This window comes from Pristiophorus japonicus, chromosome X, assembly GCF_044704955.1.
Source record: "Pristiophorus japonicus isolate sPriJap1 chromosome X, sPriJap1.hap1, whole genome shotgun sequence".
NCBI lineage: Eukaryota > Metazoa > Chordata > Chondrichthyes > Pristiophoridae > Pristiophorus > Pristiophorus japonicus.
In genome coordinates this window covers 9336413-9400844 of record NC_092010.1, presented here as the reverse complement: position 1 = coordinate 9400844, position 64432 = coordinate 9336413, and the positions used below count along the sequence as shown (strand labels likewise).

The 64432-nt window shown below is 54.9% G+C and overlaps 1 protein-coding gene across 1 annotated transcript; it reads left to right on the top strand.

Annotated features, from left to right (window-relative positions):
- Positions 1-3687: 3687 nt before the first annotated feature.
- LOC139241025 (amphiphysin-like) lies at positions 3688-31633 on the top strand. The gene is made up of 6 exons (XM_070869740.1): positions 3688-3795; positions 4792-4874; positions 6068-7346; positions 9959-10132; positions 20267-20362; positions 31295-31633. Exons 1-6 carry the CDS (start codon positions 3754-3756, stop codon positions 31406-31408), a joined length of 1788 nt encoding a protein of 595 aa, XP_070725841.1. The 5' UTR covers positions 3688-3753; the 3' UTR covers positions 31409-31633.
- Positions 31634-64432: the final 32799 nt, after the last annotated feature.

Below are 64432 nucleotides of genomic sequence, written 5' to 3'. Positions count from 1 at the left end.
TGTTGTGGGTACGGTTTGAGCTGGGTATGACCCTGGTCTGTTGTGGGAACGGTTTGAGCTGGGTATGACTCTGGTCTGTTGTGGGAATGGTTGAGCTGGGTATGACTCTGGTCTGTTGTGGGAACGGTAGTGGTCATAGAACATGGTATTGTTGTGGGTACGGTTTGAGCTGGGTATGACCCTGGTCTGTTGTGGGAACGGTTTGAGCTGGGTATGACTCTGGTCTGTTGTGGGAACGGTTGAGCTGGGTATGACTCTGGTCTGTTGTGGGAACGGTTTCAGCTGGGTATGACCCTGGTCTGTTGTGGGAACGGTTTGAGCTGGGTATGACTCTGGTCTGTTGTGGGAACGGTTTGAGCTGGGTATGACCCTGGTCTGTTGTGGGAACGGTTTGAGCTGGGTATGACCTGGTCTGTTGTGGGAACGGTTTGAGCTGGGTATGACTCTGGTCTGTTGTGGGAACGGTTTGAGCTGGGTATGACCCTGGTCTGTTGTGGGAACGGTTTGAGCTGGGTATGACCCTGGTCTGTTGTGGGAACGGTTTGAGCTGGGTATGACTCTGGTCTGTTGTGGGAACGGTTTGAGCTGGGTATGACTCTGGTCTGTTGTGGGAACGGTTTGAGCTGGGTATGACTCTGGTCTGTTGTGGGAACGGTTTGAGCTGGGTATGACCCTGGTCTGTTGTGGGAACGGTTTGAGCTGGGTATGACCCTGGTCTGTTGTGGGAACGGTTTGAGCTGGGTATGACCCTGGTCTGTTGTGGGAACGGTTTGAGCTGGGTATGACCCTGGTCTGTTGTGGGAACGGTTTGAGCTGGGTATGACTCTGGTCTGTTGTGGGAACGGTTTGAGCTGGGTATGACCCTGGTCTGTTGTGGGAACGGTTTGAGCTGGGTATGACCCTGGTCTGTTGTGGGAACGGTTTGAGCTGGGTATGACCCTGGTCTGTTGTGGGAACGGTTTGAGCTGGGTATGACTCTGGTCTGTTGTGGGAACGGTTTGAGCTGGGTATGACCCTGGTCTGTTGTGGGAACGGTTTGAGCTGGGTATGACCCTGGTCTGTTGTGGGAACGGTTTGAGCTGGGTATGACTCTGGTCTGTTGTGGGAACGGTTTGAGCTGGGTATGACTCTGGTCTGTTGTGGGAACGGTTTGAGCTGGGTATGACTCTGGTCTGTTGTGGGAACGGTTTGAGCTGGGTATGACTCTGGTCTGTTGTGGGAACGGTTTGAGCTGGGTATGACTCTGGTCTGTTGTGGGAACGGTTTGAGCTGGGTATGACCCTGGTCTGTTGTGGGAACGGTTTGAGCTGGGTATGACTCTGGTCTGTTGTGGGAACGGTTTGAGCTGGGTATGACCCTGGTCTGTTGTGGGAACGGTTTGAGCTGGGTATGACCCTGGTCTGTTGTGGGAACGGTTTGAGCTGGGTATGACCCTGGTCTGTTGTGGGAACGGTTTGAGCTGGGTATGACTCTGGTCTGTTGTGGGAACGGTTTGAGCTGGGTATGACTCTGGTCTGTTGTGGGAACGGTTTGAGCTGGGTATGACTCTGGTCTGTTGTGGGAACGGTTTGAGCTGGGTATGACTCTGGTCTGTTGTGGGAACGGTTTGAGCTGGGTATGACCCTGGTCTGTTGTGGGAACGGTTTGAGCTGGGTATGACTCTGGTCTGTTGTGGGAACGGTTTGAGCTGGGTATGACCCTGGTCTGTTGTGGGAACGGTTTGAGCTGGGTATGACCCTGGTCTGTTGTGGGAACGGTTTGAGCTGGGTATGACCCTGGTCTGTTGTGGGAACGGTTTGAGCTGGGTATGACTCTGGTCTGTTGTGGGAACGGTTTGAGCTGGGTATGACTCTGGTCTGTTGTGGGAACGGTTTGAGCTGGGTATGACTCTGGTCTGTTGTGGGAACGGTTTGAGCTGGGTATGACCCTGGTCTGTTGTGGGAACGGTTTGAGCTGGGTATGACCCTGGTCTGTTGTGGGAACGGTTTGAGCTGGGTATGACCCTGGTCTGTTGTGGGAACGGTTTGAGCTGGGTATGACCCTGGTCTGTTGTGGGAACGGTTTGAGCTGGGTATGACCTCTGGTCTGTTGTGGGAACGGTTTGAGCTGGGTATGACTCTGGTCTGTTGTGGGAACGGTTTGAGCTGGGTATGACCCTGGTCTGTTGTGGGAACGGTTTGAGCTGGGTATGACCCTGGTCTGTTGTGGGAACGGTTTGAGCTGGGTATGACTCTGGTCTGTTGTGGGAACGGTTTGAGCTGGGTATGACTCTGGTCTGTTGTGGGAACGGTTTGAGCTGGGTATGACCCTGGTCTGTTGTGGGAACGGTTTGAGCTGGGTATGACCCTGGTCTGTTGTGGGAACGGTTTGAGCTGGGTATGACCCTGGTCTGTTGTGGGAACGGTTTGAGCTGGGTATGACCCTGGTCTGTTGTGGGAACGGTTTGAGCTGGGTATGACTCTGGTCTGTTGTGGGAACGGTTTGAGCTGGGTATGACCCTGGTCTGTTGTGGGAACGGTTTGAGCTGGGTATGACCCTGGTCTGTTGTGGGAACGGTTTGATCTGGGTATGACCCTGGTCTGTTGTGGGAACGGTTTGAGCTGGGTATGACCCTGGTCTGTTGTGGGAACGGTTTGAGCTGGGTATGACCCTGGTCTGTTGTGGGAACGGTTTGAGCTGGGTATGACCCTGGTCTGTTGTGGGAACGGTTTGAGCTGGGTATGACTCTGGTCTGTTGTGGGAACGGTTTGAGCTGGGTATGACTCTGGTCTGTTGTGGGAACGGTTTGAGCTGGGTATGACTCTGGTCTGTTGTGGGAACGGTTTGAGCTGGGTATGACCCTGGTCTGTTGTGGGAACGGTTTGAGCTGGGTATGACTCTGGTCTGTTGTGGGAACGGTTTGAGCTGGGTATGACTCTGGTCTGTTGTGGGAACGGTTTGAGCTGGGTATGACTCTGCTCTGTTGTGGGAACGGTTTGAGCTGGGTATGACCCTGACTTGGATTATTGGATGGTGTGTGACCGAGGGACGCACGGGGAGGGGGCGGTAACCAGGGCTTTTGGAAGAAATTAGATTTTGAGGGTCATCGCAGCATGTGTCTCCAGGTTTGGGTGAATTTGCACTGTGTGCTGACAGTGCTCCCTCATACGTGTGCCTGGTGTACATTGCACAGGCTGCAGGTCAGATCCTGGCTCTGTGGCCGAGCTTCCCGCTGTCATACTCGATGAATACAACCCTGTCCCAGCCAGCAGCCCCACACTGTGCTGAAGGGTAGCCACAACAGAGCTGTGTGATACCTGCCAGTATAAGCAAGCCAGGACACTCCTCACACTTGGGGGATGTCGCTTTAACCTGCTCGCCTTCTGAGTGAAGTGGTTGGCACAGTCCCCCTCAGTAAAACCCGAATGCCCCCAAGGGCACAGCACTCAGCACGGACCGGTGGCAAGCACAGGGCTCCGAGCTGCCCCTGTGCTCCAGAGGAGCAAGGAGAGCTGTGCCAACTGGGTTGTGGTGAAACTGGAGAAGGGCAGGGTGCATTGGTCGGGTGTTACACACAGTACCTGGTGTGTACTTGCATTGACTGCAATCAAACTGATTATCGGGCATGGCCTCCAGGGCCGACCAATCAGATTCTGTCTTCGGTGGGCCGGCCCACTCCCACAGTGCTTCACATGGTGAACCACCCTTGTGAAAGTTAAACCTCACTCCTCTCTTTGCAGCCGTATCGGATGCTACGTGACGATATTTCAGAACATGTCCAACCTCCGGGATATCTTCTACCAGGAGATGAGCAAGGTACGTACAGCTGAGTCTAACACTCAGGAACAGGGCGGCATTAAACTTTCAACAGAGCCACAACTCTCTATCCCCTCACAGACATCAAACCACAAAGGGACTTTCAAAGTGGCTCAACATGCAGTACTCAAACGAGGCATTACTCTCTAACCTGACCTGGGAATGTTTGATGGGACAGTGTAGATGGAGCTTTACTCTGTATCTAACCCCGTGCTGTATCTGCCCTGGGAGTGTTTGATGGGACAGTGTAGAGGGAGTTTTACTCTGTATCTAACCCCCTGTACCTGCCCTGGGAGTGTTTGATGGGACAGTGTAGAGGAAGTTTTACTCTGTATCGAACCCCATAGTTTACCTGCCCTGGGAGTGTTTGATAGGACAGTGTAGAGGGAGCTTTACTCTGTATCTAACCACATGCTGTCCCAGCCCTGGGAGTGTTTGATGGGACAGTGTAGAGGGAGCTTTACTGTGTATCTAACCCGTGCTGTACCTGCCCTGGGAGTGTTTGATGGGACAGTGTAGAGGGAGCTTTACTGTGTATCTAACCCGTGCTGTACCTGCCCTGGGAGTGTTTGATGGGACAGTGTAGAGGGAGCTTTACTGTGTCTCTAACCCATGCTGTACCTGCCCTGGGAGTGTTTGATGGGACAGTGTAGAGGGAGCTTTACTCTGTATTTAACTCATGCTGTACCTGCCCTGGGAGTGTTTGATGGGACAGTGTGGAGGGAGCTTTACTCTGTATCTAACCCGTGCTGTACCTGCCCTGGGAGTGTGTGATGGGACAGTGTAGAGGGAGCTTTACTCTGTAGCTAACCCCGTGCTGTACCTGCCCTAGAAGATTGATGGTGAGATTGAACACAAATTGCCGATGATAATGACACTGCAGCGTCTGACACACTTATTGCCGTGCTGATCCTGATTTCCTTTGTTGCTCTCACTGAATGTAATATTTCCCCATATTCACAAGCCCCCTCAATGCAATGTTTTGTGTGTCTGCAGCTGAACCAGGGTCTGTACTCTGTGATGACAACGCTGGAGAAGCAGCACAGCACCAAGGTGTTTATTGTGAAGGGTGTTGCGAGGTAAGTCATTATAGTTCCAGCACGGCACAAGATCATTACTGAGCAAGAGTTCATAGTTTGTACCATTGGATGGTGTGCCTGCGTACACTGCCGAAGGATCCCCGAGCCAATCATCCTGAACAGGTACAACATCAGACCACAATCCTGACATCGCCATCTGACCGTTCTTCCTTATCTCAATGCTGGCAAAATATTAGGCCAAAAATATTCACTAAATTGTGCAACCTCCAAAATCCTCCCCCTCAATGTGCAACCTCCAAAATCCTCCCCCTCAATGTGCAACCTGTAATACCCTCCCCCTCAATGTGCAACCTCCAATACCCTCCCCCTCAATGTGCAACCTGTAATACCCTCCCCCTCAATGTGCAACCTCCAATACCCTCCCCCTCAATGTGCAACCTGTAATACCCTCCCCCTCAATGTGCAACCTCCAAAATCCTCCCCCTCAATGTGCAACCTCCAAAATCCTCCCCCTCAATGTGCAACCTATAATACCCTCCCCCTCAATGTGCAACCTCCAATACCCTCCCCCTCAATGTGCAACCTGTAATACCCTCCCCCTCAATGTGCAACCTGTAATACCCTCCCCCTCAATGTGCAACCTCCAAAACCCTTCCCCTCAATGTGCTACCTGGATTGCACTCCCCCATGTAATACCCCCTTCACATTAACTGTTTCAGAGATAAATTAATAAGTAAAACTTTTGAGCAAAAGAACATGCTCTCAATTGAAAAAGATTGATCATAGGTTCCCCTTGACTTGTGATACCTCACATCAACTGTTAATGTCATGGGTCAACGATGGCAACACTCAATACTGCCGTTCCGTTAATTCTGCAACTGTTCGTTTTCTGTCCTTTTGTTCCCCCTCGCCTGAAGGTGCCAACCGTTGCTGGGTGAACCTCGATGGGCATCAACTGCCCTCTGGTGCTTTGCCCATGTGGCTGGTTTCAGGTGTGAGCCCAGACAGGGGCATTGTCCCGGCCAAGGCCCCCCATTCAGTCACACAGCCAGGGTAGCTGAGGACAATTGTAGATCAGCGCGCTCAACCTGGGGCGTGGTGGTCTTGGGTCTGTGTGGCTCAGTACCACACCAGGCCGGGCTTTCCGTTACCGAGCCATTTAATTATTGACACTGTTATACAATCTCACAAATGAACAATATGAAAGACCTCCTGTGCTTTATCGATTGCAGCAACAGGCGATCATGGATTATCTCATCACCAGTCAATCCTGCAAGTAGACTTTCAATCTCTTCGGACAGCAGCCTTGACCAATTGGTGGGTGCCACCATACCGAAGGATGAGGTCTTACCCGTTACAATATCCTCCTCCACTGATGGTGCACTGTCACCAGCTCCAGCATCGAGTGAAGCAGCCCTTGAAATGCCTGAATCACACAAAGAGACTCACCCTGCTGCCATGCCACCACCCAATGAAGCCCCAAGACCTTCTGCTCGTTTATCATTGAGTAAGATTGAGCCCCTAGCTCCGCCTTCTTCTGAAACACAATCTCCTTCAGAAGAACCACTGAATGATGTTCCAACTGCTTCACCTCAAGATACTTCATCCTCAACATGTCTCATACTTGCTGAGAAGCCAAATGCTTCAGAAAGTTCAAGGCCAGAGTCCTCTGGCAAAATGTTAGATACCCTGCCACCCAAGGCAGCTAGAAGTCAACACTCTCCTTCAGAATCAAAATCACTGGAGTTGTCCAGTAATGATCTGCTCCACACATCTACCGATGAAAATCGCTCAGAAATATTATCGCCCAACACCTCACCCTCTCTCCAAACCTCATCCACAGATACTGTTGATGCTGGTGAAGAAGCCATCTCAACCGTTGAAAACTTAACTCTTTCATCTTCATCATCAAGTCAAAATTCGTCGACAGATGCAGCTGCAAATCCTTCTCTTGCATCGTGCCTGATGTTAAGCTCTGCTACTCCCAAAGTCTCACAACCGGAGCCTGAAGTTTCGACTCAAGCCTTAGCTGCCACTGAAGATCAACAACCTAGCGAGATGGCCGTGGAAGCCAGCCCTGTAATGCTTGAAGCCTCAGAGCCTGAATCCAAAGTCCAGGTTGCTACTGAAGATTCAACTTCCTCAGAAGATCAACTATCTGGGGAGGTCGCTCCTCAGGCGAGTCCTGTATCTCCTGGAACCTCAGAGCCTGAACCCAAAGTCCAGGTTACTACTGAAGCCTCACCTTTGTCTGAGGATTATACAACCAATGAGGTGACTGTCCCAGCAAGTCCTGCAGCCCCTGAAGTGCCACGGCCCGAAGCACAAGTTTGTATCGAAGGACAAACATCTTCTGACGCTGAAAGCGAAGTGCCTGTCCCTTCAGCGTCCCCTTTGTCCGAGGGCACTGTGACCTCTGCAGGGACTGACTCCTCAGTTACTGCACAGACTTGTGAACCTGCCATAATCTCTGCTCCAACATCTGACCCTTCACCACAGCCACCACCTCAGGTAATGTGTGTAGAAAGACAGCCACAGGTATTGTGCAGAAATACATTTAATTAACTGCTTACACCCTCATCTAGGGCCCAAGTTTCAGGCCGTGCCTAGAACGGCGCAGCCCGGACCTGGACGCCCGTTTTTTGCGCCACAAAGTGCGCCTAAAAAAAACTCACCTATTCTCCGGCTCCCTGCAGGTCCTCTGGAGCTGGGCGCGGATCAGCACAAGCTGTGGGGGGCGGAGCCAGGTCCCTGCGCTGAAAACAGTGCCGGGACCTCTGCACATGCGCGCTACAGTGGGCGCGCATGTGCAGTAGCTCCAGGCACCCAAAACTGTGGGAGGGGCCTGAAGCACACAGCCCCTAGCCCTGGCCGAATGGCCTCACTGGGGCTGCGTGGATAAGGCTCCTCCCACCCGACCGGACCCGACCCGACTTGACTCCCGCTCCCCGGCGACGCGACCTCCGCGACTCTCCCCCCCACCGGCGACGCAACCTCCGCGACTCTCCCCCCTCCACCCCCGACCTCCGCGACTCTTTCCCCTCCCCCTCCGCGACTCTCCCCTCCCCCCCCCCCCCCCCCGGACCCGAGACCCGACGCCACCTACCTGTAAATCCAGCCCGAAATCTTGGGCCCTGCCGTTCAGCCTCCTTCTCTCCCTCCCTCCCCTCTCCTTCCTCCCTCCCCTCTCTTTCCCTCCCTCCCCTTCCCTCTCCTCTCCTTCCCTCCTTCCCTCCCTCCTCTCTCCCTCCCTCCTCCCTCCTTCCTTCCCTCCCTCCCTCTCTCTCCTTCCCTCCCTCCCTCCTCCCCCTCCCCCTCCCTCCTCCCCCTCCCCTCTCCACTCCTCCTCCTCCTCCCACCCCCCTCTACCTCCCTCCTCCTTCCTCCCCCTCTCCCACCCCACCCCACCCCCCTTCTCCCCCTCCCCCACCCCCTCCCCTCGCTGTCAGAGACACACAGACAGACAGAGAGATAGAGACACACTGGGGGGGCCGTCCCAGCACGCTGTTGGAGGACTCCCGGTGCTGCAATCGGTAAGTAGAAAATGTTTTATTTATTGATTTAAATTTTTTTTTTTATTAATTTTTTTTGATTGATTTATTGGTTGATTTATTGATGTATTTATCATTTATTATTGATGATGGCTCTTTATTTGTAAAACTGAAGTGTTTAATGTTTGTAAACTTCCCTTTAAACCCCCCCTCCCCCATTCCCTAGGCCTGATTTGTAACCTACGCCTGATTTTCTAAGTGTAGACAAGGTTTTTCTGAGCGTACAAAAATCTTCACTTACTCCATTCTAAGTTAGTTTGGAGTAAGTTTTCACTGCCTAAACTTTCAAAACGGGCATAAGTGGCCGGACACGCCCCCTTTTGAAAAGAAAATCTGTTCCAAACTGAAACTGTTCTAACTGACTAGAACTGGAGCAAACTAAATGCCGAGAATTGCAATTTCTAAGATACTCCATTCTAAACCAGTTGCTCTAAAAAAACAGGAGCAACTCAGGCCGAAACTTGGTCCCCTAGTAACTCCAAACTTATAATACAGAGTGAGACAGGGTCAGAGGGTACTCCAGTCCCAATCTTGTGTTAGCTGATATTAGTAACAGGTGAAACAAGTGCTTCAGTTTCCTATGACAGCAGATGTCAATGTGTGGAACAGCCCACCCCTAAAAGGACCCTGTTGGTAATAACTAGGAATGTCTCCGTTTTATGATGAAAATACATGGGATCTCGAGCAGATCAAATCGCAACACACAGCTCATATTTGAAACAACTCTGAATCTACCACATTCCAGCATAAAACGTGTGTGACCTCTTTGAGGACATTACAAATAAAGTAGATAATGAAATTCTCTCTGATGCAGTTTAGTTGGACTTTCAGAAAGCTGTTGAAAAAGTTCCACATGAAAGATTTCTTTCACTAAACGAATGAAATGAAAAGCCACATAGACTCAGGATGGAACCCGGGGCTGCACAACAAGCTTCTGAATAATACCTGTGAGAGGTGTACTGGAAAGATGTTTCATGGTGTCCCACAAGGCTTGGTGCTGGGACCCCATGTTGTTTCCAGTCTACATAAAGAAGCAGAATACTGAGATGAGATGAGAGATAAAACTGCACGCACTGGACATCTGAAATCCAAACAGAAAATATGACAAATGCACAACAGGTCAGTCAGCAGCTGGAAAAACAGCGATGGGTCCGTGTTTCAGGGGGAGCATTACTGACGGAGAGTTTATCTGGACATGATGGAGCAGCAGGTCGAGAAGGGTCAAAGCCTCATGGGCAGAAGAGTAGGTGGCAAATGAGTGTGTGGTGAATGGCCGTAGATTGTGGGAGGGCGGGAAGACCGGGGGAGGCGAGGGGGCCTCACGGGTTTCAGGCTCCGGGAACGAACGAGTTAGGGGAGGAGATGAGGATGTAGGGAGGAGAAGGGGGGTGTATGTAGGACAAGGGATTTGGACCTTCGGAGGGGAAATGACAAGAAAGGGTACATACATCAACAGCGAGACACTGCGCTTAGATGTATCTCACCCAGGAGGATCCAGCAGCAGGTTACAAATGACAAGGGGCAATTTATTTCCACTGACACGCTGTTAATGTTGTCACATTTACCCCACAGGATCTGGGTCGTCCCGCCACTGATAAACGCGAGGTGCAAGACAGCCGAGACGTAGCTGATGAAAGCAAAGATACAACCCTGTCTTCCGCAGACAGTGAAGGCCTAGCGCTGGCTGAAAGCTTAGATATCGAGAGGCCACCTGGTGAAGAGCTGCCGCCGGGATTCATGTACAAGGTACCAGACCAGCCGTTGGTGTTCACACCATGGCATCCTCTCCCGCTGAAATGCATTTGCTTCATGGGTTTTTTGCTTAAGAATTCATAGCAACACATTGCTGTTAAGAACTAGTTGGTTTATTAGCAAAGGTTTAACAATCACACTACACATTACCAGTTCATCCACCAGGCTCACAACCACCTGCCCCATCGTGGGTCTCTCGAACCCAACTGGCTGGGGTTTTATTGAGTCTTGTGAACATCACGTGACTGGCTAAGCCACGCCCAACTCAACAGCTCAACAAACCTGTAACCACTTTAAGATGACGTTTGGGACCTGGAACTTCAGGACCCTCATGGACAACCCCAACAGCAACAGGCCGTAATGCCGTTGTGATATCTTCACCGAGCACAGCACACACAGCTCCTAACACGGCAGGCAGCTCTCTCGGAAGCCTCCGGAATCTGCCTGGTTCTGTTTATTATAAACTATGCAGTTGCAGTACACAATATGTCCACATCCACAGTGTGGAGCTACAAACATTGCAAGCTTACAGACATTACAGCCGTACTGCCATCGTTGCCCGGGAACTTAGGTGCTTTGACATCGATATCACCGCCCTGAGCGAGACCCGGCGGGCAGGGGAAGGCCAGCTCAAGGAACAAGGAGGAGGCTATACCTTCTTCTGGAAAGGCAAACCAGGGGGTAGGCTTTGCCATAAAAAACGAGCTCGTGGGCCGTCTCAGAGACTCCCCCTGCGGGATAACGCCTCATGACCCTTCGGCTCACCCCAGCCCAGTGCACTACAGTTATCAGCGCATACGCCCCAACACTGGAAGCTACAGACGAGACCAAAGAGGAATTATACTCCAGCCTCGAATAATCCCTGACCTGAGTCCCAACGAGCAACAAGTTGATCCTGCTTGACGACTTCAGTGCCAGAGTTGGAAAGGACACCAACCTCTGGGGAGGCGCGATCAGCAGAGAGGGGGGTAGGGAAAGCCAAATCCAGCGGTACCCTGCTCCTGACAAAATGCCTAGAACACAGCCTCGTCATCACCGACACCCTGTTCCGTCAGAAGGACAAAGATAAAGCTTCATGGCAACACCCTCGCTCCAAACACTGGGATCTGCTCGACTACATCATCGTCCGAGCGAGGGACCGTAAGGATGTGCGCATCACCCACGCCACGACAGGAGCTGATGACTGGTGGATAGACCACCACCTAATTCGCTCTGTCATCACCATCAACATTGCCCCAAAACAGCGATGACAACAGAAACGATCCCGCAGGAAAATCAACGCTGGAGCACTCCAAGATCCTGCTCAGGCTGTTCAGCCAGCGCCTCGCTACCAACCTGACGACTCCCAGTGACCCAGAGACGCAGAGTGCCCACAGTGCCTGGTCTGCCCTCAAGGCCTCCATAATTAGCACCTGTGAAGAGACGTTCGGTCACTCGACCAGGAAACACCAAGACTGGTTCGACGAGAACGACCAGGAAATCCAGGAGCTAATAAGCCGCAAGCGCAAGGCATTTCTGAACTTAAAGCAGCAACACAATTCAAGAGCAAGAAAGCAGCTCTACAGACGTCGGAAGACCGAGGTCCAATAGAAACCCGTGACCTAAAGAACAGATGGTGGGTGGAGAAAGCGCAGGAGATCCAGCAACTGTCCGACAACCACGACGTGAGAGGATTCTTCACCGCAGTCAAGACCACCTATGGCCCAAGCACCCAAGGCCCCACCCCACTGCTGCCCAAGAACGGAGAGGTGCTCATCAAGGACAGAGAGACAGTCCGGGCCCGTTGGAAGGAGCGCTTCGAAGATCTACTTAACCGAGATTCCATCCCGCAGAATGCTACCCGCCACCATCTCAGCAAAACCCCAGCCCGGCATGAGTTAGAAAAGACCATCCGACAACTGAAGAACAACAAGTCATCAGGAGCAGATGGAATCCCGCCGAAGCACTAAAACATGGCGGAGAAGCACAACTGGTGTGGATCTACAACCCCATCGCTCTTATCTGGAAGGAGGAGATCATGCCGGGAGATCTCAGAAAAGTGTGAATCATGACCATCTTCAAGAAAGGTGACAACTTTGATTGCGGTAATTACAAAGGAGTTTCCCTGCTGTCGACCACCAGGAAAGTCATCGCAAGAATCCTCCTCAATCGCCATCTCCCAGCGGCTGAAGAGCTCCTCCCAGAGTCACAATGCAGATTCTGTCCACTGAGGGGCACAATGGACATGATGTTCACCGCGCGGCAAATACAACAGAAATGCAGGGAACAGCACCAACCTTTGTACATGGCCTTCTTGGACCTCGCAAAGGCCTTTGACACTGTTAACCGAGAGGGATTATGGCGTGTCCTTCTCAAATTCGGATGCCCTCAAAAGTTTGTCACCATCCTCCGCCTGCTCCACGGTGACATGCAAGTCATGATCCTGACCAACGGATCCACCACAGACCCAATCCACGTCTGGACCGGGGTCAAGCAGGGCTGTGTCATCGCCCCAACGCTCTTCTCGATCTTCCTTGCTGCAATGCTTCATCTCGCCCTCAGCAAGCTCCCCGCTGGAGTGGAACTAAATTACAGAACAAACAGGAAACTGTTCAACCTCCATCACCTCCAGGCCAGATCCAAGGTCATCCCATCCTCCGTCATTGAATTACAGTACACAGACGATGCCTGTGTCTGCGCACACTCTGAGGCCGAACTCCAAGCCATTGTACGAGAGCATGGGCCGTACACTAAACATCTGTAAGTCAAAGGTCCTCCACCAGCCTGTCCCCACCACACAGCACTGCTCCCCAGTTATCAAAGTCCACGACGAAGCCCTTGACAACGTGAACCATTTTCTATACCTCGGGAGCCTACTGTCAACAAGGGCAGACGTTGGTGGCGAAGTCCAACACCGTCTCCAGTGCACCAAAGCAGCCTTCGGTCGCCTGAGGAAGAGAGTGTTTGAAGACCAGGACCTCAAACCCAGCACCAAGCTCATGGTCTACAGGGCAGTCGTGATACGCGCCCTCCTATATGGTTCAGAGACATGGACTATGTACAGCAGGCACCTCAAAGCACTGGAGAAGTACCACCAACGCTGCTTCTGCAAGATCCTGCAAATTCATTGGCAGGACAGGCACACCAACATTAGTGTTCTTGACCAGACCAACATCCCCAGCATTGAAGCACTGAACACACTCGACCAGCTCCGTTGGGCAGGGCCACATTGTCCGCGTACCTGACACAAGACTCCCAAAGCAAGCGCTCTACTCTGAGCTCCGACACGGCAAACGAGCCCCAGGTGGGCAGAGGAAACGTTACAAGGACACCCTCAAAGCCTCCCTGATAAAGTGCAACATCCCCACTGACACCTGGGAATTCCTGGTCCAAGACCGCCCAAAATGGAGGAAAAACATCTGGGAAGGCGCCGAGCACCTCGAGTCTCTTCACTGGGAGCACGCGGAAGCCAAGCTTAAACAGCAGAAGGAGCGCACGACAACCCAAGCACCCCACCCACCCATCCCTTCAACCACTGTCTGCCCCACCTGTGACAGAGACTGTAATTCCCGCATTGGACTCTTCAGTCACCTGAGAACTCACTTTAATGTGGAAGCAAGTCATCCTCAGCTCTGAGGGACTGTCTAAGAAGATTGAGTCTGGTGAACATCACGTGACTGGCTAAGCCACTCACAATTGGACTGCTCGACAAACCTGTGAGCATGCTCCCGGGTACATACATTACAGTGGTCTCCATTCCCTTACCCCTCACCGCTTTTATTTGTCCTTGTGATTGGGCGACACTGGCAGGGCCAGTATTCATTGCCCATGCCTAGTTGATAGTCAACCATGTAGTGTGAGACTAGACGTGTGGGCTGGACTGGGTAAGGACAGGTTCCCCTCCCTGAAGGATGTTAGTGAACCAGTTGGGTTTACCGGGTGCCAACCCACAAATGACCAGATTTATTGAATTCAATTTCATAACTTACCCGGGTGGGATGTGAACTCACGACCTCTGGCTCGTTGATCCAGTACCAGGGCCACTTGGCTACTGTAGCTGTTAATGTGTGGTTGGGGGGAGTCAGAGGCAGTGAAGCAGCACAAACTGCTTACCACTTTGCCAGCTTTAACCCCTCGTGTGGCAAACGGATGTCAGATTCTCCACTAATCGTGTCTTGGGGCGCGGACAATATCAAACCCCACAGCTTCAGCAAACAAGTGAAAGTGTCCCAGCCAGAGACTCTGACCAGAATGGAGTGCTGGTCAGGAAGCACACCCAGGGGCTCCATGCCAACTTTCTGCATCTTGACAACTGTCTGCTACTTTCTTCAGCTGGTCCTGCCCACCGTAGGCACTGCCCTCATGCGCCAGTCTCCTGTCTGCTGAGCTGGCACAGGCTGGCTCATGAACCGGAACTTTGTGCAGCCATCGGTTTTTAGTTGCCATTTTAGAAACTCCCGTTTCCACCAGTTGAAAACAAAGATGCTGCTCCTGAGGGGTTTCTGCAAATTTCCAAGATGTGACTCAGACACCAATGTCAGTTTTTAAACTGCATTTCCTCCAGTCCCGTGCCTCACAGTCTCGGGCCGTTAACTGTTGAGGCTCTTAAACGTTCCACAGAATTTTCACCCACAGCAACGTACATCAGAATTCAAGCAATGATCCCAGGCCCTTGCTCCACCCCTGGCCCCTCCCCAGTCTCCTGCTCAGCCCCTCCCCATACCCAGGCCCCAGCCCCTCTCCAGTCTCCTGCTCAGCCCCTCCCCTCCACAGGCCCCTCCCCACACCAAACTCCTCACCCCCGACCCCTCCCCAGGCCCCTCCTCACCCCCGGCCCCTCCCCAGTCTCCTGCTCAGCCCCTCACCTCCCCAGGCCCCTCCCCACACCAAGCCCCTCCTCACCCCCGGCCCCTCCCCAGTCTCCTGCTCAGCCCCTCCCCATACCCAGGCCCCAGACCCTCCCTAGTCTCCTGCTCAGCCCCTCCCCATACCCAGGCCCCAGCCCCTCCCCAGTCTCCCACTAAGCCCCTCCTCACCCCTGGCCCCTCCCCAGTCTCCTGCTCAGCCCCTCCCCATACCCAGGCCCCAGCCCCTCCCCAGTCTCCTGCTTAGCGCCTCCCCTCCCCAGGCCCCTCCCCACACCAAGCCCCTCCTCACCCCCGACCCCTCCCCAGGCCCCTCCTCACCCCCGGCCCCTCCCCAGTCACCTGCTCAGCTACTCACCTCCCCAGGACCCTCCCCACCCCAGGCCCCTCCTCACCCCCAGCCCCTCCCCAGTCTCCTGCTCAGCCCCTCCCCAGGCCCCTCCCCACACCAAGCTCCTCCTCACCCCCGACCCCTCCCCAGGCCCCTCCCCACACCAAGCCCCTCCTCACCCCCGACCCCTCCCCAGGCCCCTCCTCACCCCCGGTCCCTCCCCAGTCTCCTGCTCAGCCCCTCCCCTCCCCAGGCCCCTCCCCACACCAAGCTCCTCCTCAGCCCCTCCCCTCCCCAGGCCCCTCCCCACACCAAGCTCCTCCTCACCCCCGACCCCTCCCCAGGCCCCTCCTCAACCCCGGCCCCTCCCCAGTCTCCTGCTCAGCCCCTCCCCTCCCCAGGCCCCTCCCCACACCAAGCTCCTCCTCACCCCCGACCCCTCCCCAGCCCCCTCCTCACCCCCGACCCCTCCCCAGTCTCCTGCTCAGCCCCTTCCATCCCCAGGCCCCTCCCCACATCAAGCCCCTCCTCACCCCCGGCCCCTCCCCAGTCTCCTGCTCAGCCCCTCCCCTCCCCAGGCACCTCCTCATCCCCGGCCCCTCCCCAGTCTCGTGTTCAGCTACTCCCCTCCCCAGGACCCTCCCCACCCCAGGATCTACCTCACCCCCAGCCCCACCCAAGGCCCCTCCTCACCCCCGGTCCCTCCTCACCCCCGGCCCCTCCCCTCCCCAGGCCCCTCCTCATCCCCGACCCCTCCCCAGGCCCCTCCTCATCCCCGGTCCCTCCCCAGTCCCGTGTTCAGCTACTCAGTTCCCCAGGACCCTCCCCACCCCAGGCCCCTCCTCACCCCCAGGCCCCTCCCCACCCCACCCCAGGCCCCTCCTCATCCCCAGCCCCTCCCCTCCCCAGGCCCCTCCTCATCCCCGGTCCCTCCCCAGTCCCGTGTTCAGCTACTCAGTTCCCCAGGACCCTCCCCACCCCAGGCCCCTCCTCACCCCCGGCCCCTCCCCACCCCACCCCAGGCCCCTCCTCATCCCCAGCCCCTCCCCTCCCCAGGCCCCTCCTCATCCCCGGTCCCTCCCCAGTCCCGTGTTCAGCTACTCACTTCCCCAGGACCCTCCCCACCCCAGGCCCCTCCTCACCCCCAGCCCCCCCAAGGCCCCTCCCCACCCCAGGCCCCTCCTCATCCCCAGCCCCTCCCCTCCCCAGGCCCCTCCCCTCCAGGCCCCTCCCCACCCCAGGCCCCTCTCCTGCCATTCACCATTCTGCCTCCTCTATCTTGCCTCCTGTCTGATTTTGAAGCCAATAAAAGATGACCACCATCCCTTACAGCAGCTGAAGGTAAACGGAGACAAAGCTGCTGCTGATTTCAGTGAGCCAGTTGTCAGGGAGCAGGATTGACCAGTTCTGACCCAAGACTCTCGTTTCCCTCTCTGCTGATAACTGCAGTGAGCTGGGGTAGAAACAGGACTGCTTATTGAATTGGAGGAGCCCCAAACACTGGTACAGACGCCCGCATGCTGGGTAATGAACACGGCATGTGAACTATTCCATTGCCGGAGAGCGTTGGGCCTGATTATAATAAAAACAGAAAATGCTGGAAATCTCAGCGGGTCAGGCAACATCTGTGGAGAGGAAGCAGAGTTAACGTTTCAGGTAATGACCCTTCGTCAGAACTGGAGAGTGTTCGAAAAGAACAGATTCTTAACCAGCACTGAAAGGGGGAGGGGAGATAAGAACAAAAGGGAAGGTCTGTGATAGGGTGGAAGGCAGGAGAGATTAGAGAGACAAAGGGATGATGGGCCGAATTGAAATGGTAATGATACAGGTTAGAAAAAGGTTAGTCTCGATAGAGTGTGAATGGCGGGGTAATGACCAACTGCCTTTGGAGACAAGGAGAAAAAAAGAAAGAAACAGGCTCTGCGGGGAGGGAGGTGGAATGGGAGCCAAAGATGGCCAGAGGTCACGCTCTGAAATTGTTGAACTCGATGTTGAGTCCAGAGGATGTAAAGTGCCGAAACGAAAGATGAGCTTCTGTTCCTCGAGCTTGCGTTGAGCTTCATTGGAGGCCAAGGACGGAGAGGTCAGAGTGGGAATGGAGTGAAGAATTAAAGTGACAGGCAACCGGAAGGATCCACAGCTCAAGTACTGGCAGGCAGCTTCAGCCTAATGTTTGTTGCACCTCATTTAAATAAAGTCCCGACCCTTAATGAGCCTTGTGCCCAGTTTTTGCTCAGGCCCTGAGTGTCTGCAGTGTTTCCCTCCTGATTGTGTATGGCTCATCGGGCACAGACTAGGCCTCAGGCTTCTGTTGCCCAACTATATGGCGAGCTGGTGCCCAACACAGATCACTGGCCAAGAGTGGAATGTACAGCAGTCATTTTTTTGTCAGCTAGACTTTAGCTCACTGTGTCAATTCGCAGCTCATTATCCGGTCAGGGGAGACCAACAGTTTAAAAATTCAACAGCTCTGGGTCTCGCATCTTAAAGGAGAAAGAAATATAAGGGTCATCAGGCATTTCTGGGGATTATTGTATAGAGTGCTGCCACCTTGTGGACAGGAATAGTAACAGTGAATGTCGCTGGCTGACCAATAAGCTCTTATGGGTTGTGCGCTGGGGTTTCGGCAGAGTGTCTGTGCAGAATATTCCAGGGCCCCGCATCATGCAGTGAGTTCTCGATTTCAGCCGTGACATCAGGGACAGACACAGAGTGGAGGCTGAACCCGAGCATGCAGTGAGATGGGAAAAATAGCAGGGCACGTCCCCGCTAATTTAATGGGGATGGGGGCTTTCACGACTGTTATGAATTATGGAATAGCCCCACCTTCGCCGCCTCCAGGCCAGGTCCAAGACCACCCCAACCTCTGTCGTCGAGCTACAGTACGTGGACGACGCCTGTGTCTGCGCACATACACATGCTGAACTCCAGGACATAGTCGACGTATTTACCGAGGCGTACGAAAGCATGGGCCTTACGCTAAACATCCGTAAGACAAAGGTCCTCCACCAGCCTGTCCTCACTGCACAGCACTGCCCCCCAGTCATCAAGATCCACGGCGCGGCCCTGGACAACGTGGACCATTTCCCATATCTCGGGAGTCTCTTATCAACAAGAGCAGACATTGACGACGAGATCCAACACCGCCTCCAGTGCGCCAGTGCAGCCTTCGGCCGCCTGAGGAAAAGAGTGTTTGAAGACCAGGCCCTCCAAACTGCCACCAAGCTTATGATCTACACGGCCATAGTAATACCCGCCCTCCTGTATGGCTCAGAGACATGGACCATGTACAGTAAACACCACAAGTTGCTGGAGTAATACCATCAACAATGTCTCCGCAAGATCCTACGAATCCCCTTGGAGGACAGACGCACCAACATTAGTGTCCTCACTCAGCCAATATCCCCAGCATCGAAGCACTGACCACACTCGACCAGCTCCGCTGGGCAGGCCACATTGTTCACATGCCAGACACGAGACTCCCAAAGCAAGTGTTCTACTCGGAACTCCTTCACGGCAAACGAGCCAAAGGTGGGCAGAGGAAACGCTACAAGGACACCCTCAAAGCCTCCCTGATAAAGTGCAACATCCCCCCTGACACCTGGGAGTCCCTGGCCAAAGACCGCCCTAAGTGGAGGAAGTGCATCCGGGAGGGCGCTGAGCACCTCGCGTCTCCTTGCCGAGAGCATGCAGAAATCAAACGCAGGCAGCGGAAGGAGCGTGCGGCAAACCAGTCCCACCCTCCCTTACCCTCAACCACTGTCTGTCCCACCTGTGACAGAGACTGTAATTCCCGTATTGGACTGTTCAGCCACCAAAGAACTCACTTCAGGAGTGGAAGCAAGTCTTCCTCGATTCCGAGGGACTGCCTATGATTATGATGATGATGATGACAGGGTTCTCTTGCTCCAGTGAGAGAAAACACTCTCAAATCTCACAGGCATGGACACCGTGAAGACGTACTGAAGACAGAGAGTGACATGCAAGAGAGAGTCAGGAGAAGGCGGGTAAGAGAGAGAATAAATAAAGGGCACTTGGCCTTTACTTTGATTCAGATCTTATCACAACACTGCACTTGTGCTGGCTGTAAAACACAGCTTCCATAGATCAGTCCTCTGAACCGTAACTTAACTGTAAGCATGTAGTGAGTGGGATATAACACACCTCTGGGCTAACAATCTAGGTTGGTTTATAACAATTTTGTACAGATTGCCCATCATATATTTCTGATTTCTTTGATATGTAGGAAACACACCACACTGCCAATCCATTTAGCTCTGGATAAATCTACTCATTGGAATTTATCATTTAACCTAAAATTATACAGAAGCAAAAAAAGGAATCAACAGGTGAAATGGCAATATAACATATAAACTCTGACATTTTAAACCATTCCATGAGACCAAAATAACACGTTCTGAGTTTATTACAGTGTCCACAGCCCTTACCGTGTGCCGTGGCAAGCTGTAACATTGGAGCTGTGAGTTTCATCTCATCGCAAAGACTTGGGCGTGTCGTTCAAACAATTCAATGAGACAATCGGTCAAGGGCTTGTTGCACAGTGCAAACAAACTAACCCTGTTCTGAAAAGCTAAAATATTTATTTCATTTGCAGTTGGACAGACCATAGTTTCAATGCCAGCTGTTCTCTGCGGCCCATGTGGTTATTAACCTCGTTTATAGTTTTGGTGCAAAGGTGGCTGCTGAGTTTTATGACGAACGGCATTCATCCGAAGGAGACAGCTCCAGTCGCCCTGAGCTGCGATTGGCCATCACTTAGCAACTGGTGGTAACTCTAGGTTGAGGGGTGTGGGTCAGGGGAGCGTGGAACACTCATAAAATCCCAAAAAGGTACAGTTTTACTTCCACATTATGATTGAGACTGTGCCTTTAAATTCCACTCAGGAGCATGCTGACGAACGATATTTGTTCTGCTCTGTGTCCTTTCTGCAGGTGAAAGCAACACACAGCTTGTGTGAGGAAACACACTTGCATTTTACGGAGGGTGACATTATATTAGTTCTGTCTTTCAATGATGCTGAAATACAGGTGAGATTGAAATGTTACATCACTAGCGGGCTGAGCTTTCGCAGTGCACCCACCAGTACTGTACCCCAGTGTTATACAGTGACAGACCTGTACCCACCAGTACTGTACCCCAGTGTTATACAGTGACAGACATGTACCCACCAGTACTGTACCCCAGTGTTATACAGTGACAGACCTGTACCCAGCAGTACTGTACCCCAGTGTTATACAGTGACAGACCTGTACCCACCAGTACTGTACCCCAGTGTTATACAGTGACAGACCTGTACCCACCAGTACTGTACCCCAGTGTTATACAGTGACAGACCTGCACCCACCAGTACTGTACCCCAGTGTTATACAGTGACAGACCTGTACCCACTAGTACTGTACCCCAGTGTTATACAGTGACAGACCTGTACCCACCAGTACTATACCACAGTGTTATAGAGTGACAGACCTGTACCCACCAGTACTGTACCCCAGTGTTATACAGTGACAGACCTGTACCCACCAGTACTGTACCCCAGTGTTATACTGTGACAGACCTGTACCCACCCGTACTGTACCCCAGTGTAATACAGTTACAGACCTGCACCCACCAGTACTGTACCCCAGTGTTATACAGTGACTGACTTGTACCCACCAGTGCTGTACCCCAGTGTTATACAGTTACAGACCTGTACCCACCAGTACTGTACCCCAGTGTTATACCGTGACAGACCTGTACCCACCAGTGCTGTACCCCAGTGTTATACAGTGACAGACCTGCACCCACCAGTACTGTACCCCAGTGTTATACAGTGACAGACCTGTACCCACCAGTACTGTTCCCCAGTGTTATACAGTGACAGACCTGCACCCACCAGTACTGTACCCCAGTGGTATACAGTGACAGACCTGTACCCACCAGTACTGTACCCCAGCGTTATACAGTGACAGACCTGTACCCACCAGTACTGTATCCCAGTGTTATACAGTGACAGACCTGTACCCACCAGTACTATACCCCAGTGTTATACAGTGACAGACCTGTACCCACCAGTACTGTATTCCAGTGTTATACTGTGACAGACCTGTACCCACCAGTACTGTACCCCAGTGTTATACAGTGACAGACCTGTACCCACCAGTACTATACCCCAGTGTTATACAGTGACAGACTTGTACCCACCAGTGCTGTACCCCAGTGTTATACAGTTACAGACCTGTACCCACCAGTACTGTACCCCAGTGTTATACAGTGACAGACCTGTACCCACCAGTACTGTACCCCAGTGTTATACAGTTACAGACCTGTACCCACCAGTACTGTACCCCAGTGTTATACAGTGACAGACCTGTACCCACCAGTGCTGTACCCCAGTGTTATACAGTGACAGACCTGCACCCACCAGTACTGTACCCCAGTGTTATACAGTGACAGACCTGCACCCACCAGTACTGTACCCCAGTGTTATACAGTGACAGACCTGTACCCACCAGTATTGTTCCCCAGTGTTATACAGTGACAGACCTGCACCCACCAGTACTGTACCCCAGTGTTATACAGTGACAGACCTGCACCCACCAGTACTGTACCCCAGTGTTATACAGTGACAGACCTGTACCCACCAGTACTGTTCCCCAGTGTTATACAGTGACAGACATGTACCCACCAGTACTGTTCCCCAGTGTTATACAGTGACAGACCTGTACCCACCAGTACTGTTCCCCAGTGTTATACAGTGACAGACCTGTACCCACCAGTACTGTACCCCAGTGTCATACAGTGACAGATGTGTACCCACCAGCACTGTACACCAGTGTTATGCAGTGACAGACCTGTACCCACCAGTACTGTACCCCAGTGTTATTCAGTGACAGATCTGTACCCACCAGTACTGTACCCCAGTGTCATACAGTGACAGACCTGTACCCATCAGGACTGTACCCCAATGGTATACAGTGACAGACCTGTACCCACCAGTACTGTACCCCAGTGTTATACAGTGACAGACCTGTACCCACCAGTACTGTACCCCAGTGTTATGCAGTGACAGACCTGTACCCACCAGTACTGTCCCCCAGTGTTATACAGTGACAGACCTGTACCAACCAGTACTGTACCCCAGTGTTACACAGTGACAGTCCTGTACCCACCAGTACTGTACCCCAGTGTTATACAGTGACAGACCTGTACCCACCAGTACTGTTCCCCAGTGTTATACAGTGACAGACCTGCACCCACCAGTACTGTACCCCAGTGGTATACAGTGACAGACCTGTACCCACCAGTACTGTACCCCAGCGTTATACAGTGACAGACCTGTACCCACCAGTACTGTATCCCAGTGTTATACAGTGACAGACCTGTACCCACTAGCACTGTACCCCAGTGTTATACAGTGACAGACCTGTACCCACCAGTACTGTACCACAGTGTTGTACAGTGACCGACCTGTACCCACCAGTACTGTACCCCAGTGTTATACAGTGACAGACCTGCACCCACCAGTACTGTACCCCAGTGTTATACAGTGACAGACCTGTACCCACCAGTACTGTACCCCAGTGTTATACAGTGACAGACCTGTACCCACCAGTACTATACCCCAGTGTTATACAGTGACAGACCTGTACCCACCAGTACTGTACCCCAGTGTTATACAGTGACAGACCTGTACCCACCAGTACTGTACCCCAGTGTTATACTGTGACAGACCTGTACCCACCCGTACTGTACCACAGTGTAATACAGTTACAGACCTGTACCCACCAGTACTGTACCCCAGTGTTATACAGTGACTGACTTGTACCCACCAGTGCTGTACCCCAGTGTTATACAGTTACAGACCTGTACCCACCAGTACTGTACCCCAGTGTTATACCGTGACAGACCTGTACCCACCAGTGCTGTACCCCAGTGTTATACAGTGACAGACCTGCACCCACCGGTACTGTACCCCAGTGTTATACAGTGACAGACCTGTACCCACCAGTACTGTTCCCCAGTGTTATACAGTTACAGACCTGCACCCACCAGTACTGTACCCCAGTGGTATACAGTGACAGACCTGTACCCACCAGTACTGTACCCCAGCGTTATACAGTGACAGACCTGTACCCACCAGTACTGTATCCCAGTGTTATACAGTGACAGACCTGTACCCACCAGTACTATACCCCAGTGTTATACAGTGACAGACCTGTACCCACCAGTACTGTATTCCAGTGTTATACTGTGACAGACCTGTACCCACCAGTACTGTACCCCAGTGTTATACAGTGACAGACCTGTACCCACCAGTACTATACCCCAGTGTTATACAGTGACAGACCTGTACCCACCAGTACTGTACCCCAGTGTTATACAGTGACAGACCTGTACCCACCAGTACTGTACCCCAGTGTTATACTGTGACAGACCTGTACCCACCCGTACTGTACCCCAGTGTAATACAGTTACAGACCTGTACCCACCAGTACTGTACCCCAGTGTTATAGAGTGACTGACTTGTACCCACCAGTGCTGTACCCCAGTGTTATACAGTTACAGACCTGTACCCACCAGTACTGTACCCCAGTGTTATACAGTGACAGACCTGTACCCACCAGTACTGTACCCCAGTGTTATACAGTTACAGACCTGTACCCACCAGTACTGTACCCCAGTGTTATACAGTGACAGACCTGCACCCACCAGTACTGTACCCCAGTGTTATACAGTGACAGACCTGCACCCACCAGTACTGTACCCCAGTGTTATACAGTGACAGACCTGTACCCACCAGTACTGTTCCCTAGTGTTATACAGTGACAGACCTGCACCCACCAGTACTGTACCCCAGTGTTATACAGTGACAGACCTGTACCCACCAGTACTGTACCCCAGTGTTATACAGTGACAGACCTGTACCCACCAGTACTGTACCCCAGTGTTATGCAGTGACAGACCTGTACCCACCAGTACTGTCCCCCAGTGTTATACAGTGACAGACCTGTACCAACCAGTACTGTACCCCAGTGTTACACAGTGACAGTCCTGTACCCACCAGTACTGAACCCCAGTGTTGCACAGTGACAGACCTTTACCCACCAGTACTGTACCCCAGTGTTATACAGTGACAGATCTGTACCCACTAGCACTGTACCCCAGTGTTATACAGTGACAGACCTGTACCCACCAGTACTGTACCGCATTGTTACATTCTGACAGACCTGTACCCACCAGTACTGTACCCAAGTGTTATACAGTGACAGGTCTGTACCCACCAGTACTGTAGCATAGTGTTATACAGTGACAGAACTGTACCCCAGAGTTATACAGTGACAGACTTGTACCCACCAGTACTGCACCCCAGTGTTATACAGTGACAGACCTGTACCCACCAGTACTGTACCCCAGTGTCATACAGTGACAGACCTGTACCCACCAGTACTGTACGCCACTGTTATACAGTGACAGACTTGTATCCACCAGTAATGTACCCCAGTGTGATACAGTGACAGACCTGTCCCCACCAGTACTGTACCCCAGTGTTATACAGTGACAGTCCTGTACCCACCAGTACTGTACCCCAGTGTTGCACAGTGACAGACCTGTACCCACCAGTACTGTACCCCAGTGTTATACAGTGACAGACCTGTACCCACCAGAACTGTACCCCAGTGTTATACAGTGTCAGACATGTGCCCACCAATACTGTACCCCGGTGTTGTACAGTGACAGACCTGTACCCACCAGTACTGTACCACAGTGTTATACAGTGACAGACCTGTACCCACCAGTACTGTACCCCAGTGTTGTACAGTGACCGACCTGTACCCACCGGTACTATAGGCCAGTGTTATACAGTGACAGACCTGTACCCCTCTGTACTGTACCCCAGTGTCATACAGTGACAGGCCTGTACCCACCAGTACTGTACCCCAGTGTTATACAGTGACAGACCTGTATCGACCAGTACTGTACCAGTGTTATACAGTGACAGATCTGTACCCACTAGCACTGTACCCCAGTGTTATACAGTGACATACCAGTACCAACCAGTACTGTACGCCAGTGTTATACAGTGACATACCTGTACCCACCAGTACTGTACGCCAGTGTTATACAGTGACAGACCTGTACCCACCAGTACTGTACCCCAGTGTTATACAGTGACAGACCTGTACCCACCAGTACTGTATCCGTGTTATACAGTGACAGACCTGTACCCACCAGTACTGTACCCCACTGTTATACAGTGTCAGACGTGTACCCACCAATACTGTACCCCAGTGTTTTCAGTGACAGACCTGTACCCCCCAGTACTGTACCCCAGTGTTATACAGTGACAGACCTGTTTCCCTCAGTACTGTACCCCAGTGTCATACAGTGACAGGCCTGTACCCACCAGTACTGTACCCCAGTGTTATACAGTGACAGACCTGTCCCCACCAGTACTGTACCCCACTGTTATACAGTGACAGACCTGTCCCCACCAGTACTGTACGCCAGTGTTAGACAGTGACAGACCTGTAGCCACCAGTACTGTACCCCAGTGTTATACAGTGACAGACCTGTACCCACCAGTACTGCACCACAGTGTTATACAGTGACAGACCTGTACCCACCAGTACTGTACCCCAGTGTTATACAGTGACAGACCTGTACTCACCAGGACTGTACTCCATGTTATACAATGACAGACGTGTACCCACCAGTACTGTACCCCAGTGTTATACAGTGACAGACCTGTACCCACCAGTACTGTACCCCAGTGTTATACAGTGACAGACCTGTACCCACCAGTACTGTATCCCAGTGTTATACAGTGACAGACCTGTACCCACCAGTACTGAACCCCAGTGTGCTTCAGTGACAGACCTGTACCCACCAGTACTGTACCCCAGTGTTATGCAGTGACAGACCTGTACCCACCAGTACTGTACCCCAGTGTTATACAGTGACAGACCTGTACCAACCAGTACTGTACCCCAGTGTTACACAGTGACAGTCCTGTACCCACCAGTACTGTACCCAAGTGTTATGCAGTGACAGACCTGTACCCACCAGTACTGTACTCCTGTGTTATACAGTGACAGCCCTGTACCCACCCGTACTGTACCCCAGTGTCATACAGTGACAGGCCTGTACCCACCAGTACTGTACCCCAGTGTTATACAGTGACAGACCTGTACCCACCAGTACTGTACCCCAGTGTTATACAGTGACAGACCTGTACCAACCAGTACTGTACCCAAGTGTTACACAGTGACAGTCCTGTACCCACCAGTACTGAACCCCAGTGTTGCACAGTGACAGACCTTTACCCACCAGTACTGTACCCCAGTGTTATACAGTGACAGATCTGTACCCACTAGCACTGTACCCCAGTGTTATACAGTGACAGACCTGTACCCACCAGTACTGTACCGCAGTGTTACATTCTGACAGACCTGTACCCACCAGTACTGTACCCAAGTGTTATACAGTGACAATCCTGTACCCACCAGTACTGTACCCCATGTTATACAGTGACAGACCTGTACCCCAGAGTTATACAGTGACAGACTTGTACCCACCAGTACTGCACCCCAGTGTTATACAGTGACAGACCTGTACCCACCAGTACTGTACCCCAGTGTCATACAGTGACAGACCTGTACACACCAGTACTGTACGCCACTGTTATACAGTGACAGACTTGTATCCACCAGTAATGTACCCCAGTGTGATACAGTGACAGACCTGTCCCCACCAGTACTGTACCCCAGTGTTATACAGTGACAGTCCTGTACCCACCAGTACTGTACCCCAGTGTTGCACAGTGACAGACCTGTACCCACCAGTACTGTACCCCAGTGTTATACAGTGACAGATCTGTACCCACCAGAACTGTACCCCAGTGTTATACAGTGACAGACCTGTACCCACCAGTACTGTACCCCAGTGTTGTACAGTGACCGACCTGTTCCCACCGGTACTATAGGCCAGTGTTATACAGTGACAGATCTGTACCCACCAGAACTGTACCCCAGTGTTACACAGTGACAGACCTGTACCCACCAGTACTGTACCCCAGTGTTATACAGTGACAGACCTGTACCCACCAGTACTGTACCCCAGTGTTGCACAGTGACAGACCTGTACCCCTCTGTACTGTACCCCAGTGTCATACAGTGACAGGCCTGTACCCACCAGTACTGTACCCCAGTGTTATACAGTGACAGACCTGTATCGACTAGTACTGTACCAGTGTTATACAGTGACAGATCTGTACCCACTAGCACTGTACCCCAGTGTTATACAGTGACATACCTGTACCCACCAGTACTGTACGCCAGTGTTATACAGTGACATACCTGTACCCACCAGTACTGTACGCCAGTGTTATACAGTGACAGACCTGTACCCACCAGTACTGTACCCCAGTGTTATACAATGACAGACCTGTACCCACCAGTACTGTACCCAAGTGTTATACAGTGACCCTCCTGTACCCATCAGTACTGTACCCCAGTGTTATACAGTGACAGATCTGTAACCAGCAGTACTGTACCGCAGTGTTATACAGTGACAGACCTGTACCCACCAGTACTGTACTCCATGTTATACAATGACAGACGTGTACCCACCAATACTGTACCCCAGTGTTCTACAGTGACAGACCTGTACCCACCAGTACTGTACCCCAGTGTTATACAGTGACAGACCTGTACCCACCAGTACTGTATCCGTGTTATACAGTGACAGACCTATACCCACCAGTACTGTACCCCAGTGTTATACAGTGTCAGTCCTGTACCCACCAGTACTGTACCCCACTGTTATACAGTGTCAGACGTGTACCCACCAATACTGTACCCCAGTGTTTTCAGTGACAGACCTGTACCCCCCAGTACTGTACCCCAGTGTTGTACAGTGACATACCTGTACCCACCAGTACTATAGGCCAGTGTTTTCCAGTGACAGACCTGTTTCCCTCAGTACTGTACCCCAGTGTCATACAGTGACATGCCTGTACCCACCAGTACTGTACCCCAGTGTTATACAGTGACAGACCTGTCCCCACCAGTACTGTACGCCAGTGTTAGACAGTGACAGACCTGTAGCCACCAGTACTGTACCCCAGTGTTATACAGTGACAGACCTGTACCCACCAGTACTGCACCACAGTGTTACATTCTGACAGACCTGTACCCACCAGTACTGTACCCCAGTGTTACACAGTGACAGACCTGTACCCACCAGGACTGTACTCCATGTTATACAATGACAGACGTGTACCCACCAGTACTGTACCCCAGTGTTATACAGTGACAGACCTGTACCTCAGTGTTATACAGTGACAGACGTGTACCCACCAGTACTGTACCCCAGTGTTATACAGTGACAGACCTGTACCCACCAGTACTGTAACCCAGTGTTATGCAGTGACAAACGAGTACCCACCAGTACTGTACACCAGTGTTATACAGTGACAGACCTGTACCCACCAGTACTGTACCCCAGTGTTATTCAGTGACAGATCTGTACCCACCAGTACTGTACCCCACTGTTATACAGTGACAGACCTGTACCCACCAGTACTGTACCCCAGTGTTATGCAGTGACAGACCTGTACCCACCAGTCCTGTACCCCAGTGTTATACAATGACAGACCTGTACCCACCAGGACTGTACCCCAGTGTTATACAGTGACAGTCCTGTACCCACCAGTACTGTACCCCAGTGTTATACCATGACAGACCTGTACCCACCAGTACTGTACCCCAGTGTTATACAATGACAGACCTGTACCCACCAGTACTGTTACCAGTGTTATACAGTGACAGACCTGTACCCACTGCCATATTACGTTAGCCAGTGTTAGACAGTTAAAAAGTCATCTCTCCAAACACCATCCCAGTTTATAATCATAGTATGGTGACAGCGTGGAAGAAGGCCATTCGGCCCGTCGAGCCCGTGCCGGCTCTCAGCCAGTCCCTCCCCCCCGCCCTTACCCCGTAGCCCTGCACATTTTTTTCCTTCACACACGTATCCAACTCCCTTTTGAAATATAAGATTGTGTCTGTCTCCACCACCCCTTGAGGCAGTGCATCCCAGATCTTAACCACTTGCTGCCTAAAAGAAGTGTTTTGTTACATCGCCTTTGGTTCTTCTGCCAATCACCATGAATCTGTGTCCTCTGGTTCTCAACTCTTGCGCCAATGGAAACAGTCTCTCTCTATCTACTCTGTACACCTGCATCAATGTGTGCACATATACCCCTCGGTCTCTCTATTCATGCACCCCCTTTAGAATTGTACCCGTTATTTTATGGTACGAATTGCGCATGGACCCAGCGAGGCTTCGCAAAAGCCGGATTTCGGGGCGTGACACACATGCACCGAAAACCGGTTTTTCCAATATGTTAATATTTCTCCGTACAGTTTCTCCGCCTCCCCGGGAGAAGGACATTGGCGCGGGAGAGATTGGCCTATTTGCCCAACTCATGCCCAGCGAATGTCCTTCAAACTCTTACACCTGGTAAAAGCAGGTGCATAGCTTACTGTTACCAGCGTAAGAGTTTTGAAACAGATAAAAATTAAATGTACACACTCATTTTTATATTAAAAACTATGTCCACTAAGGTGAGTTTATTTTTAACACTATTAAAACATAGTAAAAAAATTCCCCCCAAAGTTACATTTTTTCGAAAACATTTCATTTCAATTAATTTTAAACTTGTGAGGTGTTTTATTTATTTATTTATTGTGCTGTGTTTGGGTGTTTTCGGGGGTTTTCTCATTGATAGTATTGGGAACTTGCACAAACAGAGCTCCCATTTTTATCAATGAGAAGACTGCCTCGTGACTGGTGGTCTAGTCCCATGTGACTCCAGCTTGTACATACGTACCTGAAAGGCATCTCCCCGTGCGCTGCGCAGTGAATCTCGGCCTCCGCCCGGGATCATATGTTCCCCCGGGACCACCAGGTACTTGCGTAGATTTTTACGGAGACGTTCGTCCAAAGGAAGCCTCCAACCACAATTTTCCCCCCTATATTGCCTCTCCTCATTCTTTCTGCCAAAATGTATCACTTCACACTTTCCTGCGTTAGATTTAATCTGCCATGTGTCCACCTATTCCACCAGCCTGTCTGTGTCATCTTGAAGTCTATCACTATCCTTCTCACTGTTCACTATACTTCCAAGTTTATTGTCATCTGCAAATATTGAAATTGTGCCCTGTACATCCAAGCCCAAGTCATTAATATATATCCAGAAAAGCAGTGGTCCCAGTACCGACCCCTGGGGAACACCACTGTATACCTTCCTCCAGTCTGAAAAACAACCGTTCACCCCTACTCTCTGTTCCCTGTCACTGAGACAATTCCATATCCAGCCTGCCACTGTCCCTTTTATTCCATGGCCTTCAACTTTGTTGGCAAGCCTATTATGTGGCAATTTGTCAAACGCCTTTTGGAAATCCATGTACACCTCGCCAACCACATTGCCCTCATCAACCATCGCTATTACCTCATCAAAAAACTCAATCAAGTTCGTTAAACATGATTTGCCTTTCACAAATCCATACTCGCTTTACTTAATTAATCCACACTTGTCCAAGTAACTGTTAATTTTGTTCCAGACTATAGTTTCTAAAATCTTCCCACAACCGAGGTTAAACTGAGTGGCCTGTAGTTGCTGGATTTATCCTTCCACCCTTTTTTGAACAAGGATGTAACATTTGCAATTCTCTAGTCCACTGGCACCACCCCTGTTTCTAAGGAGGATTGGAAGATTGTGGCCAGTACCTCCGCAATTTCCACCCTCACCTCCCTCAGCATCCTAGGTCATTTCGAAGGTTGATGTACAGGTTTCTCACAGTTTGTGTGGATACTGGATCCACATGTCACACACCCACTGTCAACCATCAGTGAAATCCCAGTGATGGTGGTACGATGTTGACTTGTCGGAGTGCTGATTTTCATTTGTGTTCCAGCCCAAAGGCTTGCTGATGGGGGTGAAAGAGACTGATTGGAATCAGCTCCAGGATGTGGAATGTCTGCGAGGAACTTTCCCAGAAGACCTTACCGAGCGCGTGGATCGACACTGATCCTGTCATTGACCTCAGTGGGGCCTATTCCCTTGAGAAAGGCACCAAGCTCCTGCATTGAACTGTGCCAAAAGCCAGCTTCAGTGACCAGCATCAGTGAGAACAGCAAGACAATTATCGTTCCACTGTGCAATGAAAAGGTTGGGGAGGCTAAAGATTGCTTCATATCCTCTGTTTGCATGCTTCTGCAGTGCGTTTCATTTTTTACATGCTCCACAATAAAAAGCTACACTGAAAAAAATAGAATGTGTTCTGTCTGTAACATCTTTCCATCAAAGTCCCAGCAACAGCTGGATTAATAGGGAACATCTGATTGGTTGCTGCCCATGTGCCTTATCCCGATTAAAAGCCCTACATTTGAAAGCGGGTGCTGGCTTCCTGACTCTTCAACATGAGCACAGGAAGACACACATTTCATCCACACTCATTCCCAAAGGAATCTCGGATATAGATACACCAAAAGTCACCATGGACCGAGAGGCCATTAAGTTCGCTTCCAGTTCACACATTCAGCTGTCCCCGTTAACGTCTGTGCCTCCACCTCTACTCAACTGAATCGAGGAGGATGATTGTCGGATCAGGAACAAAGCACAAGAGTTCCTGCAATAACGATAGGGTTTACATGGTGGGACATACAATCATTGAATCGGACAGCACAGAAGGAGGCCGTTCAGCCCACTGTGCCTGCGTCGGCTCTCTGAAAGAGGGACATGTTGTACATCAAGCTTTTTCACATTTTTGTGAAGTGTTCTGGAATACTACATGCAGTTTTGGTTTCCATATTTAACAAAGGATATACTTGCTTTGGAGGCAATTCAGAGAAGGTTCACTTGGTTGATTCCGGGGATGAGGGGGTTGACTTATGAGGAAAGGTTGAGTAGGTTGGGCCTCTACTCATTGGAATTCAGAAGAATGAGAGGTGATCTTATCGAAACGTATCAGATTATGAGGGGACTTGACAAGGTGGATGCAGAGAGGATGTTTCCACTGATGGGGGAGACTAGAACTCGAGGGCATGATCTTAGAATAAGGGACCGCCCATTTAAAACTGAGATGAGGAGAAATTTCTTCTTAGAGGGTTGTAAATCTGTGGAATTCGCTGCCTCAGAGAGCTGTGGAGGCTGGGTCATTGAATAAATTTAAGACAGAAATAAACAGTTTCTTAAACGATCAAGGGTTATGGGGAGCGGGCAGGGAAGTGGACCTGAGTCCAAGATCAGATCAACCATGATCGTATTAAATGGCGGAGCAGGCTCGAGGGGCTGTATGGTCTACTCCTGCTCCTATTTCTTACGTTCTTATGTAGGTCATGATCTCTTGTGACCCATGGACCAACAAGGTGACTCAGTGACTCTGATAAAAACCTGCAAAGCACAGTTGGACACTTGAGTGACCAAGGCTCAATGGTGCTCACCTGATGCTTCTCGATCTGCCGTTTTAAGGCGGTGTCACTTCTGGGCTATATTCTGAAATGGCAATAGTGTTAAAATCTCCACTTGATGGGGTATATTGTCACCCTCATTGCCTGGGCTGTAATCTGGTTTGGTTTATCTCCATGGTGAGCTGTCTATGAGGTTGATCAAACAAACCAATGCTGGAAATGGATACACTGTACCAACATCAACCCTGTTGGCTCAATGGTTACAAAGGGATGTTGATCCATGAAGTGAGCAGATAAAACGAGTTCAATGTGAGATCGTCCACTTTGGATCTGAGAACGATAAATCGCAATATTTTCTTTATGGGGAGAGCCGACAAACTGTGGAGGAGCACAGGGGTTTAGGTATCCATGCTGTGCTGAAGACTTGTGCTCCAGAACTAGCCGCGCCTCTAGCCAAACTGTTCCAGTACAGATACAACACCGGCATCTATCCGACAATGTGGAAAACTGCCCAGGTATGTTCTGGTCACAAAAAGCAGGACAAATCCAATCCGGCCAATTACCGTCCCATCAGTCTGCTCTCAATCATCAGCAAAGTGTTGTCGACAGTGCTATCAAGCGGCACTTACTCACCAATAACCTGTTCACCGAGGCTTAGTCTGGGTTCTGCCAGGACCACTCGGCTCCAGACCTCATTACAGCCTTGGTCCAAACATGGACAAAAGAACTGAATTCCAGCGGTGAGGTGAGAGGGACTGCCCTTGACATCAAGGCAGCATTTGACCAAGTGTGACATCAAGGAGTCCTAGTAAAACTGAAGTCAATGGGAATCAGGGGGAAAACTCTCCACTGGCTGGAGTCATACCTGGAACACAGGAAGATGGTTATGGTTGTTGGAGGCCAATCATCTCAGCCCCAGGACATCACTGCAGGAGTTCCTCAGGGCAGTGTCCTAGGCCCAACCATCTTTAGCTGCTCCATCAATGACCTTCCCTCCATCATAAGCTCAGAAGTGGGATGTTCGCTGATGATTAGTGTTCAGTGTTCAGTGCCATTCCTCAGATAATGGAGCAGTCCATGGCCACATGTAGCAAGACCTGGCCAACATTCAGGCTTGGGCTGATGTGTGACAAGTAACATTCGCGCCACACAAGTGCCAGGCAATGTCCAGCTCCAACAAGCGAGAGTCTAACCACTGCTCCTTGACATTCAACGGTATTACCATCGCCAGATCCCCCACCATCAACATCCTGGGGGTCACCAGGCACTGTGGGAGCACCTTCACCACACGGACTGTGGCAGTCAAGAAGGTGGCTCGCCACCACCTTCTCAAGGGGCAATTAGGGATGGGCAATAAATGCCAGCCTTGGCAGTGATGCCCCCGAGCCAGGAATGAATAAAAAAAATGTACAGCCGTCAGTAAAAGCTAGTAGACAGGCACCACAAGTGATCGAAAAGCTGATGGGATGTTGGGGCTAGACATTGCATGGCGCCCCATTTGGAGCGATAACTTTTGCGTGAATGGGTGAACAAGATTTGAAGCTGACGGGAACTTGTGCTTTAGCGCTCCAAGAGGGAAGTGGAGCACTAAATCAAACACTAGCACGTCTCTTCAAGCGGTAAAGTGCGTGAGAGGGGCGGTATCGGCAGAGTGCTGAGCAATGCTGCTGTCTGTACCGGCTCCTTCCCTCCCTTAAAGGGAAGGGCCAGTGCTGGGGGGAGTGAATCCTCAGGCTCAGTCTGTGTTGGGCCCCGGCGCCTGCGTGACGTCCCTAGCAGCCCCGAGCACTCAGAGAGCGTAGGACAGAGCAATCACCCAACCCAAAAAAAGCAAAATACACCAGACTGAGGAGAGTAATAAAGTTTGCCCTACCCGACCACCACTGCCTTTAAATAGCGCTCCCCAAGCGGCCAGCCAAGGTGACAATGTCTCTGCAGCTGCCGTTGTTAATGCTCGGCGATGCTGCAGGGGGGTGTGCAGGGTGTATTGTGTGTCCCGTGTCTCTATGACTCCCCCTTGAGTCGACCTGTGCTTTAAAACTCCCCGGTTTGGGTTGTTTCCCTTGTGTGGCAGGAGCTTTTGCCAATAGTTTCCTGCCTAGCCCGTCGATTAGCGGGTAATCCCACACAGAGAGAGACTGAGGTCAGATAGGTCTTCTCCTATGCCCGATGCGCAGTGTCCCCAGCGGGATTACTGTGTAACCCGGCTGTGAGCGGATGCCACCCAGTTGGTCTCCCGAATTATACCGCCAACAACAAGCCCCACAACCCCCAAGTTCAGACCCAAGGAGTTACTGTGGATCGATTGTAATTGACTCAGTCAAAACGAAACAGTTCAGGTTGGTCAAAGATCGATTCCTATTATTACACTCACAAAACAACAACCACTACTCCCCTCGCTTCCGGCTTAAAGACTAGGTAACTGTGGACACTAGCTTAAAGCCTGGCACCAAACCAACCCCCTTCCCAGAATCTAAGCCTAGATAATGGAAACCCTTCTAATTAAACCCTTCTCCAGGTTTGGTCAGAACCCACACTTGGAAGCCTCCTCACACATACACACGTGTTAGCCTGCGTCTTGGAAACTTGCGGTTCCTCAGCAGTTAAACACGCTGGCAGTCTTGGGGATTTCCAGAGGTGTATGCTGGATATAATTCCCAGCCCTTGTCATTGATTCATACGGCCCTGGGTCCGTTCGACTCTAAAGACAAAACCGTGCGATGAGGCCTAGAGAGTTATGTTCAGGCAGTACGGTGAAGCACTCACTTGAGGTGTTCCTGGAGAGTTGACGGACACGTAGCCACACGGGGAACCCCGTTCCAGATGGTGAAGAAAAGTAAGCCCCTGAATCCCCCAAAGTTCAGCATCTTTATACCCCGTATAATACAAAAACCTGGCTGGGCGATTCCTGGTTACCATGGTCGCAGAGATGCTAGTTGATCTTCCTGGTGACGCCTCTGTCCTGCATTGGTCATCTCGATGAGAACTATGGCTGGCCATTTCTGTAAATGTGCAGTTCTCGAAGTGCTAACTGTTTGTTGAGTTCTTGACTGCTCCGTCATTGAAATGGACCAGAGGTGTTACATTTGGCCTGCAAACCTCATTGTCCATCCAGACATCCCAGCCCCATGGACAAAAGGTGTTTTTCCACAAATCACACAAAATTCCAAATGAAAAGACCTTTGCCTTTCATGATGTCAGCGTTGAGACTAGTCCCATGGCAATCCAGAAGACAGGCAACTCCTGCTCTAATTCACTGAAACCAAAAATCAGTCCTTTTAAAGTCCAAAAGTTCAAACTCCATTTTGAAATGCAGCCCATGTGTGTCTCGATTTTGAAAGGGTACAGATCCATTTTAAAAGTCCACAAATCCTTCTGGCCCATACACACACTGATGTTGGCACCGGCCAAATCCTACAGGCGGGAGCGAATTTCACATCCGGGGCGGTAACAGGGCGCTGCGCACCGGATGATATCCCGATCTCCGGGGCGCAAGACAGCGAGATGGTAAGTGTCAGCGTCTGCGTCTGTGCACATACAGAGGCACTCCAGGACATAATCGATGTATTTACTGAGGCGTACGAAAGCATGGGCCTTACGCTAAACATCTGTAAGACAAAGGTCCTCCACCAGCCTGTCCTCGCCGCACAGCACTGCCCCCCAGTCATCAAGATCCACAGCGTGGCCCTGGACAACGTGGACCATTTCCCATATCTCGGGAGCCTCCTATCAACAAGAGCAGACATTGACGACGAGATCCAACACCGTCTCCAGTGCGCCAGTGCAGCCTTCGGTCGCCTGAGGAAAAGAATGTTTGAAGACCAGGCCCTCAAAACTGCCACCAAGCTCATGGTCTACAGGGCTGTAGTAATACCCGCCCTCCTGTATGGCTCAGAGACATGGACCATGTACAATAGACACCTCAAGTCGCTGGAGAAATACCACCAACGATGCCTCCGCAAGATCCTACAAATCCCCTGGGAGGACAGACGCACCAACGTTAGCGTCCTCGACCAGGCCAACATCCCCAGCATCGAAGCACTGACCACACTCGATCAGCTCTGCTGGGCAGGCCACATTGTTCACATGCCAGACACGAGACTCCCAAAGCAAGTGTTCTACTCGGAGCTCCTTCATGGCAAACGAGCCAAAGATGGGCAATGGAAATGTTACAAGGACACCCTCAAAGCCTCCCTGATAAAGTGCAACATCCCCACTGACACCTGGGAGTCCCTGGCCAAAGACCACCCTAAGTGGAGGAAGTGCATCCAGGAGGGCGCTGAGCACCTCGAGTCTTGTCGCCGAGAGCATGCAGAAACCAAGCGCAGGCAGCGGAAGGAACGTGCGGCAAACCAGTCTCACCCACTCTTTCCCTCGGTGACTATCTGTCCCACCTGTGACAGAGACTGTGGCTCTCGTATTGGACTGTACAGTCACCAATGAACTCACTCCAGGAATGGAAGCAAGTCTTCCTCGATTCCGAGGGACTGCCTTTGATGATGAAGTGTCAGCGCCAGCGCAAAACCGCTAGGAAGGTTCGCGGCATCGGTGATTCCGTCGCGCCTGGTCGGTAAAGCCTTAGCGCCCCATTACCGCCCCCTGCAGGTGCTAACGGGTGCACACCAGGCCAGTTTATCCCCTTTGGACTTTCTCTCAGGGGCTGGAATACAGCGGAGAGGAAGTGATGTCACAGCTGGACAGAGCTCCGCTCAGACCCCCTGTGGTCACTGGGTTCAGTTCTGGGCCCCGCCCCTCAGGGAGGGTCGATTGGCCTTGGAGGGGGCAGGGCAGGTTCCCCAGAATGTTACCGGGGTAAAAGGGTTACATTATGAGGGCAGGTTGTACAGACTGGGCGAGTAGATACTGTAAGGTAGATCGGGAGAAACTATTTCATCTGGTGGGGGGAGTCCAGAACAAGGGGGCGTCACTTTAACATCAGAGCGAGGACGTTCAGGGTGATGTCAGGAAGCTCCAATGGGGAGTGTATTTCTGCCTGGCAGCTCACCCACCCTTCATAATCAGGGCGTAGCAGTAAAAAAGTGGGTTGTGTGCCACTCTGAGTCTCTGAGTGCTCCAGGAGGTCTCCGGAAATGCCCCCAGTCACTTCCCGCTCCTTTACACATGAATATTGCCCCCGCTCACTCAGAATATGTATCCCCTCCTTCTCTGACATCCACACACACACTCTGTGCCAGGGGTCACTGGATAGCAATCAGGAACGGGCACCCTGGCTGATTTCCCCCTCCCTATCCCAGAGACATAGAGGACAATCAGTGTTTCCCATCTGCTGTGAGATCAGCCAAATCTGCTCAGACTAGGGATAGACCCTGGAGTGTACCAACTAAGCTGCCATGCTCAATGATGGGCGGGGGGGGGGGGGGGGTGTCTCCTAACAATTCCAAGTTCTAGTGTATTTATGCAGTTGTCCAATAATAACAAGGACTGTGGCATTTGCATTGCGGCACTGGAGCTGCGCATGGATTCACTCTGGAGCATCCTCGATGCGGAGGAGGTCGTGAATAGCACATTTAGTGAGTTGGTCACACCGCAGGTAAAGGTTACACAGCCAGATAGAGAATGGGTGACCATCAGGCAGAGCAGGAGTAGGAAGGTAGTGCAGGGGTCCCCTGTGGTCATCTCCCTCCAAAACAGATATACCACCTTGGGTACTGTTGGGGGAGATGGCTCATCAGGGGAAGGCACCATGGGTGGCTCTGTTGCACAGGAGGGCAGGAAAAAGAGTGGGAGAGCTATAGTTTTAGGGGATTCTACTGATAGACGTTTCTGTGGCTGCAATCGAGACTCCAGGATGGTATGTTGCCTCCCTGGTGCAAGGGTCAAGGATGTCTCGGAGCAGCTGCAGGGCATTCTGGAGGGGAAGGGTGAACAGCCAGTTGTCGTGGTGCATATAGGTACCAACGATATAGGTAAAAAACGGGATGAGATCCTACAAGCTGAATTTAGGGAGCTAGGTTTTAAATTAAAAAGTAGGACCTCAAAGGTAGTAATCTCAGGATTGCTACCAATGCCACTTGCTAGTCAGAGTAGGAATCACAGGATAGTTAAGATGAATACGTGGCTTGAGGAGTGGTGCAAGAGGGAGGGATTCAAATTCCTGGGACATTGGAACCGGTTCTGGGGGAGGTGGGACCAGTACAAACCGGACAGTCTGCACCTTGGCAGGACCGGAACCAATGTCCAAGGGGGAGTGTTTGCTAGTGCTGTTGGGGAGGAGTTAAACTAATATGGCAGGGGGATGGGAACCTATGCAGGGAGACAGAGGGAAATAAAATGGGGGCAGAAGCAAAAGATAGAAAGGAGATAAGGAAAAGTGGAGGGCAGAGAAACCTAAGGCAAAAATCAAAAAGGGCCACATTACAGCAAAATTCTAAAGGGGCAAAGAGTATTAAAAAGATAAGCCTGAAGGCTCTGTGTCTCAATGCGAGGAGCATTCGTAATAAGGTGGATGAATTAACTGCGCAGACAGCTGTTAACGGATATGATGTAATTGGGATTACGGAGTCATGGCTCCAGGATGACCAAGGCTGGGAACTCAACATCTAGGGGTATTCAATATTCAGGAATGATAGACAGAAAGGAAAAGGAGGTGGGGTAGCATTGCTGGTTAAAGAGGAGATTAACACAACAGTAAAGAAGGATATCAGCTTGGTAGAGCTGCGGAACACCAAAGGGCAGAAAATGCTAGTGGGAGTTGTGAACAGACCACCAAACAGGAGTAGTGAGGTTGGGGATGGCATCAAATGGGAAATTAGGGATGCGTGCAATAAGGGTACAGCAGTTATCATGGGCGTCTTTAATCTGCATATAGATTGGGCTAACCAAACTGGTAGCAATACGGTGAAGGAGGATTTCCTGGCATGTATAAGGGATGGTTTTCGAGTCCATTTCATCGAGGAACCAACTAGAGAGCTGGCCATCCTAGACTGGGTGTTGTGTAATGAGAGAGGATTAATTAGCAATCTTGTTGTGCAAGGTCCCTTGGGGAAGAGTGACCATAATATGGTAGAATTCTTCATTAAGATGGAGAGTGACACAGTTAATTCAGAGACTAGGGTCCTGAACTTGGGGAAAGGTAACTTCGATGGTATGAGACGTGATTGGCTAGGATAGACTGGCGAATGATACTTAAAGGGTTGACGGTGGATAGGCAATGGCAGACATTAAAAGATCACATGGATGAACTTCAACAATTGTACATCCTTGTCTGGCGTAAAAATAAAACGGGGAAGGTGGCTCAACTGTGGCTAACAGGGGAAATTAGGGATCGTGTTAAATCCAAGGAAGAGGCATATACATTGGCCAGAAAAAGCAGCAAACCTGAGGACTGGGAGAAACTTAGAATTCGGCAGAGAGGACAAAGGGTTTAATTAGGAGGGGGAAAATAGAGTATGAGAGTAAGCTTGCAGGGAACATAAAAACTGACTGCAAAAGCTTCGATAGATATGTGAAGAGAAAAAGATTAGTGAAGACAAATGTAGGTCCCTTGCAGTCAGAATCAGGTGAATTTATAATGGGGAACAAGGAAATGGCAGACCAGTTGAACAAATACTTTGGTTCTGTATTCACTAAGAAAGATACAAATAACCTTCCGGAAATACTAGGGGACCGAGGGTCTAACGAGAAGGAAGAACTGAAGGAAATCCTTATTGGTCAGGAAATTGTGTTTGGAAAATTGATGGGATTGAAGGCCGCTAAATCCCCAGGACCTGATTGTCTGCATCCCAGAGTACTTAAGGAAGTGGACCTAGAAATAGTGGATGCATTGGTGATCATTTTCCAACATTCCATGGACTCTGGATCAGTTCCCATGGATTGGAGGGTAGCTAATGTAACACCACTTTTTAAAAAAGGAGGGAGAGAGAAAACAGGGAATTATAGACCGATTAGCCTGACATCGATAGTGGGGAAAATGTTGGAATCAATTCTTAAAGATGTAATAGCAGCGCATTTTGAAAGCAGTGAGAGGATCGGTCCAAGTCAGCATGGATTTATGAAAGGGAAATCATGCTTGACAAATCTTCTAGAATTTTTTGAGCATGTAACTGGTAGACTGGACAAGGGAGAACCGGTGGATGTGGTGTAGTTGGACTTTCAAAAGGCTTTTGACAAGGTCCCACACAAGAGGCTGCAGGGTGACTTGGACAGGTTAGGTGAGTGGGCAAATGCATGGCAGATGCAACATAATGTGGATAAATGTGAGGTTATCCACTTTGGGGGCAGAAACACGAGGTCAGAACATTATCTGAATGGTGGAAGACTCGGAAAAAGGGAGGTGCAACGAGACCTGGGTGTCATGGTTCATCAGTCATTGAAAGTTGGCATGCAGGTACAGCAGGCAGTGAAGAAGGCAAATGGCATGTTGGCCTTCATAGCGAGGGGATTTGAGTATAGGAGCAAGGAGGTCTTACTGCAGTTGTACAGGGCATTGGTGAGGCCTCACCTGGAATATTGTGTTCAGTTTTGGTCTCCGAATCTGAGGAAGGACGTTCTTGCTATTGAGGGAGTGCAGCGAAGGTTCACCAGACTGATTCCCAGGATGGCTGGGCTGACATATGAGGAAAGACTGGATCAACTGGGCCTTTATACACTAGAGTTTAGAAGGATGAGAGGGGATCTCATAGAAACATATAAGATTCTGACGGGACTGGACAGGTTAGATGCGGGAAGAATGTTCCCGATGATGGGCAAGTCCAGAGTTAGGAGACACAGTCTGAGGATAAGGGGTAGGCCATTTAGGACTGAGATGAGGAGAAACTTCTTCACTCAGAGAGTTGTTAACCTGTGGAATTCTCTACCGCAGAGAGTTGTTGATGCCAGTTCATTGGATATATTCAAGAGGGAGTTAGATATGGCCCTTACGGCTAAAGGGATCAAGCGGTATGGAGAGAAAGCAGGAAAGGGGTACTGAGGGAATGATCAGCCATGATCTTATCGAATGGCGGTGCAGGCTCGAAGGGCCGAATGGCCTACTCCTGCACATATTTTCTATGTTTCTATGTTTCTATGAAAAGCTTCAATGATGATGAGGTAAGACAAATGAAATGGTGACAGGGAGTCTTTATTGGAGAGACTTTTCTTGCTGGCCCCTGACAGTGAGGGCCCTTGGGTCAAACAGACAAGCTGTGGTCATCATCCCAGCTTTGGTATTTTAACATAATTGTCCAGTACAGCTTAAGAACATAAGCAATAGGAGCAGGAATAGGCCCTACGGCCCCTCGAACCTGCTCCGCTATTCAGTGAGATCATGGCTGATCTTCTCCCTCAACTCCACTTTCCCGCCCGATCTCCAAGACTCCAAAAATCTGTCTATCTCAGCGTTGAATATATTCAAAGACCAGCCTCCACAGACCTCTGTGGCAGTGAATTCTAAAGATTCACAATCCGCTGAATGAAGAAATTCCTCCTCGTCTCAGTTTTAAATGGGCGACCCCTTATCAGTTTCAACCTGTTCTCTGGCCAGGTTCTTTCCTGAGAACAGGGACTCCACCAACATTCGCTGCTGCTCTTGGGAAGACCCCAACAGCCAAAACCAGACAAAATGGAGGAACAAGATCTTTTGGGCAGCTCTCTCCAGGGTATTCCTGGCTGACTCGCAAAAGACACACCATCTGAGCAGTGTTGCATACAGTGGCTCACGTGCAGTTGTCACATCCAAGTGGTACAGACTTGAGCGTATGTGGTGCCCAGCTGGTTGAGCTGTCCATCACCAGATCTGATTGGACGACATCAAGCTCTATCAAACCTCACAGCCTTCTGCCAAAACAGTTCACTCTACCAGAATAATCCTGGAGAGCAAAGGTAAGCCTCGGTTTTACTCCTCCAGTCAAGTAGCATCTCCTTAAACCCCTCTCCCCTACCTTCACCAACCTCATCTCCAACAAACAGGAGCTCACGGACTGCTTTGTCACTAAGATTAAGACGAGTCGATCAGCTGCCTCTGCCATATCCCCCTTCGCCTCGCTCACCGGGCCAAATCTCCCCCAATGATCACCCCGCCCTAGCCCTGAACCCATATCTTCCACCAGTTTCTCTCCGATCTCCCATCGTACCCTCTCCGAGCACATCCTGTCCATGAGACCCACTTCCTGCTCCCTCGACCCTATTCCCACCAAACTGTTGACCACCTAGCTTCCCTTCCTGGCCCCCATGTTAGCCGATATTGTTAACGGTTCTCTCTCCTCAGGTACTGTCTCCCTCTCCCTCAAATCTGCCGTCATCGCCCCTCTCCTCAAAAAACAACCCTTGACCCCTCCGTCCTTGCAAACTACCGCCCCATCTCCAACCTCCCTTTCCTCTCCAAAGTCCTTGAACGTGTTGTCGCCTCCCAAATCCGTGCCCATCTTTACCGCAACTCCATGTTTGAATCACTCCAATCAGGTTTCCGCCTCTGCCATAGTACTGAAACAGCTCTCATCAAAGTTACAAATGACACCCTGTGTGACTGTGACACAGGTAAACTATCTCCTCATGTCCTTCTCGACGCGTCTGCAGCCTTCAACACGGTTCACCACACCATCTTTCTCGACCGTCGTCCAGCTGGGTGGGACTGCACTCACTCATTGGATTGAAATGAGCCCGGGCTTCACACTGCTGTGGCTCAGTGAGTCGCACACTTGGCTCTGAGTCAGAGGGTTGTGGGTTCAAGTCCCACTCCAGACACTGTAGCACAAACATCTCGGCTGACATTCCAGTACAGTGCTCAGGGAATGCTGCACTGTCAGAGGGTGAGTACACAGACAGTGCCCCACTGACGGAGGGGCAGTACTGGAGGAGCACCGCACTGTCGGAAGGGCAGTACTGAGGGAGTGTTGCACTGTTGGAGGGGCAGTAATAAGGGAGTGCCGCGTTCTCAGAGGGTCAGTACTCAGGGAGTGCTGCACTGTCGAAGGGGCAGTACTGAGGGAGTGCCGCACTGTCGGAGGGGCAGCACTGAGGGCGCGCTGCACTGTCGGAGGGGCAGTACTGACGGAGTGCCGCACTGTCGGAGGGGCAGTACTGAGGGAGTGCCGCACTGTCGGAGGGGCAGGACTGAGGGAGTGCCGCACTGTCGGAGGGGCAGTACTGAGGGAGTGTTGCATTCTCGGAGGGGCAGTACTGAGGGAGTGCTGCACTGTTGGAGGGGCAGTAATAAGAGAGTGCCGCATTCTCAGAGGGGCAGTACTGAGGGAGAGCTGCACTGTCGGAGGGGCAGTTCTGAGGGAGTGCCGCACTGTCGGAGGGGCAGCACTGAGGGAGTGCTGCACTGTCGAAGGGGCAGTACTGAGGGAGTGCCGCTCTGTCAGAGGGACAGTCCTGAGGGGGCGGTGCACTGTCGGAGGGACAGTACTGAAGGAGCGCCGCACTATCGGAGGGGCAGTACTGAGGGAGCGCCGCACTGTCGCAGGGACAGCAGTGAGGGATCGTGGCACTGTCGGAGGGGCAGTACTGAGGGAGTGCCGCACTGTCGCAGGGACAGCAGTGAGGGATCGTGGCACTGTCGGAGGGACAGTACTGAGGGAGCGCCGCACTATCGGAGGGGCAGTACTGAGGGAGTGCCGCACTGTCGCAGGGGCAGTACTGAGGCAGTGCTGCATTCTCGGAGGGGCAGTACTGAGGGAGCGCCGCACTGTCGAAGGGGCAGTACTGAGGGAGTGCTGCACTGTCGGAGGGGCAGTACTGAGGGAGTGCTGCATTCTCGGAGGGGCAGGCCTGAGGTAGTGCTGCACTGTCGGAGGGGCAGTACTGAGGGAGTGCTGCATTCTCGGAGGGACAGTACTGAGGGAGTGCTGCATTCTCGGAGGGACAGTACTGAGGGAGTGCTGCAGTGTTGGAGGGGCAGGCCTGAGGGAGTGCTGCACTGTCGGAGTGGCAGTACTGAGGGAGTGCCGCACTGTCGGAGGGGGAGGACTGAGGGAGCGCCGCACTGTCAGAGGGGCAGTACTGAGGGAGTGCCGCACTGTCGGAGGGGCAGTACTGAGGGAGGGCCGCACTGTCGGAGGGGCAGTACTGAGGGAGCGCCGCACTGTCGGAGGGACAGTACTGAGGGAGCGCTGCGCTGTGTGAGGGGCAGTATTGAGGGAGAGCTGCACTGTCGGAGGGGCAGTACTGACGGAGCGCCGCACTGTCGGATGGGCAGTACTGAGGGAGTGCCGCACTGTCGAAGGGACAGTACTGAGGGAGTGCTTCACTGTTAGAGGGGCAGTTCTGAGGGAGTGCCGCACTGAGGGAGTGCCGCACTGTCGGAGGGGAAGTACTGAGGGAGCGCTGCACTGTCGGAGGGGCAGTAGTGAGGGAGTGCTTCACTGTTAGAGGGGCAGTTCTGAGGGAGTGCCGCACTGAGGGAGTGCCGCACTGTCGGAGGGGAAGTACTGAGGGAGTGCTGCACTGTCGGAGGGGCAGTACTGAGGGAGTGCTGCACTGTCGGAGGGGCAGTACTGAGGTAGTGCCGCACTGTCGGAGGGGCAGCACTGGGGGAGTGCTGCATTCTCGGAGGGGCAGGCCTGAGGGAGTGCTGCACTGTCGGAGGGGCAGCACAGAGGGAGTGCTGCACTGTCGGAGGGGCAGAACTGAGGGAGTGCCGCACTGTCGGAGGGGCTGTACTGAGTGAGTGCCGCACTGTCGGAGGGGCAGCACTGAGGGAGAGCTGCACTGTCGGAGGGGCAGTACTGAGGGAGTGCTGCATTCTCGGAGGGGCGGTACTGAGGGAGTGCTGCATTCTCGGAGGGACGGTACTGAGGGAGTGATGAAGTGTTGGAGGGGCAGGCCTGAGGGAATGCTGCACTGTCGGAGTGGCAGTACTGAGGGAGTGCCGCACTGTCGGAGGGGCATGACTGAGGGAGCGCCGCACTGTCGGAGGGGCAGTACTGAGGGAGTGCTGCATTGTCGGAGGGGCAGTACTCAGGGAGTGCTGCACTGTCGGAGGGGCAGTACTGAGGGAGTACTGCATTCCCGGAGGGGCAGTACTGAGGGAGTGCTGCACTGTTGGAGGGGCAGTAATAAGAGAGTGCCGCATTCTCAGAGGGGCAGTACTGAGGGAGTGCTGCACTGTCGGAGGAGCAGTACAGAGGGAGTGCCGCAGTGTCGGAGGGGCAGTACTGAGGGAGTGCCGCAGTGTCGGAGGAGCAGTACTGAGGGAGCGCTGCACTGTCGGAGGGGCAGTACTGAGGGAGTGCCGCAGTGTGGGAGGGGCAGGACTGAGGGAGCGCCGCACTGTCGGAGGGGCAGTACTGAGGGAGTGCTGCACTGTCGGAGGGGCAGTACTCAGGGAGTGCTGCACTGTCGGAGGCGCAGTACTGAAGGAGCGCCGTACTGTCGGAGGGACAGCAGTGAGGGATCGTGGCACTGTCGGAGGGGCAGTTCTGAGAGAGTGCTGCATTTTCGGGGTGGCAATCCTGAGGGAGTGCTGCACTGTCGGAGGGGCAGTACTGAGTGAGTGCTGCACTGTCGGAGGGGCGGTGCTGAGGGAGTTCTGCACTGTCGGAGGGGCAGTACTGAGGGAGTGCCGCACTGTCGGAGGGGCAGTACTGAGGGAGTGCTGCATTCTCGGAGGGGCAGTACTGAGGGAGTGCTGCAGTGTTGGAGGGGCAGGACTGAGGGAGCGCCGCACTGTCGGAGGGGCATTACTGAGGGAGTGCTTCACTGTTAGAGGGGCAGTTCTGAGGGAGTGCCGCACTGAGGGAGTACCGCATGTCTCGGGGCAGTACTGAGGGAGCGCTGCCCTGTGTGAGGGGCAATATTGAGGGAGAGCTGCACTGTCGGAGGGGCAGTAGTGATGGAGTGCCGCATGATCGGAGGGGCAGTACTAAGGGAGTGCCACACTATCGGAGGGGCAGTACTGAGGGAGTGTTGCACTGTCGGAGGGGCAGTACTGAGGGAGTGCCGCGTTCTCAGAGGGTGAGTACTGAGGGAGTGCTGCACTGTCGAAGGGGCAGTACTGAGGGAGTGCCGCAGTGTGGGAGTGGCAGCACTGAGGGAGTGCCGCTCTGTCAGAGGGACAGTCCTGAGGGGGCGGTGCACTGTCGGAGGGGCAGTACTGAGGGAGTGCCGCACTGTCGGAGGGGTAATATTGAGGGAGTGCTTCACTGTTAGAGGGGCAGTTCTGAGGGAGTGCCGCACTGAGGGAGTGCCGCATGTCGGAGGGGCAGTACTGAGGGAGCGCCGCACTGTCGGAGGGGTAATATTGAGGGAGTGCCGCAGTGTGGGAGGGGCAGTACTGAGGGAGTGCCGCTCTGTCAGAGGGACAGTCCTGAGGGGGCGGTGCACTGTCGGAGGGGCAGCACTGAGGGAGTGCCGTACTGTCGGAGGGGCAGTACTGAGAGAGTGCCGCACTGTCGGAGGCGCAGTACTGAGGGAGTGCCGTACTGTCGGAGGGTCAGTGCTGAGGGATCATGGCACTGTCGGAGGGGCAGTACTGAGAGAGCGCAGAACTGTTGGAGGGACAGTACTGAAGGAGCGCCGTACTGTCGGAGGGGCAGTACTGAGGGAGTGCCGCACTGTCGGAGGCGCAGTACTGAGGGAGTGCCGTACTGTCGGAGGGTCAGTGCTGAGGGATCATGGCACTGTCGGAGGGGCAGTACTGAGGGAGTGTTGCACTGTTGGAGGGGCAGTACTGAGGTAGTGCCGCACTGTCGGAGGGTCAGCACTGAGGGAGCGCTGCACTGTCGGAGGGGCAGTACTGAGGGAGTGCTGCATTCTCGGAGGGGCAGTACTGAGGTAGTGCTGCATTCTCGGAGGGACAGTACTGAGGGAGTGCTGCAGTGTTGGAGGGGCAGGTCTGAGGGAATGCTGCACTGTCGGAGTGGCAGTACTGAGGGAGTGCCGCACTGTCGGAGGGGCAGGACTGAGGGAGCGCCGCACTGTCGGAGGGGCAGTACTGAGGGAGTGTTGCACTGTTGGAGGGGCAGTAATAAGGGAGTGCCGCGTTGTCAGAGGGTCAGTACTGAGGGAGTGCTGCACTGTCGAAGGGGCAGTACTGAGGGAGTGCTGCACTGTCGAAGGGGCAGTACTGAGGGAGTGCCGCAGTGTGGGAGGAGCAGTACTGAGGGAGTGCCACTCTGTCAGAGGGACAGTCCTGAGGGGGCGGTGCACTGTCGGAGGGGCAGTACTGAGGGAGTGCCGCACTGTCGGAGGGGTAATACTGAGGGAGTGCTGCACAGTCGGAGCGGCAGTTACTGAGGGAGTGCTGCATTCTCGGAGGGGCAGGACTGAGGGAGCGCTGCACTGTTGGAGGGGCAGTACTAAGAGGGCGCAGAACTGTTGGAGGCACAGTACTGAGGGAGCGCCGTACTGTCGGAGGGACAGCAGTGAGGGATCGTTGCACTGTCGGAGGGGCAGCACTGAGGGAGCGCCGCACTGTCGGGGGGCAGTACTGAGGTAGTGCTGCACTGTTGGAGGGGCAGTACTGAGGGAGTGCTGCATTCTCGGAAGGGCAGTACTGAGGGAGTGCTGCATTCTCGGAGGGGCAGTACTGAGGGAGTGCTGCACTGTTGGAGGGGCAGTACTGAGGGAGTGCTGCATTCTCGGAAGGGCAGTACTGAGGGAGTGCTGCACTGTTGGAGGGGCAGTACTGAGGGAGTGCTGCATTCTCGGAGGGGCAGTACTGAGGGAGTGCTGCATTCTCGGAAGGGCAGTACTGAGGGAGTGCTGCATTCTCGGAGGGGCAGTACTGAGGGAGTGCTGCATTCTCGGAAGGGCAGTACTGAGGGAGTGCTGCATTCTCGGAGGGGCAGTACTGAGGGAGTGCTGCACTGTGTGAGGGGCAGTATTGAGGGAGAGCTGCACTGTCGGAGGGGCAGTACTGAGAGAGTGCTGCACTGTCGGAGGGGCAGTACTCAGGGAGAGCTGTACTGTCGGAGGGGCAGTATTGAGGGAGTGCTGCACTGTCGGAGGGGCAGTACTGAGGGAGTGCTGCACTGTCGGAGGGGCAGTACTGAGGGAGCCCTGCATTGTGTGGGGGGCAGTACTGAGGGAGCGCCGCACTGTTGGAGTGGCAGTACTGAGGGAGTGCCGCACGGTCGGAGGGGCAGTACTGAGGGAGTGCTGCACTGTCGGAGGGGCAGTACTGAGGGAGTGCTGCACTGTCGGAGGGGCATTACTGAGGGAGTGCCGCAGTGTCGGAGGGGCAGTCCTGAGGGGGCGCCACACTGTCGGAGGGGCAGTACTGAGGGAGCGCCGTACTGTCGGAGGGACAGCAGTGAGGGATCGTGGCACTGTCGGAGGGGCAGTACTGATGGAGTGCCGCACTGTCGGAGGGGCAGTACTGAGGGAGTGCTGCACTGTCGGAGGGGCAGTACTGAGGGAGCGCCGCACTGTCGGAGGGGCAGTACTGAGGGAGCGCCGCACTGTCGGAGGGGCAGTACTGAGGGAGCGCCGCACTGTCGGAGGGGCAGTACTGAGGGAGCGCCGCACTGTCGGAGGGGCAGTACTGAGGGAGTGCTGCACTGTCGGAGGGGCAGTACTGAGAGAGCGCCGCACTGTCGGAGGGGCAGTACTGAGGGAGCGCCGCACTGTTGGAGGGGCAGTGCTGAGGGAGTGCTGCATTCTCGGAGGGGCAGTACTGAGGGAGTGCTGCATTCTCGGAGGGGCAGTACTGAGGGAGTGCCGCACTGTCGGAGGGGCAGTACTGAGGGAGTGCCGCACTGTCGGAGGGGCAGTACTGAGGGAGCGCCGCACTGTCGGAGGGGCAGGACTGAGGGAGCGCTGCACTGTCGGAGGGGCAGTACTAAGAGGGCGCCGCACTGTCGGAGGGGCAGGACTGAGGGAGCGCCGTACTGTCGGAGGGACAGCAGTGAGGGATCGTTGCACTGTCGGAGGGGCAGTACTGAGGGAGTGCCGCACTCTCGGAAGGGCAGTACTGAGGGAGCGCCGCACTATCGGGGGGCAGTACTGAGGTAGTGCTGCACTGTCGGAGGGGCAGTACTGAGGGAGTGCTGCATTCTCGGAGGGGCAGTACTGAGGGAGTGCTGCATTCTCGGAAGGGCAGTACTGAGGGAGTGCTGCATTCTCGGAGGGGCAGTACTGAGGGAGTGCTGCATTCTCGGAAGGGCAGTACTGAGGGAGTGCTGCATTCTCGGAAGGGCAGTACTGAGGGAGTGCTGCATTCTCGGAAGGGAAGTACTGAGGGAGTGCTGCATTCTCGGAGGGGCAGTACTGAGGGAGTGCTGCACTGTGTGAGGGGCAGTATTGAGGGAGAGCTGCACTGTCGGAGGGGCAGTACTGAGAGAGTGCTGCACTGTCGGAGGGGCAGTATTGAGGGAGTGCTGCACTGTCGGAGGGGCAGTACTGAGGGAGTGCTGCACTGTCGGAGGGGCAGTACTGAGGGAGTGCCGCACTGTCGGAGGGGCAGTACTGAGTGAGTGCTGCACTGTCGGAGGGGCAGTGCTGAGTGAGTGCCGCACTGTCGGACGGGCAGTACTGAGTGAGTGCTGCACTGTCGGAGGGGCGGTACTGAGGGAGTCCCACACTGTCGGAGGGGCAGTACTGAGGGAGTGCCGCATTCTCAGAGGGGCAGTACTGAGGGAGTGCCGCAGTGTCGGAGGAGCAGTACTGAGGGAGCGCTGCACTGTCGGAGGGGCAGTACTGAGGGAGTGCTGCACTGTCGGAGGGGCAGTACTGAGGGAGTGCTGCACTGTCGGAGGGGCAGTACTGAGGGAGCGCCGCACTGTCGGAGGGGAATTACTGAGGGAGTGCTGCACTGTCGGAGGGGCAGTACTGAGGTAGTGCCGTACTGTCGGAGGGGCAGTAGTGAGGGAGTGCTGCAGTGTTTGAGGGGCAGTGCTGAGGGAGTGCTGCACTGTCGGAGGGGCAGTACTGAGGGAGTGCTGCATTCTCGGAGGGGCAGTACTGAGGGAGTGCTTCATTCTCGGAGGGGCAGGCCTGAGGGAGTGCTGCACTGTCGGAGGAGCAGTACTGAGGGAGCCCTGCACTGTGTGGGGGGCAGTATTGAGGGAGAGCTGCACTGTCGGAGGAGCAGTACTGAGGGAGCTCCGTACTGTCGGAGGGTCAGTGCTGAGGGAGTGCTGCACGGTCGGAGGGGCAGTACTGAGGGAGCGCCGCACTGTTGGAGTGGCAGTACTGAGGGAGCGCCGCACTGTCGGAGCGGCAGTACTGAGGGAGCGCCGCACTGTCGGAGGGACAGCAGTGAGGGATCGTGGCACTGGCGGAGGGGCAGTACTGAGGGAGTGCCGCACTGTCGGAGGCGCAGTACTGAAGGAGCGCCGTACTGTCGGAGGGGCAGGACTGAGGGAGTGCCGTACTGTCGGAGGGGCAGTACTGCGGTAGTGCCGCACTGTTGGAGGGGCAGCACTGAGGGAGTGCTGCACTGTCGGAGGGGCAGTACTGAGGGAGTGCTTCACTGTTAGAGGGGCAGTTCTGAGGGAGTGCCGCACTGAGGGAGTGCCGCACTGTCGGAGGGGCAGTACTGAGGGAGCACTGCACTGTGTGAGGGGCAATATTGAGGGAGAGCTGCACTGTCGGAGGGGCAGTAGTGATGGAGTGCCGCACGATCGAGAGGGGCAGTACTGGGGGAGCAACGCACTGTCGGAGGGGCAGTACTGAGGGAGTGCCGCACTGTCGGAGGGGCAGGACTAAGGGACCGCCGCACTGTGGGAGGGGCAGTTCTGAGGTAGTGCTGCACTGTCGGAGGGGCAGTGCTGAGGGAGTGCCGCATTCTCGGAGGGGCAGTACTGAGGGAGTGCTGCATTCTCGGAGGGACAGTACTGAGGGAGTGCTGCAGTTTTGGAGGGGCAGGCCTGAGGGAATGCTGCACTGTCGGAGTGGCAGTACTGAGGGAGTGCCGCACTGTCGGAGGGGCAGGACTGAGGGAGCGCCGCACTGTCGGAGGGACAGCAGTGAGGGATCGTGGCACTGTCGGAGGGGCAGTTCTGAGGGAGTGCTGCATTTTCGGGGTGGCAATACTGAGGGAGTGCTGCACTGTCCGAGGGGCAGTACTGAGTGAGTGCTGCACTGTCGGAGGGGCGGTGCTGAGGGAGTTCTGCACTGTCGGAGGGGCAGTAATGAGGGAGTGCCGTACTGTCGGAGGGGCAGTACTGAGGGAGTGCTGCACTGTCGGAGGGGCAGTACTGAGGGAGCGCCGCACTGTCGGAGGGGCAGTACTGAGGGAGAGCAGCACTGTCGGAGGAGCAGTACTGAGGGAGTGCTGCACTGTCGGAGGGGCAGTACTGAGGGAGCGCCGCACTGTCGGAGGGGCAGTACTGAGGTAGTGCCGCACTGTTGGAGGGGCAGTACTGAGGGACAGCCGCACTGTCGGAGGGGCAGGACTGAGGGAGCGCTGCACTGTCGGAGGGGCAGTACTAAGAGGGCGCAGAACTGTTGGAGGGACAGTACTGAGGGAGCGCCGTACTGTCGGAGGGACAGCAGTGAGGGATCGTTGCACTGTCGGAGGGGCAGCACTGAGGGAGCGCCGCACTGTCGGAGGTGCAGTACTGAGGGAGCGCCGCACTGTCGGGGGGCAATACTGAGGTAGTGCTGCACTGTCGGAGGGGCAGTACTGAGGGAGTGCTGCACTGTCGGAGGGGCAGTACTGAGGGAGTGCTGCATTCTCGGAGGGGCAGTACTGAGGGAGTGCTGCATTCTCGGAGGGGCAGTACTGAGGGAGTGCTGCATTCTCGGAAGGGCAGTACTGAGGGAGTGCTGCATTCTCGGAGGGGCAGTACTGAGGGAGTGCTGCATTCTCGGAGGGGCAGTACTGAGGGAGTGCTGCATTCTCGGAGGGGCAGTACTGAGGGAGTGCTGCATTCTCGGAAGGGCAGTACTGAGGGAGTGCTGCATTCTCGGAGGGGCAGTACTGAGGGAGTGCTGCACTGTCAGAGTGGCAGTAATGAGGGAGCGCCGCACTATCGGAGGGGCAGTACTGAGGGGGCGCTACACTGTGTGAGGGGCAGTATTGAGGGAGAGCTGCACTGTCGGAGGAGCAGTACTGAAGGAGCGCCGTACTGTCGGAGGGACAGCAGTGAGGGATCGTGGCACTGTCGGAGGGGCAGTTTTGAGGGAGTGCCGCACTGTCGGAGGGGCAGTACTGAAGGAGCGCCGTACTGTCGGAGGGACAGCAGTGAGGGATCGTGGCACTGTCGGAGGGGCAGTTCTGAGGGAGTGCCGCACTTTCGGAGGGGCAGTACTGAGGTAGTGCCGCACTGTTGGAGGGGCAGCACTGAGGGAGTGCTGCACTGTCGGAGGGGCAGTACTGAGGGAGTGCTGCACTGTCGGAGGGGCAGCACTGAGGGAGTGCTGCACTGTCGGAGGGGCAGTACTGAGTGAGTGCTGCACTGTCGGAGGGGCGGTGCTGAGGGAGCGCCGCACTATCGGAGGGGCAGTACTGAGGGAGCGCCGCACTGTCGGAGGGGCAGGTCTGAGGGAGTGCTGCATTTTCGGGGTGGCAATACTGAGGGAGTGCTGCACTGTCGGAGGGGCAGGACTGAGTGAGTGCTGCACTGTCGGTGGGGCGGTGCTGAGGGAGTTCTGCACTGTCGGAGGGGCAGTACTGAGGGAGTGCTGCATTCTCGGAGGGGCAGTACTGAGGGAGTGCTGCATTTTCGGAGGGACAGTACTGAGGGAGTGCTGCAGTGTTGGAGGGGCAGGACTGAGGGAGCGCCGCACTGTCGGAGGGGCAGTACTGAGGGAGTGCTTCACTGTTAGAGGGGCAGTTCTGAGGGAGTGCCGCACTGAGGGAGTGCCGCACTGTCGGAGGGGCAGTACTGAGGGAGCACTGCACTGTGTGAGGGGCAATATTGAGGGAGAGCTGCACTGTCGGAGGGGCAGTAGTGATGGAGTGCCGCACGATCGGAGGGGCAGTACTGAGGGAGTGCCGCACTGTCGGAGGGGCAGTACTAAGGGAGCGCCGCACTGTCGGAGGGGCAGTTCTGAGGTAGTGCTGCACTGTCGGAGGGGCAGTGCTGAGGGAGTGCCGCATTCTCGGAGGGGCAGTACTGAGGGAGTGCTGCATTCTCGGAGGGACAGTACTGAGGGAGTGCTGCAGTTTTGGAGGGGCAGGCCTGAGGGAATGCTGCACTGTCGGAGTGGCAGTACTGAGGGAGGGCCGCACTGTCGGAGGGGCAGGACTGAGGGAGCGCCGCACTGTCTGAGGGACAGCAGTGAGGGATCGTGGCACTGTCAGAGGGGCAGTACTGAGGGAGCGCCGCACTATCAGAGGGGCAGTACTGAGGGAGCGCCGCACTGTCGGAGGGGCAGTACTGAGGTAGTACCGTACTGTCGGAGGGGCAGTACTGAGGGAGTGCTGCACTGTCGGAGGGACAGTACTGAGTGAGTGCTGCAGTGTTGGAGGGGCAGGACTGAGGGAGCGCCGCACTGTCGGAGGGACAGCAGTGAGTGATCGTGGCAGTCGGAGGGGCAGTTCTGAGGGAGTGCTGCATTTTCGGGGTGGCAATACTGAGGGAGTGCTGCACTGTCGGAGGGGCAGTACTGAGTGAGTGCTGCACTGTCGGAGGGGCGGTGCTGAGGGAGCGCCGCACTATCGGAGGGGCAGTACTGAGGGAGCGCCGCACTGTTGGAGGGGCAGTACTGAGGTAGTACCGTACTGTCGGAGGGGCAGTACTGAGGGAGTGCTGCACTGTCGGAGGGACAGGACTGAGGGAGCGCCGCACTGTCGGAGGGACAGCAGTGAGGGATCGTGGCACTGTCGGAGGGGCAGTTCTGAGGGAGTGCTGCATTTTCGGGGTGGCAATACTGAGTGAGTGCTGCACTGTCGGAGGGGCGGTGCTGAGGGAGTTCTGCACTGTCGGAGGGGCAGTACTGAGGGAGTGCCGTACTGTCGGAGGGGCAGTACTGAGGGAGTGCTGCATTCTCGGAGGGGCAGTACTGAGGGAGTGCTGCATTTTCGGAGGGACAGTACTGAGGGAGTGCTGCAGTGTTGGAGGGGCAGGACTGAGGGAGCGCCGCACTGTCGGAGGGGCAGTACTGAGGGAGTGCTTCACTGTTAGAGGGGCAGTTCTGAGGGAGTGCCGCACTGAGGGAGTGCCGCACTCTCGGAGGGGCAGTAGTGATGGAGTGCCGCACGATCGGAGGGGCAGTACTGGGGGAGCAACGCACTGTCGGAGGGGCAGGACTGAGGGAGCGCCGCACTGTCGGAGGGTCAGTACTGAGGGAGCGCCGCACTGTCGGAGGGTCAGTATTGAGGGAGAGCTGCACTGTCGGAGGGGCAGTACTGAGGGAGTGCTGCATTTTCGGGGTGGCAATACTGAGGGAGTGCTGCACTGTCGGAGGGGCAGGACTGAGGGAGTGCTGCACTGTCGGAGGGGCGGTGCTGAGGGAGTGCTGCACTGTCGGAGGCGCAGTACTGAGGGAGTGCCGTACTGTCGCAGAGGCAGTACTAAGGGTGTGCTTCACTGTTAGAGGGGCAGTTCTGAGGGAGTGCCGCACTGAGGGAGTGCCGCACTGTCGGAGGGGCAGCAGTGATGGAGTGACGCACGATCGGAGGGTCAGTACTGAAGGAGCGCTGCACTGTTGGAGGGGCTGTACTGAGGGAGCGCCGCACTGTCGGAGGGGCTGTACCAAGGGAGTGTTGCACTGTTGGAGGGGCAGTAATAAGGGAGTGCCGCGTTCTCAGAGGGTCAATACTGAGGGAGTGCTGCACTGTCGAAGGAGCAGTACTGAGGGAGTGCTGCACTGTCGAAGGGGCAGTACCGAGGGAGTGCCGCAGTGTGGGAGGGGCAGTACTGAGGGAGTGCCGCTCTGTCAGAGGGACAGTCCTGAGGGGGTGGTGCACTGTCGGAGGGGCAGTACTGAGGGAGTGCTGCATTCTCGGAGGGGCAGGCCTGAGGGAGTGCTGCACTGTCGGAGAGGCAGTACTGAGGGAGTGCTGCATTCTCGGAGGGGCAGTAATGAGGGAGCCCTGCACTTTCGGAGGGGCAGTACTGAGGGAGTGCTGTCCTGTCGGAGGGGCAGTACTGAGGGAGTGCTGCATTCTCGGAGGGGCAGTACTGAGGGAGTGCTGCACTGTCAGAGTGGCAGTCATGAGGGAGCGCCGCACTATTGGAGGGGCTGTACTGAGGGAGCGCTGCACTGTGTGGGGGGCAGTATTGAGGGAGAGCTGCACTGTCGGAGGAGCAGTACTGAGGGAGTGCTGTACTGTCGGAGGGGCAGAATGAAGGAGCGCCGCACTGTCGGAGGCGCAGTACTGAGGGAGTGCCGCACTGTCAGAGGCGCAGTACTGAGGGAGCACCGCACTGTCGGAGGGGCAGAATGAAGGAGCGTCGCACTGTCGGAGGGTCAGTACTGAGGGAGCGTCGCACGGTCGGAGGGACAGCAGTGAGGGATCGTGGCACTGTCGGAGGGGCAGTACTGAGGGAGTGCCGCACTGTCGGAGGGACAGTACTGAAGGAGCGCCGCACTGTCGGAGGCGCAGTACTGAGGGAGTGCCATACTGTCGGAGGGTCAGTGCTGAGGGAGTGCCGCACTGTCGGAGGGGCAGTACTGAGGGAGCACCGCACTGTCGGAGGGGCAGAGTGAAGGAGCGTCGCACTGTCGGAGGGTCAGTACTGAGGGAGCGTCGCACGGTCGGAGGAGCAGTACTGAGGGAGCGCCGCACTGTCGGAGGGGCTGTACTGAGGGTGCGCCGCACTGTCGGAGGGGCTGTACTGAGGGAGTGTTGCACTGTTGGAGGGGCAGTAATAAGGGAGTGCCGCGTTCTCAGAGGGTCAGTGCTGAGGGAGTGCTGCAGTGTCGAAGGGGCAGTACCGAGGGAGTGCCGCAGTGTGGGAGGGGCAGTCCTGAGGGGGCGGTGCACTGTCGGAGGGGCAGTACTGAGGGAGTGCCGCACTGTCGGAGGGGCAGTCCTGAGGGAGTGCTGCACTGTCGGAGGGGCAGTACTGAGGGAGTGCCGCACTGTCGAAGGGGCAGTCCTGAGGGGGCGGTACACTGTCGGAGGGGCAGTACTGAGGGAGTGCCGCACTGTCGAAGGGGCAGTCCTGAGGGGGCGGTGCACTGTCGGAGGGGCAGTACTGAGGGAGCGCTGCACTGTCGGAGGGGCAGTACTGAAGGAGCGCCGTACTGTCGGAGGGGCAGTACTGAGGGAGTGCCGCACTGTCGCAGGGGCAGTACTCAGGGAGTGCTGCACTATTGGAGGGGCAGTGCTGAGGGAGTGCTGCACTATTGGAGGGGCAGTACTAAGGGAGCCCTGCACTTTCGGAGGGGCAGTACTGAGGGAGTGCTGCACTGTCGGAGGGGCAGTATTGAGGGAGAGCTGCACTGTCATCGGGGCAGTACTGAGGGAGTGCTGCATTTTCGGAGGGACAGTACTGAGGGAGTGCTGCAGTGTTGGAGGGGCAGGACTGAGGGAGCGCCGCACTGTCGGAGGGGCAGTACTGAGGGAGTGCTTCACTGTTAGAGGGGCAGTTCTGAGGGAGTGCCGCACTGAGGGAGTGCCGCACTGTCGGAGGGGCAGTACTGAGGGAGCGCTGCACTGTGTGAGGGGCAATATTGAGGGAGAGCTGCACTGTCGTAGGGGCAGTACTGAGGGGGCGCCGCACTGTCGGAGGGACAGCAGTGAATGATCGTGGCACTGTCGGAGGGGCAGTACTGAGGGAGTGCCGCACTGTCGGAGGCACAGTACTGAAGGAGCGCCGTACTGTCGGAGGGGCAGTACTGAGGGAGTGCTGCATTCTCGGAGGGGCAGTACTGAGGGAGTGCTGCATTTTCGGAGGGACAGTACTGAGGGAGTGCTGCAGTGTTGGAGGGGCAGGACTGAGGGAGCGCCGCACTGTCGGAGGGGCAGTACTGAGGGAGTGCTTCACTGTTAGAGGGGCAGTTCTGAGGGAGTGCCGCACTGAGGGAGTGCCGCACTGTCGGAGGGGCAGTACTGAGAGAGCGCAGAATTGTTGGAGGGACAGTACTGAAGGAGCGCCGTACTGTCGGAGGGGCAGTACTGAGGGAGCGCCGCACTGTCGGAGGGGCAGTACTGAGGGAGCGCCGCACTGTCGGAGGGGCAGTACTGAGAGAGCGCAAAACTGTTGGAGGGACAGTACTGAAGGAGCGCCGCACTGTCGGAGGGCAGTGCTGAGGGATCATGGCACTGTCGGAGGGGCAGTACTGAGGGAGCGCTGCACTGTTGGAGGGGCAGTGCTGAGGGAGTGCTGCACTGTCGGAGGGGCAGTACTGAGGGAGTGCTGCATTCTCGGAGGGGCAGTACTGAGGGAGTGCTGCATTCTCGGAAGGGCAGTACTGAGGGAGTGCTGCATTCTCGGAGGGGCAGTACTGAGGGAGTGCTGCACTGTCAGAGTGGCAGTAATGAGGGAGCGCCGCACTATCGGAGGGGCAGTACTGAGGGGGCGCTACACTGTGTGAGGGGCAGTATTGAGGGAGAGCTGCACTGTCGGAGGAGCAGTACTGAAGGAGCGCCGTACTGTCGGAGGGGCAGGACTGAGGGAGTGCCGCACTGTCGGAGGGGCAGTACTGAGGGAGTGCCGCACTGTCGCAGGGGCAGTACTCAGGGAGTGCTGCACTATTGGAGGGGCATTGCTGAGGGAGTGCTGCACTATTGGAGGGGCAGTACTGAGGGAGTGCTGCACTGTCGGAGGGGCAGCACTGAGGGAATGCTGCACTGTCGGAGTGGCAGTACTGAGGGAGGGCCGCACTGTCGGAGGGGCAGGACTGAGGGAGCGCCGCACTGTCGGAGGGACAGCAGTGAGGGATCGTGGCACTGTCAGAGGGGCAGTACTGAGGGAGCGCCGCACTATCGGAGGGGCAGTACTGAGGGAACGCCGCACTGTCGGAGGGGCAGTACTGAGGTAGTACCGTACTCTCGGAGGGGCAGTACTGAGGGAGTGCTGCTCTGTCGGAGGGACAGTACTGAGGGAGTGCTGCAGTGTTGGAGATGCAGGACTGAGGGAGCGCCGCACTGTCGGAGGGACAGCAGTGAGTGATCGTGGCACTGTCGGAGGGGCAGTTCTGAGGGAGTGCTGCATTTTCGGGGTGGCAATACTGAGGGAGTGCTGCACTGTCGGAGGGGCAGTACTGAGTGAGTGCTGCACTGTCGGAGGGGCGGTGCTGAGGGAGCGCCGCACTATCGGAGGGGCAGTACTGAGGGAGTGCCGCACTGTCGGAGGGGCAGTACTGAGGTAGTACCGTACTGTCGGAGGGGCAGTACTGAGGGAGTGCTGCACTGTCGGAGGGGCAGTACTGAGGGAGTGCTGCAGTGTTGGAGGGGCAGGACTGAGGGAGTGCTGCACTGTCGGAGGGACAGCAGTGAGGGATCGTGGCACTGTCGGAGGGGCAGTTCTGAGGGAGTGCTGCATTTTCGGGGTGGCAATACTGAGGGAGTGCTGCACTGTCGGAGGGGCAGGACTGAGTGAGTGCTGCAGTGTTGGAGGGGCAGGACTGAGGGAGCGCCGCACTGTCGGAGGGGCAGTACTGAGGGAGTGCTTCACTGTTAGAGGGGCAGTTCTGAGGGAGTGCCGCACTGAGGGAGTGCCGCACTGTCGGAGGGACAGCAGTGAGGGATCGTGGCACTGTCGGAGGGGCAGTTCTGAGGGAGTGCTGCATTTTCGGGGTGGCAATACTGAGGGAGTGCTGCACTGTCGGAGGGGCAGGACTGAGTGAGTGCTGCACTGTCGGAGGGGCAGTACTGAGGGAGTGCCGTACTGTCGGAGGGGCAGTACTGAGGGAGTGCTGCATTCTCGGAGGGGCAGTACTGAGGGAGTGCTGCATTTTCGGAGGGACAGTACTGAGGGAGTGCTGCAGTGTTGGAGGGGCAGGACTGAGGGAGCGCCGCACTGTCGGAGGGGCAGTACTGAGGGAGTGCTTCACTGTTAGAGGGGCAGTTCTGAGGGAGTGCCGCACTGAGGGAGTGCCGCACTGTCGGAGGGGCAGTACTGAGGGAGCGCTGCACTGTCGGAGGGACGGTACTGAGAGAGCCATGCACTGTCGGAGGGGCAGTCCTGAGGGAGTGCTGCATTTTCGGAGGGACAGTACTGAGGGAGTGCTGCAGTGTTGGAGGGGCAGGACTGAGGGAGCGCCGCACTGTCGGAGGGGCAGTACTGAGGGAGTGCTTCACTGTTAGAGGGGCAGTTCTGAGGGAGTGCCGCACTGAGGGAGTGCCGCACTGTCGGAGGGGCAGTACTGAGGGAGCGCTGCACTGTGTGAGGGGCAATATTGAGGGAGAGCTGCACTGTCGTAGGGGCAGTACTGAGGGAGCGCTGCACTGTCGGAGGGACGGTACTGAGAGAGCCATGCACTGTCAGAGGGGCAGTCCTGAGGGAGTGCTGCACTGTCGGAGGGACAGTACTGAGGGAGTGCCGCACTGTCGCAGGGGCAGTACTCAGGGAGTGCCGCACTGTCGGAGGGACAGCAGTGAGGGAGCGCCGCACTGTCGGAGAGGCAGTACTGAGGTAGTACTGTACTGTCGGAGGGGCAGTACTGAGGGAGTGCTGCACTGTCGGAGGGACAGTACTGAGGGAGAGCTGCAGTGTTGGAGGGGCAGGACTGAGGGAGCGCCACACTGTCGGAGGGACAGCAGTGAGTGATCGTGGCACTGTCGGAGGGGCAGTTCTGAGGGAGTGCTGCATTTTCGGGGTGGCAATACTGAGGGAGTGCTGCACTGTCGGAGGGGCAGGACTGAGTGAGTGCTGCACTGTCGGTGGGGCGGTGCTGAGGGAGTTCTGCACTGTCGGAGGGGCAGTACTGAGGGAGTGCCGTACTGTCGGAGGGGCAGTACTGAGGGAGTGCTGCATTCTCGGAGGGGCAGTACTGAGGGAGTGCTGCATTTTCGGAGGGACAGTACTGAGGGAGTGCTGCAGTGTTGGAGGGGCAGGACTGAGGGAGCGCCGCACTGTCGGAGGGGCAGTACTGAGGGAGTGCTTCACTGTTAGAAGGGCAGTTCTGAGGGAGTGCCGCACTGAGGGAGTGCCGCACTGTCGGAGGGGCAGTACTGAGGGAGCGCTGCACTGTCGGAGGGACGGTACTGAGAGAGCCATGCACTGTCGGAGGGGCAGTCCTGAGGGAGTGCTGCATTTTCGGAGGGACAGTACTGAGGGAGTGCTGCAGTGTTGGAGGGGCAGGACTGAGGGAGCGCCGCACTGTCGGAGGGGCAGTACTGAGGGAGTGCTTCACTGTTAGAGGGGCAGTTCTGAGGGAGTGCCGCACTGAGGGAGTGCCGCACTGTCGGAGGGGCAGTACTGAGGGAGCGCTGCACTGTGTGAGGGGCAATATTGAGGGAGAGCTGCACTGTCGTAGGGGCAGTACTGAGGGAGCGCTGCACTGTCGGAGGGACGGTACTGAGAGAGCCATGCACTGTCGGAGGGGCAGTCCTGAGGGAGTGCTGCATTTTCGGAGGGACAGTCCTGAGGGAGTGCCGCACTGTCGCAGGGGCAGTACTCAGGGAGTGCCGCACTGTCGGAGGGGCAGTACTGAGGGAGCGCTGCACTGTCGGAGGGGCAGTACTGAAGGAGCGCCGTACTGTCGGAGGGGCAGTACTGAGGGAGTGCCGCACTGTCGCAGGGGCAGTACTCAAGGAGTGCTGCACTATTGGAGGGGCAGTACTAAGGGAGCCCTGCACTTTCGGAGGGGCAGTACTGAGGGAGTGCTGCACTGTCGGAGGGGCAGTATTGAGGGAGTGCTGCACTGTCAGAGGAGCCGTATTGAGGGAGAGCTGCACTGTCGTAGGGGCAGTACTGAGGGAGCGCTGCACTGTCGGAGGGACGGTACTGAGAGAGCCATGCGCTGTCGGAGGGGCAGTACTGAGGGAGTGCTGCATTTTCGGAGGGACAGTACTGAGGGAGTGCTGCAGTGTTGGAGGGTCAGTGCTGAGGGAGTGCCGCACTGTCGGAGGGGCAGTACTGAGGGAGCACCGCACTGTCGGAGGGGCAGAGTGAAGGAGCGTCGCACTGTCGGAGGGTCAGTACTGAGGGAGCGTCGCACGGTCGGAGGAGCAGTACTGAGGGAGCGCCGCACTGTCGGAGGGGCTGTACTGAGGGAGTGTTGCACTGTCGGAGGGGCAGTAATAAGGGAGTGCCGCGTTCTCAGAGGGTCAGTGCTGAGGGAGTGTTGCACTGTCGGAGGGGCAGTACCGAGGGAGCGCCGCACTGTCGAAGGGGCAGTCCTGAGGGGGCGGTGCACTGTCGGAGGGGCAGTACTGAGGGAGTGCCGCACTGTCGGAGGGGCAATACTGAGGGAGTGCTGCACTGTCGCAGGGGCAGTACTCAGGGAGTGCCGCACTGTCGGAGGGGCAGTACTGAGGGAGCGCTGCACTGTCGGAGGGGCAGTACTGAGGGAGTGCTGCACTGTCGGAGGGGCAGTACTGAGGGAGTGCCGCACTGTCGGAGGGGCAGCAGTGAGGGATCGTGGCACTATCGGAGGGGCAGTACTGAGGGAGTGCCGCACTGTCGGAGGCAAAGAACTGAAGGAGCGCCGTACTGTCGGATGGGCAGTACTGAGGGAGTGCTGCATTCTCGGAGGGGCAGTACTGAGGGAGTGCTGCATTTTCAGAGGGACAGTACTGAGGGAGTGCTGCAGTGTTGGAGGGGCAGGACTGAGGGAGCGCCGCACTGTCGGAGGGGCAGTACTGAGGGAGTGCTTCACTTTTAGAGGGGCAGTTCTGAGGGAGTGCCGCACTGAGGGAGTGCCGCACTGTCGGAGGGGCAGTACTGAGAGAGCGCAGAATTGTTGGAGGGACAGTACTGAAGGAGCGCCGTACTGTCGGAGGGGCAGTACTGAGGGAGCGCCGCACTGTCGGAGGGGCAGTACTGAGGGAGCGCCGCACTGTCGGAGGGGCAGTACTGAGAGAGCGCAAAACTGTTGGAGGGACAGTACTGAAGGAGCGCCGTACTGTCGGAGGGCAGTGCTGAGGGATCATGGCACTGTCGGAGGGGCAGTACTGAGGGAGCGCCGCACTGTCAGAGGGGCAGTACTGAGGGAGTGCCGCACTGTCGGAGGGGCAGTACTGAGGTAGTGCCGTACTGTCGGAGGGGCAGTACTGAGGGAGTGCTGCACTGTTGGAGGGGCAGTGCTGAGGGAGTGCTGCACTGTCGGAGGGGCAGTACTGAGGTCGTGCCGTACTGTCGGAGGGGCAGTACTGAGGGAGTGCTGCACTGTTGGAGGGGCAGTGCTGAGGGAGTGCTGCACTGTCGGAGGGGCAGTACTGAGAGAGTGCTGCATTCTCGGAGGGGCAGGCCTGAGGGAGTGCTGCAATGTCAGAGTGGCAGTAATGAGGGAGCGCTGCACTTTCGGAGGGGCAGTAATGAGGGAGTGCTGCACTGTCGGAGGGGCAGTACTGAGAGAGTGCTGCATTCTCGGAGGGGCAGCACTGAGGGAGTGCTGCAATGTCAGAGTGGCAGTAATGAGGGAGCGCTGCACTTTCGGAGGGGCAGTAATGAGGGAATGCTGCACTGTCGGAGGAGCAGTACTGAGGGAGTGCTGCACTGTCGGAGGGGCAGTACTGAGGGTGTGCCGCAGTGTCGGAGGAGCAGTACTGAGGGAGTGCTGCACTGTCGGAGGGGCAGTACTGAGGGAGTGCCGCACTGTCGGAGGGGCAGTACTGAGAGAGCGCAGAATTGTTGGAGGGGCAGTACTGAAGGAGCGCCGTACTGTCGGAGGGACAGCAGTGAGGGATCGTGGCACTGTTGGAGGGGCAGTACTGAGGGAGCGCCGCACTGTCGGAGGGGAATTACTGAGGGAGCGCCGCACTGTCGGAGATTCAGTACTGAGGGAGCGCTGCATTCTCGGAGGGGCAGTACTGAGGGAGTGCTGCCCTGTCGGAGGGGCAGTACTGAGGGAGTGCTGCATTCTCGGAGGGGCAGTACTGAGGGAGTGCTGCCCTGTCGGAGGAGCAGTACTGAGGGAGCCCTGCACTTTCGGAGGGCCAGTACTGAGGGAGTGCTGCACTGTCAGAGTGGCAGTAATGAGGGAGCGCCGCACTTTCGGAGGGGCAGTATTGAGGGAGCACTGCACTGTGTGAGGGGCAGTATTGAGGGAGAGCTGCACTGTCGGAGGGGCAGTACTGAGGGAGTGCTGCATTTTCGGGGTGGCAATACTGAGGGAGTGCTGCACTGTCGGAGGGGCAGTACTGAGTGAGTGCTGCACTGTCGGAGGGGCGGTGCTGAGGGAGTGCTGCACTGTCGGAGGCGCAGTACTGAGGGAGTGCCGTACTGTCGCAGAGGCAGTACTCAGGGTGTGCTTCACTGTTAGAGGGGCAGTTCTGAGGGAGTGCCGCACTGAGGGAGTGCCGCACTGTCGGAGGGGCAGTACTGAGGGAGTGCCGCACTGTCGGAGGGGCAGCAGTGATGGAGTGACGCACGATCGGAGGGTCAGTACTGAAGGAGCGCTGCACTGTTGGAGGGGCTGTACTGAGGGAGCGCCGCACTGTCGGAGGGGCTGTACCGAGGGAGTGTTGCACTGTTGGAGGGGCAGTAATAAGGGAGTGCCGCGTTCTCAGAGGGTCAATACTGAGGGAGTGCTGCACTGTCGAAGGAGCAGTACTGAGGGAGTGCTGCACTGTCGAAGGGGCAGTACTGAGGGAGTGCCGCACTGTCGGAGGGGCAGCAGTGAGGGATCGTGGCACTATCGGAGGGGCAGTACTGAGGGAGTGCCGCACTGTCGGAGGCACAGAACTGAAGGAGCGCCGTACTGTCGGATGGGCAGTACTGAGGGAGTGCTGCATTCTCGGAGGGGCAGTACTGAGG

Bases quoted from the DNA above. Each gene is read 5' to 3' on its own strand.
- LOC139241025 (XM_070869740.1), top strand. From the start codon at position 3,754: ATGTCCAACCTCCGGGATATCTTCTACCAGGAGATGAGCAAG. The intron at 3,796-4,791 runs GTACGTACAGCT...GTGTGTCTGCAG, and splicing joins TCTACCAGGAGATGAGCAAG to CTGAACCAGGGTCTGTACTC. The intron at 20,363-31,294 runs GTGAGATTGAAA...TTTGTGTTCCAG, and splicing joins TCAATGATGCTGAAATACAG to CCCAAAGGCTTGCTGATGGG.